The sequence below is a fragment of the Dendrobium catenatum genome, unplaced genomic scaffold (assembly GCF_001605985.2).
Source record: "Dendrobium catenatum unplaced genomic scaffold, ASM160598v2 fragScaff_scaffold_264, whole genome shotgun sequence".
Lineage (NCBI taxonomy): Eukaryota > Viridiplantae > Streptophyta > Magnoliopsida > Asparagales > Orchidaceae > Dendrobium > Dendrobium catenatum.
The window spans coordinates 1865781-1937869 of NW_021318726.1; the positions used below are offsets into that span (position 1 = coordinate 1865781).

General features: G+C 35.4%; 2 protein-coding genes and 1 non-coding gene across 14 annotated transcripts in view; 2 read left to right on the forward strand and 1 right to left on the reverse strand.

Moving 5' to 3' along the window:
- Positions 1-9917: 9917 nt before the first annotated feature.
- LOC110099129 lies at positions 9918-43409 on the forward strand. 10 transcript variants are annotated; one of them, XM_020826196.2, is made up of 12 exons: positions 9918-10343; positions 10911-10994; positions 27530-28354; positions 32704-32789; positions 32872-33395; positions 33497-33943; positions 34026-34788; positions 34889-35119; positions 35207-35331; positions 35413-35891; positions 42118-42247; positions 42337-43409. In XM_020826196.2, the coding sequence occupies exons 1-12, from the start codon at positions 10275-10277 to the stop codon at positions 43035-43037; spliced, it is 4464 nt and encodes a 1487-aa protein (XP_020681855.1). In that variant the 5' UTR covers positions 9918-10274; the 3' UTR covers positions 43038-43409. The 10 variants fall into 10 exon arrangements, with proteins under 10 accessions (XP_020681855.1, XP_020681861.1, XP_020681857.1 ...); XM_020826202.2 differs by having other exon boundaries at positions 27575-28354; XM_020826198.2 differs by having other exon boundaries at positions 9918-10337.
- A 2478-nt stretch (positions 43410-45887) lies between these two features.
- Positions 45888-45972, forward strand: TRNAM-CAU. The gene is given in 2 exon segments: positions 45888-45925; positions 45937-45972. It is a non-coding gene; the product is annotated as a tRNA-Met (tRNA).
- Positions 45973-50670: 4698 nt separating this feature from the next.
- LOC110099150 (uncharacterized protein At2g38710) overlaps positions 50671-72089 on the reverse strand; it is a 26435-nt gene continuing 5016 nt past the window's right edge. For 2 of the 3 annotated variants that reach the window (XM_020826233.2, XM_020826232.2), the window contains 4 exons: positions 68520-68639; positions 52620-52734; positions 51855-51948; positions 50671-51319 (listed from right to left, as the gene is read on the reverse strand). In XM_020826233.2, the coding sequence (XP_020681892.1) occupies positions 51117-51319; positions 51855-51948; positions 52620-52734; positions 68520-68639 (532 nt within the window). In that variant the 3' untranslated portion in view covers positions 50671-51116. The remainder of the gene's footprint in view (positions 51320-51854; positions 51949-52619; positions 52735-68519; positions 68640-72089) is intronic. The other variant, XM_028693387.1, reaches the window with a different exon arrangement.

Below are 72089 nucleotides of genomic sequence, written 5' to 3' on the forward strand. Positions count from 1 at the left end.
AGCCTTACTAAATCAAATGATTAGAATTATGCACTGATCTAAACAAAGGGCGGATTTAGTATGGGGGTACGGCCCCCACTGGCTAGTTAAAACTAGTTACTGCTTCCAAAAAAAAAAAAAATCTGTTTAAGATAAGCCAAATGTTTGGGACGGCTTTCTTATCACTTCTTAAAGCAGCTTTTTAGTACTATAAACTTACTTTAAGAAGCAACAAAAAAACCATCCCAAACAAAATTTTCATTAAATAGAAAAAACTACTGCGCTTCTTACGCCCACCTTTGCTTCTCCTCAAACCTCACTTTTTTTAATCAAGTCTCTCTCTAAGATTCTGCTATTTTTCTAAAATAAAAATCATTCTGTTTTCTAAATATTTTACCGACTTTTTTCATAGAAATTTATGGCTAAGATTATTTTTTTTTCTCCATGAAAAATTCAAATGAAATAAATTTTTATATTAAAATGTATGTATCATTCAGCGAAAGACAAGTCTTCGTAAAGATAAAATTTATTTATAAATCAGTTTTGTTACAATCTGCAATATCAACCTGAAATGCAAGAAAATGCAATCAATAACAAAATTCCATTTTACGTTTTTTTTTTTTTAAGAATTCCTCGCAGAGTATTTATAAAATATTTCTTATAAAACTTTGTATTTTATGTTGGACTAAGGTTTTGTTTGGGACGGCTTTTTTACTGCTTTCTAAAATGGAGTTTTAGTACAAAAATAAAAAATTTTGTACTAAAACTCCGTTTTAGAAAGCAGTAAAAAAGCCGTCCCAAACGAAGCCTAAGACTTCATTTAGTATAGCTTTTTTATTCTTTTATAAAGTAGTTTTTTAAGTACAAAAATTTTTTGAATGAATAATTTTGTACTAAAAAGTTGCTTAAAAAAACAGTAAGAAAACTATTTTGTTTGTGACGACTTTCTTACTATTTCTAAAAGAAGCTTTCTGGTACAATTTCTATTAAAAAAATTAAAAATTTTGTATAAAAATTGCTTTAAAATACAATAAGAAAGCTGTCTCAAATGAAGCCTAAGGCTTCATTTGGGACGGCTTTTTTATTGCTTTCTAAAACGGAGTTTTAATACAATTTTTTTTTTGTACTAAAACTCCGTTTTAGAAAGCAATGAAAAAGCCGTCCAAAACGAAGTCTAAATCTTCATTTGGTACAGCTTTTTCATTGTTTTGCTTTTAGATCGTAAACACAATTCTGTTTGGCCACTATTTTTTCATTGGTTTCAAATATTTATTTATTCAGAAACTACTTTTTACAACCGCTTTAAAAAATTATTTTCTCCTAAGCAACTTTACAAAATACTAAAATAGTAAGGAAGTTTAAAAAAAAAAACCTAAGATCTTATATATTTTTGTTTTTGTTTCTAGGATTCTCCAAGCAGTACTTTCTAGCTACTGATAAATAGGAATATTTGTTGAGGCTTTTTTCCTTCTTTAATGGCTTCTTTCACCATATTCTGCTGAGAATAAATTCCTTTATCTTTACGCAAAATAAATAGGAACTTACGATTTTATTCTTTTTATGTTCTCTTTAAGTATAGGACAAGACATTTAGGCATTTAGCACTCCATAGGAATCAACTACAAAGTTAATATTTATTTATTTTTATTATCTATAAAGTTATCTTTGCTTTAATTTTTTTTTATAAATCCTTAAATATTTTTTCTTGTTTTTATATTTTAAGAATTGTATCATAAATCTCTTGAAAAAAAGGGTAAGTTGGAAGTAACTTAGGCTTAGTTTAGGATGTCTTTCTTATTGCTTCTTAAAACAGTTTTTTAGTACACAATTTTAATTTTTGTATTAAGAAGCTGCTTTAAGAAGCTGTAAGATAGCTGTCCCAAACAAAACCTTAGGATCAAAAATTTGATATTTTATTACATTATATAAACATTCTAAACTCGATTTAATGATCTTGGCCAGATGAGGATATCAAGAGCGTGGCAGATCCCCCTATTAATTGCCCCGCCGCCACCCCCCCCCAAAGAATCAAGACTGATTCTACCCCTTGATTTTTGCTGCATTGAGCTGATGTCTTCTTCTTCAAAAATTTCTCTAAATCTTGAAACATAATTAGATGAGATGTTTATGTCATTGCCAAACACTTTTTTCTTTCCAAGAAGCTTATTTTATTCATTATAGCTACTATTATTACACTTATCTTTAAATATTTTCATTTCAGCAACATTTCAAACTATAAGCTATATCACTTTGCAACTACCTTAAAAAATCATTGTATATTAGTTTGCAACTTGGCTCAAGCTGGTTATACTACTTATTACCTATCAAGCTCAAGCTAGTTTTATTCATAATAGAAAAACTAAACTATCCTTGTTAATGAAATTTTGGAGACTCCTCCACCTCCTCTTCTGTTTGTTTCTATGCTATATTAGATGTTGAGAAGGCCTTTAACTCTTTGATATGTGATTTCCTTTTAAGAAGGATTTTAGCTAACGGTTTCCCCCACTCTCCTCGTGTCCTAGATTGAATATTGCATGTTCCATGTTCATTATTTTTATTTGCATTAATGGCTCTTTTCCTCTTCAACTATTAGTCTCGAATAATTTCAAACAACTTATTTTGCTTGGTCATAAACACATTTTCTAACCTATTGGAGGACAAATTCCAAAGATCTAGATTTTTTGTTATTTATGCCGCAGCTAACAAGCATGTCTTTTATCTTCTATAGCTTTGATGAGGATATTATTGCTTTTGATGGAGCATTTGATGATAACCTTTCTATTCCCCAAGAATACCATGGATAAGTTTCACCATGCAGCTAATCTTTTGATTAACCCTACCAAAATTATTATTTACTTCTCTAAGAATACCTTTGTCTTTATGACTTTAAGTGTGGTTCTTGGGTACTATATATCTCTGCTCCATTATTCACTTATTTAGGGTTGCCAATATCGTCAAATAAACCTATTTTTGGCTTATTTTCAATTACTCGTGGACAAAATTCACACTATCTAAATCATTGGAAAGTAAAACGTCTATCTTTAGCCAAACAACACAACTATTAATGTTCTTCATATGAAATATGATTACTTATGAGACTCGATCTCTCTTTTTCCTTGATAATTATATGAGAGCTCTAAACAAGCATTGTTGCTCCAAATTTATGTACCATGGGAACTCTTAACCTAAAAAATTATATATATATATATATATATAGTTTCCTAGGAACTCACCTACTAACCTAAGGAAAAAGGGTTCTTGGCCTGCTTTCCATTCCTAACATGTGTTATGACTTCTTTTTTAACATTATATGGGTGCTCAACACTTCTAACAACTTGCTTTCTAATTGGTATGATGGAAAGTATCACTCGATTTGAAAAACTATTTCTCTAAATGTTTCTTATTTCTAAAAATACATGTTCAAAGTTACTTAGTTAAGAGGCCTTCCTTTTCATTGTCAATTGGAGAAGGTTCTTCTTTTTTGTTGTGTTAGGCTCCTTTGATCAATATCAAATCTCTCTTTGAAATCATTGATGTTATGCTCTTGACTATCTCTTTTACTGCTTCCTCTAAATTTAACTATGTCATCGGACATTGGTGCTAGGGGGGTTTGAAAATTTCTCCTTATCCCTATTTTTAGATTTTTCCAAGATTTTTTTTTCTAAACTTGCTTGTGAATTTCCATTATGAGGGCCTCAGAAACCCCTAATGATAGTTGGAATAAGGTTTTATGATATCACAACTATGGTATGTGGATTTTATATATTATTTGTCGGCTTTAAACAACAAGCTTAAAAATGATATATGCTCTTGTGAATAGCAACATTGTGGTCCTGCCACTTTGTAATATGTGTTAGGCTGATTATGAATCCAAACCATCTTTTTTTTCCCCTCTTTTTTCAATACAATTCTAAAATATTGGCTACCTCAGACTTTCACTTTTATATTAAGTATCTTATCCTTCACACGATATCGAACTAATTAATGAGTCATGCTATCAAATTACTTGTTAGCTAAACAAATCAACATTATCAAACCTATTAATGAGTAAAACTATAAACTAGGGGTGTCAATATTTGACACGACACGAAAAATCGACCCGGAAAATCTGGGTTGAACCCGACCCGATTTCAAAACGGGTCAGGTTCGGGTTCCAGAAATTGACCCGTTTAAAAAATGGGTCGGGTTCGGCGTTCCGGCGTGTCGGGATGGGTCGGGTGGGTCGGGTCGGGTCCGTGTTCGGATTTCCGACCCGTTTGTCTACCCGGGTCTGGTTAGGGTCGACTCGTTTGAACCCGGGTCAGTTCCGGATTCGACCCGAACCCGACCCGTGACCCGAAATTGACACCCCTACTATAAACTAACTTGTTAGTTAATCTATCGAGCCTATTAATGAGCATCATATTAACCATAAAAATAAGACATTAATTAAATGAGCTATCGACCGAATAAAAAAATATTTCAAAGAGCACAAATAATAAATAGTTTAAGTATATATAAGCAGCAAGTATGACTATACAACTTCAAGCATCTAAGATGGCTAAATATTGAATGAAAAATAGGCTCCAAGCATATTCCTCATATCTACAAAGGGCTACCAAAAACAAACCACTGCTCTTGCAAACCAACTACGGCTTCACTTGTGACAGTTTTATTTCTACTTTATAAATCAACTTTTTAGTACAAAAATTTATAGCTAGAAAGTCGTTTTATAAAGCAGTAAGAAAACTGTCTCAAACGAAATCTAAGACAAAACCTATCTTATGAATGAAAAGAAAAGTCTTTTAAAAAAGTCAAAACTAGGCATGAACAATGATGCAATAAATAAATAACTCAAGCTGAATGACCAGTCAATTAATCAAAGTTGGCAAATTGTCTGCACTATTTTGACCTAAACTAGTTGAATATGAAAATAATTTGAAAATCAAGCAAGGGCAAACTTATGAAAACATAGAAAACTAAGGGTTAAATATAATTAGATAATTAGCTTTTCAAGTCAAAATATTTGTCAAATAGGTCATTCATAGTAGTTGATCCATGTTGGAATGTATGAGACCACAATAATCCTCGTCTAGGGTCAACAAAGAAGAGACGAAGAAGGAGAAAGAGGGGCTAGGGTTGGGTTGAAGTTATGTTGACTTTTGTGCAAAGGGTAAGTAAAATCATTAAGGTTTCATTCGAAAAGTGCTTTAAAAAGCAACTAAAAAAAGTCCCAAACTAAACCTAAATATAAAATTATCCAAGTATTTGAATTAGTAAAAGAATTAGTGCTTAAATAAGTACTTATAACACTACAAAATAATTTTGGAATGTAGCTATAGCTTAGTAATAATTGATTGAAAGAAGGGTTGAGTGAGATGGAGGCCGAATACCTAAGAATGCAGCTATTGAAGAAGACATCTAATAATGCAAGCAGTAGGACAAAATTTCTACAAAGAATTTCCTGGTGGAGTTTCTTAAAAGAAAAAATTCAGCTCTTTATTGTTTTTTTTTTGTTAAGTTTTGTGTTTCTTTGCATATAAATCTCTATCAATAGTTAATTTAGAAATTAGGGGAGAGGGCCATTTCAACAAAATTTTATTAGAAATTTCTTGCAGGTTTTGTGTTTCAAGAAGTGAAGGGGAGTTTGAGCTCAATTCTATAAATTTCAGCTTTCTATGCTGTCAATTTTGATATGTTTTTCATAAAATTCAGCTAAAATTATATAATTAGGCTGTGTGGCAATAAATATGTTGTATCTGTGATTTATACTAAAAGTTCTTTTGGGATGAATGTAGCATTTTGTAAAGGTAGATATAAAATTATTATAGGGAAAATAATTTTTTTGAAAGCTGCTTTAAAAATTAGCTTCCTAGAATAGAAATTTCGTGAAAGCAGCAAAAAAATAATTGTCAAATAGAAATTATGATTGTTATCTGAAAAGCAAAGCAGTAAGAACAGTTCTAAGAGAAAGCCTAATTCGAGTCAATTAATGGTTTGAAACTACCATTATCAATTCTCAAAAGGATTGAGATATTTATTATTTGCGATGAATAGATTGATAGCAAATCGGCCACGATTTGTGAGGAGACTATTCACAGAAGTCTCAATTTCATTTTCGGTGTGCTTCAAGACTATATATGATTGTAAAACATATTTGCTGGTAGAGGGCATCTGTCATCGAGAGGGCGTCTGTCATCGATGTTGATAAGACGTTAGTCGTTAATATATGTTAAGATGACGATGGACAAATATGAGCTGTCAAGTTGTGGGTATGGAAATTGCTAGCGTCGAACATCAATGTCAAGACAATGTCAGATTTTGATGTTGAGATGGATTTGAAATGTCGATATATGTTGTAACGATGTCAGACGTTGATTTTGTAACGACATTGGGCATTGTTTTGAAAACAAAGTCGTGACCCACCAATGAAAAATGAAAATGATAATATTCGATGAGTGAGTTTTGAGTGTGAGCGATTGATTTAGTGATGTGGATAGTAAATAAGGAATTTAGTTTTTATATTTTAAATAAATAAAAATTATAAATACAAGAAATTATATTTTAAAAAATTTCTTAAAATATTTAAGACGTGTGTAGGACACTTGTGTCCAATTTATATTTAATATTTTTTAATCCGACACATTTTTTTCGTGTCTGACACATGTTAGACGTGTGTTACACGAGTGTCGTGTCGAATATGTGTCGGAAATTGCACGACTCTTTGAGTAGAAGTATCGGTGCATCATTGTTGTTATGTGTTAGAAAATTTGCGGTGATAGCTAGAGTTGAAGTTTGTTGTTTTAGCTTTTTGACAAAAAATCCAATGGGGACATAAACGATTATATGAGATTATAAATTTTTATGTGAAAAATAAATAAAAACTTGGGGGCTTGGCCCAGCTATAACAGTCAACTATTGAACTGGAGATATAAAAATCCTCCAATATTCTTTAGAAGAAGCTGAGATTATCTCAGAAAAAAAAAATATTTGATTTCTCTTATAAGAATGACAGAAATTTGGTATTCAAGGATGGACAATTAAAACCTAATAATATGATTAAATTTTGAAAGGAGTCTTAAGACTGTGGCACAATCAATTAAACACCATCTAATTAAGATCACACAAGTACTAAATCTTAACCACCATCAGATTTTTAATGGCTAAATCATTACGAATTTACGATAATTCACTTAGGACTACTATTTTTTTGAGGAAAAAAAAAAAAAAAAAAAAAAAGAGAGAAGAGCCTCCTTTGCAAGGCGCCGCCGCTGAGCCAACGATAGAGATAGGCGAGCGCTTCAGCCAAGCAATGAAGAGATTATTAGGTGCGGAATGTGGACGGAGAGAACCGTCCACACAAGTATTGGGTACCTAGTTGTACCCGCACTCGGTACCGCTGGGTACTGCTAGATACCCAGTGCTTGTGCGGACAATGCGCACTCCGTGCCTAATAATTTTTCCAAGCAATGACATCATATAAAATGATTGCAAGATGGCTGTTGATATACATATATATAATATCCGTTGCCACCTTTAATTAAAAAATTCAACAACAACAACATCAAATTTTTAATTAAAACATTAATATATTAAAATTTAATATTACTCTTATGCTGCATTTGAGATAATTATTTTTATTAATTTTTAAAGTAAATTTTTTAATAAAATATTACCTTAGAAAGCACTAAGAAAGCTATGAAACCTTAAGCTTTATTTGAGATAGTTTTTTGCTACTGCCTTTTTATTATTTTTTAAAAAAATTTTGTTGAAAAAATATTTTAGAAAGCAATAAAAAAATTGTTTAAAAAAACTACTTTCTATAATAATTTTTCATTATACTTTTTTATATATATATATATATATAGATTATTTTTGGCTTTATACACTAAGGGATGTAATTTTAAGTAATTATCTCATTGTTACGTGCTTTGATTGAGCCCTACTATCGTAACAACAAAGTAAAGCCAGTAGAATAATTTCAACTAGACTTAGCCTTATACATCGTTTTCTTTTTCTAAATTTTTGGTGTAAAAAAATATTTTGACATTTACATTGCTTTATTCTCTATAAGAGCTGAAATTTAAATTTAAGATTTTGCTTGGGACGATTTTCTTACTGCTTCTTAAAGCAGCTTTATAATAAAAAAAAGTACTAAAAAGCTGCTTTAAGATGCAGTAAGAAAGTCATTCCAAACAAAGCCTAAGACTTCATTTGAGACAACTTTCTTACTGTTTTTTAAAATTATTTTATGAAACAGTAAAAAGCTACCCCAAACGAAATCTAAGGCTTCGTTTATGACAGTTTTTTTGCAGCTTCTAAAACAACTTTCTAATAAAAAAGAATATAATTTTCTATTAAAATGCTGCTTCCAGGAGCAGTAAAAAAGTCGTCCAAAACGAAACCTAAATCTCCATTTTCACAAAATTTCAGCACACAATAGTGCTAATAATGTTAAAAAAGGGTATTGAATTACTATTTGAAGAGGCCATCATCCTCTTTTTATTGTGTGAAGCAAGCCTCCATTTCTAAAGCAAGGTTCCCATTATGCCAAGCAATGTCATTTAATCAATTCAATAATATTTATATTTATAGATTCTACCTTTTATCATAATTTTTTGCTCCTCTCTTTGTCACCTACCACCCACCCCCTCTCCCTCCAATGCCATCCTTTACTTCTCCAAATTGCATATTGGTCCATGTAAAATCCTTTATTTACATCCCTCACCTTCATACATTTGGCACATCACTTGGTTGAGTGCAAAAGTCTTTTTCCAAATTACAAATAATGTCTATTTAGTATTTACCATAAATTATTCCCAACAAAAGAAAACTCTAACTAATTAAAGCATAGAAACTTTGCTACTATATATAGAGTTAATGGTCCAAAATAATTTTTTTTGAGTTATTTTTGTTATATTAAGCTATTATTTCAATATTAAATATTTTTATGAATATTTAATGCATTTGTTTTTAAAATATTGTTAATATTGACATAAATAAATAGATTTTATTATGACTAATTATGTTGTTTAGTCAATAAGTTTATCATTAGTAGTGTTAAAAAATGACCCGTTTCTTGAATCAGATTGGAAAAAATTGGATTTGAGTTGACACTTTTAATTAACGTATAGAGTTCAAGCTGATCCTTGAATTCACCTTTGATTTGAAAGTGACTAATTAATATTTTTTTCTTAAACTTTTTTTGTTTATTAATTTGATCTTCTTATTTTTAATCAATTAACCTATGCTTTATAGTGATAATTTTTTTTTTAAAAAAATTCAAATCAAGACGTGCTATTGGGTCGGATTCAAGTCATTTGAGTTGCCAAATAAATAAATTGGACTTTGGAGTCCATCTTGAACCATTTAGTACATGGCTCGTGTTTGCATTGATTGAATTCTCCTTGGGTCAATTTCAGGTCGAATTCAAACATAACTTTTTAACTCATTTTAACGAGAAATTATTTAGTGTGGAGTCCGAACGAGAAAAATCGTCCGGACTGTAAGTATACACACTGTGTGTACATGTTTTGGACTTTGGAATATGTAAATATTGTGTATACTCACAGTCCGAACTATTTTTCTCATCCGAACTCCGCACATAATAATGACACCCTATTTATCATACTAATTATTTATGGTTAGATTTATAATTTAATAAAAAACAATTATTAACATTCTTATATTTTATACTAAATACTTTTCTAAATACTTAGAAAATTGCATGAAAAACACAATGAAAAAGATGTACAGCTTTAAGGCATCGTGTGTACATGGAAAAGATTTATACGGAGACCCGTGAATAAATATAGAATTTCTTAATGAACCTAAACGCTAGGTTCTAGTAGAACATATAATACTTTAAAGGGTAGATACGCAAAATATTTTTTTATGCTTTGCATTTTCTGTCATTTGTAGTTTTATGATTTTATGACGAAAAATCCACAATTAGATAAAGAGAGGGCCATCGCTCTACGTATATCTCCGCCATGGATTGATTCATGAAGAACCCCCTCCCCCCTTCTCCTCAATGAACCAGCTACCACGTCCAGATCCTTTTGAATCACGCTTACGCTAAAAATACCTTCTCAGCTTTCCGCCATTTGTTTTCCCTCCTTTTTTTCTTCCGTCTTATTCCCCTTCTTCGCTGTTCTTATCTGTCGGTCGGATTTGGGTTCATTTTTTGACCGGGAAAGGTCTAATTTGCACTGATGGGATGCGCCTGAGGCTGGTCGGGCATTAGTCCGTTTGAAGGCAACTGCTGCGTGCGTTGAGTGATGAGGAAGCGTGCTGAGCGGACACTGAAGGAGTTGTATGATCTCACGGAGAGGTTATTGCAACCGGAGGCATGTAAAGTTGTCGCCTTTGTTTCGTCTGGTTAGGGTTACGTCTCTTCTCCACGCCCGATTGGTTAAGTTTAGGCAATCCGTTTGTTTCCCTCCTTTTTTTTTGTCTTTCGTCGCCCTTTTCTGGAATCGTTTTGGTGTTACTGATGAACGGGGCTTGTTCTGCTGTGATTTAGAGAGAGGATCGGGGTGTTCTTCTTCTTCTTTTTTTATTTTTCTTATTTGTTTTCTTTCAATTTCTTCTTTTTTTTTTCCTGGTGGTTGAGAGTAAACGAGTTGATGCGATAAATTGAAGTCTGGAAGCAGGGATGTCATAGAGTGTGAGTAGGTAATTATTTTGAATTACAATTTGTCTTTGTGTAGGACAGTGGTGTAAATTCCTTTTTTTAAATGTTTTTATTTTTTTAAATTCTTTCGGTTGCTATTTTTGTCAACTAGTTCATCCGCAACAAAGCCAATAGCACTATTGAAACCCCCAAGCTCTGTAGCAGCCGCGTAGATTACTGTTTTCTTTTTCCTTTTATTTCTTTTTACTTTTTCTGATTTGGCTCTGGGATCGATTATTTTGATAACTAACACAAAACTGCTTAATTTGCATTTTCAGATCACACCTGTTCTGAAGGGTAGCTGTCGCATTCAAGGGCCTGTGGATGATTTGGACCTGAAGGATATGCAGGGGACTGATTCTGTAAGAGCTTAACTGTGATCAGAAAGATACCTTCTTGCAGATATTTTTATTCTAATAGTTTTTATTTCTTGAATGTCAAATGTTAGATAAATTGCATAGAAAAAATAATATTTTGTTACCTAAATAACATTATTGAAATCTTCGCTAAGTCTTGTATATATATATGATGTCAAACTTAAAAATATTAGCACAACCTTGTAAAGAAGAAATACAACCTATAATTGTGACACAAGTGGTAAATGGTATAGATTATATGATGAAGCAAATGAGCGATTATTCAAACTTATAACCTTAGTATGAATAGAACAACTCAACTATGCTAGTTAAGATACTCAAATCACTAACCCCTAAAGTCACACAAATAAATGTTCCACCCACAAAGAGATATGGTGATATAATAAAACTTAAGAGTATAACTTAAATGGTTTAACTACACTAGCAAGGAAGCATTCTATCATATGGGTTGCTATCTACTGTTTTTATTTTCCTTTTAGAGTTTGATGGTATCTTTCTATAATCATTATAGCTCAATCACCATATACAATTCAAGTATATGATAGTGCAAACATGAAATGTAAACTAATCTAACAAGTTTGACTTAAGAATTTTTATGTGGTTTGACTCCAAACCTCAGTTAATATCTACGCCTAAGCACTCCTTTGCTTTAGGATTCCATCAACTACCCATGGAAAAGAAGACCTACTTTTTCGGCGAAGTACTCTTCACACCCGATAGTACAAACTCAACACCTCTTCAAATCGGTGGGACAAACCCAAATCCCTAAATATAAGATTTAGATTACCTTTCTAAAATTCTCTTATTTTTTGTGGTGTATAAGGCTTGCATCAAAAAATAAATAAAATATACACAATTTGTAGAAGAAGTTGTATGATATACAATAAAAAATACTTTACAAAGCTATTAAGAGATTAAGGGATAAAGATCACCAAAAGGGTGATTTAAAGGATATTGATATTTGACGAGCGCTTCAATATTTATGATAAATCACCTCAAAATGATTTTATGATAAAGCTTTTAATACTTTTTTAAGCCTATAAAATTCTTATCTTAAGAGAAAGAAATTAAAAAAAAAAATCCAAAAATTAGCTCAAGATTTACCCGACATCTAATCAAATTAGTTAGTACTATGCCAAGTGGGCAACAATAAAAGCTATGATTGATCGCTATCAAAATATTTCAATATGATTTATATGGTGTTGTTAAGGGTAGTAACATGGAATTTAAATATTAAGAACTTTTAGTTTATTAATAATCAGTCTAACACCAAAATATATGAAATTATTTGTAAACAACTTAATGAATCCAATGGAATGAGAATTAAGCTCAAATTCTTTAAGTAGAATAGAGTCATATAAATAATCATTATTAATACATTAGCCTGATTAAGCAAATTTAATATAATAATTAAAGCATATGGACTTTTTTGAATGGTCGTGGGACTCATAAGTTAGGTAATCTTTATAGGGATCCTTAAGCACACGAATTAAGATTCTAATCTTTGGATCAATTCTCTTATGGCTCTTAGATTGCAGTAGATTTGTCTCTTCTTCTAGTTGTCAGCTCCTCTTATGGGCTTTTTTATTTTTTGCAAAGAGCTTTGATTTCTTTTCATAATAAGATTTTTGGAGAATTTTATATATGCATTCACACTTTGTATAGAATCAATCAATCAAGTAATACAATTCAAAGTTTTTTTTTCTATTTCTACTTTTCTACGTAGTATCAGAGTGAGGTTAGAGTTTCCTTCTTCCAATCTTTTTATTCCTTTCCTTCTTATCGGGATGTTTTATTCTCTTCATTATGTATGATTTTTTTAACTTCCCTTTCGAAGAGTCAACCATCATTAATGGTGTAAGTTAGATTAAGGAAGAATTTTGATAGGAAGTTGCTGAAATTTATGAAAATCTTTAGCTGAAATCTGATTTCAACAATTTAAGAAAACTAATGACAAGAAAATCAAGAATAGAACACACAAGAACACTTTTTTAATTGAAAGTTTAATGAAAGAAAGATAAAATATAAGTGGATCTTCAATTGGAGAGGAAGATTGGGCTCTCCTAAATCTGTAGTCGCTGGCTAGAGCCCAAACACCCTAAGGACAATCTAAATTCAGCAAACAACACATGCCCTTAACCCTAAAAAAATCACCTACTTAAAGCAAACAATAAACTAAAAATACCCAAAATAGCCCTACCCCAATTCCTAAATCTGCCCTCAAATCAGCCCCCTCTCCTGTGGCTCCCGCACTCGTCGTATCAACACTCCCCCTCTCTGGAAAAAAAAAACACACACCTTGTCCTCAATGTGGAAGGATAGAAAATGATTAAAGAACACCTTATCTCTAAGGGGGGCCACCTAGCCAGCCTCGAATCTCGGAGCTCCTCCAGGCTCTGCATTTCCACCAAGTATCCCAGCCCTGCTTCTTGTATCGCCTTGACCATGGTTTTGAGAGAAACCATAGTTTTGGATAGGCTAGGTTCCCCTCTAATAACCACTTTCCTCCCTTAAACCTCGAATTCCATCGCTAGCATCTGGCAATCAATCTTAGTTTTTCCCAACTTGTGCCGTCATTTTATTCTCATGATGACATCAGTGCTCCCTAACTCGAATGAGAGAAAGTCCTCCCTCAACTGGACTCCATGTATGGTTAGAACCACCCCTTACACACTCCTTTACATGTCTCCATCTTCCCAGTGCCCATTATCTCCCCATAACACATTGTGTCCACCAGTTTCACCCCCAATTGGTTTACGACCTGGTTGGCGATAAAGTTGTCTGTAGCCCCTTTATCTATCAACACCACTTCCTCCATGTCTACTATTTCTCCTCTCACTTTCATGGTGTTATTAGGAGTGAATTCCACCACTAAGCTTAAGGATACCACTGCTATGTCTAAATGCAATTTTTCCCCCTCCACCGATGCCTCACTCCCACCTCCCTCAACTTCCTCATCATCATAGAAGGTGAGACTTGAAGGGTTCGGTCCTTACACTTGTGTCACAGTGTATACCTCTCATCACATCTGAAACATAACTCTTTTGCCCGCCTATCACGCACCTTTGTTTCTTTAAGGCGCTTGAAGTTGTCTCCAGAGCGAACTCCAGTTCCCTTCTCCTTCGGTGCTTCCCTTTGAAACGACATTGTTTGGGTTCTTGGTGCTAGGGTTGTAGAGGTATAATAGGTAATACTTGTGTTCACAAGTAAACCTAACCAAAACCAAGTACCACAACAAGGAAAAATTGCTATTCACATCAGTAAAACAGCCAAAAACAGTGGAAAACAGAGGAAAACTGAGAGAAAACTTGTAGGAAAACCACTAGAGCAATTGTATTTCACTAGTAGATTCAAGAAAACAAGCAAATATACAATTTCCTTCAATTCGAGATGAATGAATAACTCTCCAAATCTCCGACAACGCCAAGAGCCCAAACTACAAAACCTAGATCTCAAAAAAACATTCAAATTTAAGAAGATCCCCTAATTCCCACATTACTCCCTAATTAAAGTTAAAGGAAGGATACAAATTCCCTAAACACCCTTCTAATTCAAAAATTCCCTCCAAAAGAATTGTTTAATGCATGCTTGGGCCCACTCCATCTTCCGCCCCTCCCTCTGCTTGGTTCCGCCTGGCATTGGGCCGCCGGGTGTAGAATCGGACCGGTCCAACTGGGATCGGTCAAGGCGTAACATTACTCCCCTCCCAAAAATTCACCTTATCCTCAAGGTGAAAGTACGAGAATGTTGCTTCACCATCTCATAGGGCTCCCAAGTGGCCTCGTAGTCGGGGAGATCCTTCCATTTGATCAACACCTCTTTGTTTCCCTTTTTATCTAACCTTACCCCTTCTAGCTCCACGGATTCCATGATCACCTCCAAATCCTCTATCAATGATGTTGGTAATTCCACACTAGCTGCATGCTCTCCAAGTGCTTTCCTCAGTTGTGACATATGAAACACCGGGTGTATGGTAGCGGAGGAGGGTAACTTTAGACGATACGCCACAGCTTCAATCTTCCCCAAGATCTCATAGGGACCAAAGTATCTCGGGGCCAATTTCTTGTTCATCCTATTAGCCACTTATTTTTGCCTGTAGGACCTTAGATTCAAGTACACCTTCTCCCCTACTTCATATTGTATGTCTCTTCTGTGTGTATTTGCTTGCTTCTTCATGATTTGTTGTGCTCTTCCCAAATATTTCTTCAACTCTTCCAACATAAGGTCTCTTTTCTCTAGGTATTGTTCAACTGAAGAGATAGGTGTACTTCCTCTTCCATAGTGCACTAGGTGTGGGGGGTCCCTCCCATACAACACTTTGAACGAGGACATCTGAGAAGCAGAATGGTACGAGGTGTTGTACCAGTACTCCGCCCATAATAACCATTGAGCCCACTCCCGTGGTGTTTCTGAAGCAAAACACCTCAAACATATCTCCAAGCTCCGATTTACCACTTTTGTCTGTCTATCTGTCTGAAGATGGTAGGCAGTACTTCTCTTGAGGACAGTACCCTGCATTCGGAACAATTCCCTCCAAAATTGACTAAGGAACACTTTGTCTCTATCAAACATAATTGATTCGGGCATCCCGTGTAATCTAACCACTTCCCTGATAAAAGTTGCTGCCACTGATACCGCGGTGTACGGATGTCGTAGGAGGATGAAATGTGCATACTTACTGAGTCGGTCTACCACTACCAAAATGACTGTGAATCCCTCTGAGCGGTGTAGGCCGTCAATGAAATCTATGGACACTTCCTCCCATACTCTGTTTGGAAGTGACAAAAATTGGAGTAACTCTCCTGGTGCCATTGCCATGTATTTATTTTTCTGACACACCTTGCCACCATCTCCTCCACATTCTTATGCATCCCCTTCCAGTAGAGTTCAGCTGCTAACCTTCTGTATGTCTTCTACACTCTTAAATGGCCTCCAACTGCACTGCCATGGAACTCCTGTAACAAGTGGGGAATATGTATGGAAGTTCGTGGCATCACCAACCTCCCATGATACAATAGTCTCTCCCCCTCAATGCAATAACCCGGATGGCTACTGTTGTCTTTCCTCAGATCCTTCCTGATCTTTTCCAATTCTTCATCTAACCTGCTCTCTTCCTTGATGGCCCCCCAGTCGATCATCAAGGGTACATACAGATCTAACTCATGGAGCTTCCCCACACATTTGGATAGGGCATCCGTTGCTTTATTTTACAAACCAGGCCTGTATTGGACCTCGAAATCGTAGCCCAAAAGTTTGGATAGCCACCGCTGATTTTCCTCAGTCACCATCCTTTGCTCCAAGATGTACTTTAAACTCTGATCAATCCGGACAATGAAATGTCGACTCAAAAGATAGGGGGGCCACTTCTGAATGGCCAAGACAATCGCCATCAGCTCCCTCTCATACACTGACTTCAGTCTTTCCTTGGTTGATAGCACTTGACTGAAGTATGTTACAGGCCTGTGGTTCTGCATCAACACTGCTCTCAACCCATATCTTGGCGCATCGGTCTCTACAACAAAGGCCTGATTGAAATCTGGAAGGGCTAGAACAGGAACAATGGTCATGTCTTCCTTCAACCTCTCGAAGGCCTGGGTCGCTGCATCTTCCCAAGAGAAGTTGTCTTTCTTCAGCTGCTTAGTCAAGGGCCATGCAATGGTACCATACCCCTTCACGAACTTCCTGTAATAGCCAGTCAATCCTAAGAAACCCCTCAACTCTCTTAGGTTCCTAAGTAATGGTCATTTCTACATTGCCTCAATTTTGGTTTGGTCTGCCGCCACTCCTTGGGCTACCACATGTCCCAAATTTTCCACACTGGACTGAGCAAAACTGCATTTTTTCAGGTTGGCTCTCAACTGATGCTCCTGCAGCACTTTTAAGACCATCCTCAATTGTTCCATGTGCTCCTCCACAGGCTTGCTGTATACTAGAATGTCATCAAAGAAGACAAGAACAAACTTCCTGAGGTACTGCTTGAACACCTTGTTCATCAAGGACTGAAATGTGGCCAGAGCGTTGGTCAACCCAAAGGGCATTACCAAGAATTCATAATGTCCTTCATGTGTCATGAACGCTGTCTTTGGAACATCTGCCTCTCTCATTCTGATCTGGTGGTATCCGGATTTTAAGTCCAGCTTGGAAAACATCACTGCCCCATGCAGCTTGTCCAACAGCTCATCAATCATCGGAATTGGGAACTTGTCTAGTACAGTGCCCTTATTCAGAGCCATGTATCCACACAGAATCTCCAACTCCCATCTTTCTTCTTGACCAGGAGAACTGGACTAGAAAAAGGGCTGACGCTGGGTTTGATGATCCCTGCTTTCAGCATTTCCCGGATCAACTTCTCAATCTCATCTTTCTGAATCTGTGGGTAACGATAAGGGCGGACGCTGATTGGTGTCTCCCCTTCTTTCAAAGTAATGGCATGCTCCATCTCCTTCTGAGGAGGTAAACCTTGGGGAAGTTGAAAGACCTCGCTGAACTGGTGTATGAGAGGCTGCACTATAGGTGGAACATTGCCTTCTTCCTCTAATCTGATCCCTTCCAGGTTGTGTAACTCCACTAAGTAGCCTCCTCCCTCCTCCTGAAGGGTTCTGATCAGGGATTTGAGAAAAACCCTGCCTTGGTCAGCCCGGCGTCACCCTGAATCATCCTTCTTCTTCCCCCCACCACCAGCTCCATCCTCAGTGTCCCCCAATTGATCTTGGTCTCCCCCAATATTTGCAACCACTTCATCCCTAGGATGATGTCAGTGCTCCCCAATTCCAAAGGAAGGAAATCCTCCTTCACCTGGATCCCTTGAATCTTCAGCACCACCCCTCTACAAACTCCTCTACCCATTTCCACTTTACCCGTGCCCATCATCACCCCATAGCCTCTGGTATCCACTAACTCCATCCCCAACAGCTCAACGATCTGGTTGGAAATGAAATTGTGGGTTGCAATGTTTAAAATTGCGTATTTGGGTATTGAGGCATTTTTCATTCGTGAGGCGAGGCATAAGCCTCAAGGCATTTTTAGGCGTAAGCCTCAAAATCAAAAGATTGTGTGAACATAAAATGATAAATTTTTTTTATACTAATGAGTGAATAATATAAAACATAAAAAAACATAAGTTATGAAGTGAAATTAAAATATACCAATAATAAGACAACATGAACTATAGTACAACTCAAAATTCTATCTTTCCCAAATCTCAGTATTCTTTTCATTAACATATAATTCAAATTTCCAAAAATAAATAGCAATGACATATCACATAAGAACTCATAAGTCATCAGCACTGTCATCACTAAGGGGTTCTTCATTTGAATCATCATTATGATGAACTGCTCTATCCCCTTCCTCCTCTCCTATAGAGTCCAATGTCGGGCATTTACTTCAAGATTTATGTAAGTTTTAATATATATAGCGTGAGGCGTAAGCCTCATGCCAGTGAGGCGAGGCGGGCCTCAACCAAGTTGGCGCAAGCCTCATTAAAAAAACTCAAGGCGTAAGCATCAAGACATTTTTTTACTGGAATTGCGCAAAGGCGGGCCTCAAGGAGAGCCTCATATTGCGCAATTTTAAACCATGGTGGGTTGCCCCACTGTCAATCAACACTAGCACCTCGCGGTCGGCTATCTCTCCTCTCACTTTCATAATGTTACTTGGGGTGAATCCAACTACAGAGTTCAGAGAGACTTTTGCCACATCCAGGTGTAGCTTCTCTTCCTCTTCAGATCTGCTCCCACCTTCCTCCTCGTTTTCCTTATCTTCACAGACAAGGAGAACCTAAAGAGTTCGGTCCTTGCACCTATTTCCTGGCATGTACTTCTCATCACATCTGAAGCACAACCCCTTTGCTCTCTTATCCTGCATCTCCTTCTCTGTCAGCTTTTTTAATTGTCCCCCTCCAGTTTTCTCTTTTGGTGCTTCCTTCAGACTTCCTGACAGCCCCTTTTGATGGTAAGAAGGTAGTAGTCATCTTATATGATCCCCCAGAATAGTTCACTCGAGCTCCTCTTTCTGATTTCTTCTGATCTTCTACCAACTGCGCCAACTCCATAGCCTTCCATAGGTTCCTTGGCTCCAGCACCCTGACTGCTGTTCGGATCTTCGGTTTTAGCCCCTTCATGAAGTTCCCTTCTAGGGCTGACTCCGAAATGTGATCCAATCTGCTAGCCAAGTACTCGAACTTGTCCCGGTAGTCTACCATTGTCCCCTCCTGAGTCAGAGCAAAGAATTGCTCATAGAAGTCTCCTCCCCCATCGGCTTGGAAACGCTCCAATAAGCAATCCTTGATCTCTCTCCAGCTCCGAATGGGCTCCCTCATGTCACGCCACTGATACCAGGCCAAGGCTTTTCCTTCCAAACACAATCTCGCCGCCGTCATCTTCTCTTCCTTTGTTAATCCGTTGACAGAGAAGTAACGCTCCACCTTGTAGATCCAGCCATGGCCATCTTCCCCCTCAAAGACGGGCATCTTCAGCTTCCTCACCCGTGGGTCTCCCCCGTTTCCCCTGAATCCTCCATAACCTCCTATTCCTCGAAAAGGAGGTGCTCCCCAACTTTCACGATCTTCCCTCCGGCGGTTATACCCGAACCCTTCAACATATTCTCCTCTTCTCCCTTCAAAATCAGTCCCTCGGCGATGAAAATCTTCCCTTCTCGCTCCGAAATCAGCACCACTTTGGTCATTTCCCAGACTCATCTCCTCTCTAGAAAGTGGCTCTAGAGGTGGCATGTCGTCCTCTCCCTCAAGGATCTCCACTTCCGGATTTCTCCTCCCCCTAAACGGGTTCGGATTCCCTCCTACGCCATGGCCTCCGATGATCTCTCTTGCTTCCGATGTTGTCTGATTTGTCTTCATCTCAAGTAATATTTTTAGCATTTCTTCCATCACGGTGAACTTCCCCTCCAACCTTTCATTGTTGGAGGTGATTTGATTTTGAAAATAAAAAAATCTTCCCTCCAAATCAGATTTCAATTGTCCGACTTCGCCTTCCAAGACTTCTACCTTCTTTCCGGCATCGTTCTTCCCCACGGATCTCAAGTAACTCACTTCCGGAAGCCAAAAGCTCTTTGAAAAAATAGGATTTCAGCCGCCTAAGGTCCCAAATCGATGCTCTGATACCAATTTGATAGGAAATACTTGTATTGACAAGTAAACCTAACCAAAATCAAGTACCGCAACAAGGAAAAAACTGCTGTTCACAGCAGTAAAACAGCCAAAAACAGTGGAAAACAGAGGAAAACTGGGAGAAAACTTGAATGAAAACCACTAGAGCAATTGTATTTCACTAGTAGATTCAAGAAAACATGAAAAGATACAATTTCCTTCAATTCGAGAGGAATGAATCTCTCCAAATCTTCGGCAACGTCAAGAGCCCACACTACAAACCCTAGATCTCAAAAAAACATTCAAATTCAAGAAGATCTCCTAATTCCCTCATTACTCCCTAATTAAAGCTAAAGGAAGGATAAAAATTCCCTAAACACCCTTCTAATTCAAAAATTCCCTCCAAACTAATTGTTTAATTCATGCCTAGGCCCACTCCATCTTCCGTCCCCTCCCTCTACTTGGTTCCACCCGGCATTGGGCCGCCGGCTGTAGAACCAGACTGGTTCAACTAGGACCGGTCCAGGCATAACAAGGTACTCCTGTAAGCCTCTCCCATGATGTAGCTCCTACTAGCATTTTTCCTTCAATATTTTCCTCCATCCTTTGAACAAGCTCCATTGTCTCTCTCAGCCCTCTAGGTCTTCGCACCCTGAGCTATGCTCGTATGCCCTCCCTAAACCCCTTCATGAAATTCCCTTCCAACCCTTGAAAATTTCTCTCGGTCTTCCTAACAGCAGCTCAAACTTCCCTGATACTTCATGATTGCCCCCTCTTGAGTTAGGGCATTGAATTGTTTGTGGAGGTCTCCTTCCTGAATGGCTTGGAAACACTCCAACACCTCCTTAAATTCTCACCAATGAATAGATCAAGATATCAACCCCCGCCCCCCCCCCCCCCCCCCCCCGCCTTGAAAACCAAGCTAGGTCTTTTCTCTCCAAACATAGTCTTGCCACCATAAGATTTTCCCCTTCTGTCAAGCCGTTGATCGCAAAGTAACGCTCCACCTGATACACCCAACCCTAAGCATATTCCCCTTCAAACACTGACATCTTCAACATTCTTGATCTTGCATCCATATCCCAATGACTTCTCCCTCCGTTAGTTCCTCCTATGTAATGATGGTGCGAATTTCTCCCTTCCTCTCTTAGCTAATTTGGACCCCATGGCTCCGCCCAACGATGACCTCCTCCAATCCACCTCTCTCCATGCCCGGTACCCAAAGGGTTTGACCTCTTCCCTCCATGTTGTCCTTCCTTCGGAATATCCTGATCCGCCCATCCATGGAGCCCCCCCATGGCGGTCATTGCTGGAAAACACTCTCCTCTTCATCATTGTCCTCTGGAATCTCCTTCCCCTTTAGTTCTGCCTCAGAACCGCTAGTGAGGCTTTTAATTGCATTTCGATCAACTTCTTCATCATGTCATCCATATTTTTGAAGCAGCTCTCTATGGATGACAGTCTTCCTTCCGTGCCGGAATATCTTTCCTCCACTACAGCCTTGTGATTTTCCATCTCGCCTTCCAACATCTCCATCTTCTTTGCTGACTTCATGGATTTAGGTTTCAAACTGTGAAAAACAACGACAATTGGTGAATCAGGTCTTCAAACGGTGAAAATTAACAAGGTGAGAAGAAAAATGCAGTAGAAATCAGTGACGGGGACTTAAATTTTAGCCCAAGAAACCACTTTGATATCAATTTGATAGGAATTACTTGTATAAATTTATGAAAAACCTTAGCTGAAAATCAAATTTCAACAATTTCAGAAAACCAACAACAAGAAAATCATGAATAGAAAACATAATAACACTCCTTTTTATTGAAGGTTTTATGAAAGAAAGACAAGATACAAGTGGATCTTCAATTGAGAAGGAAGATTTGGCTCTCTAAAATCTTTAGTCGCCGGCTAGAGCCCAAACATCCTAAGAACAATCTAAATTCAGCAAACAACACATACTCTTAACCCTAGGAAAATTACATGCTTAAAGAAAACAATAAACAACAAATACCCAAACAAAACTCCCCCAATTCCCTACCGACTCCACCCTCAAATCAAACCCCAAATCTGTCATCTTCAATTAGGAAACATTTCTTAATTAACCCCCTCCAAATCAATCCCCAAATATGCCCTTTTTAATTAGGAAATATTTCCTAATTAATCCCCTCCAAATCAGCCCTCTTCAATTAAGAAATATTTCTTAATTAATCCCATCCAAATTAGCCCCCCTCTTCTGCGGCTCCCGCTCCCGCTTTATCAAATTCCAGGAGCTACAAATATTTTATTGCTTGAATGAGAAAAATTATTTGAAGTGATCCTAAATTGTGAAGACTTTTATGAAATGAAATGAAAATATCCATTACCTTATGGATCCTCCTCTGGAGTTGAATGACCCAATGTTTGTACTTTGGGATGAAATGGATTTCATGATTATGACATGATTGTGAAATACTATGATGCTTGAAAAAATTGCTTTTATATGCTCATCTTCATCATAAAAGAAGTTTGGAATGCTGTCAAACAAATGTATTGAAAAGTGAAGGATGTTGTCCTCATTGACGAGATCAAAAGTAATATTTTTAATACAATGAAAGGCTATTGGCTTAACTTGATTATTATCTAGATTTTAAGATGACATATTGTAACAATGCGGTAATTCTCAAACAATTTGTATAAAGAGACATCATATTTGAGCTTTTTGTGGGATTCTATAATGGCTTCAACTAAGTTCACGTCTAAATCTTAATTAGAGAAAACCTATCATCAATAAATGAAAATTTTCTCTCATATAATAAAAAGAAAGAAGGTTAATAATGCTCAACACTTTACTCTGTGAAAAGATCTATCATGACAACCACTAAATCTCAACAAACTTGTTGTTGTGGACTCTTTTCCTAAAGGATAAAAGCATTCTTCCAAAGATAATCTACAGGGCAATTCTACATGAATAAATGATACATAAAAAAAAAATACTGAAAGCTCCACAAAAAGCCTCTAGGCTATGGTGGAAATAAGGCATATCACTAAAACAACAGATCTATCTTTTGGAATCAAAAGTGCTCAATCTAGAAGAAATTGACTAATTCAGGATCTTTTTCAACTCTCAAGAAAAATTATTTGGATCATGCTCTCTAACTCAAAATGATATGATTTCTAACTCTTATATTTTCAATGTCTTAAATAATTCTTGTTACATTTGAATCCTAGATTCAAGAGCCACTGACTACTAATCAACTTTGCCAATTTTTTTCAAATCTATAAATTCTGTCTTAGCTGTGGAAAAATAAAATTGATCGATAGTCCTCTAATGATTATTATGGGCCAAAGAAATATTTCAATTTTTTCCATAATTATACTTTGTAATGTATTGCATGTTCCTTAGTTTATAGTAAATTTTCTATCAATTAATAAAATATCTAAAATATATAACTATAAGGTTGCATTTTTTGCTAATCAATATGTATTTAAGGACCTCGTTATGGGAAAGATGATTGAGCAAGTCAAAGAGAAATATGTACTAGTTCTTGAAGATGAAAATCCCTGATCATATTCTTTCATTTTCACTCTCAATATAGAAGCCACTAAGGAACATCATTATAGGCTAGGGAATTCCTCTTTCAAAAATTTAATTTTGTATATTTCTTTTTCTTTTTTTGAACGTAAACATGAAAATTTTTTATTATGAGGCTTGTGAAATTGCCAATATTATTATGATATTTTCCCTAAAAGTGCTTTTAGATCGTCAACTCCTTTTCCAATTCTTTATGTTGACATTTGAGGATCTTCTATAATTACCAACATTTATGGAGCAACAAAATTTGTCACATTTATTAATTATTTAACTCATATGACATGTATATCTCTTATCAAATAAAAATTAGTTATCAACATTATTCTCCTCATCTTTACTATCATGATACAAAAATAATTACATACTAATATCAAGATATTTTAGACTAATAATGCTCTTGATTACTTTCTTAACACATTATCTTCTTTCTTCCAGAGAGAAGGTACCATACACCAATTCTCTCCTGACACCCCCAACAAATTAAAGTGTTAGAAAGAAAAGACTGTCATCATATGGAAGTCACCATGACTCTTCTTTTTCATAATCAAATGCCAAAAAAGATAATGTGGAGAAGTTGTGGAGAAGTTGTCCTTACTAGCACGTACCTAATTAATAGAATACCTTCAAGAGTGATTGGCTTTGAAAGTCCTAGAAATTATTTGGTTGATTTCTTTCCCATAAATAGCTTCCTATAAAAAATTACTCCAAAAATCTTTAAATGCATTGTTTATATCCACGCTCACAAACAACATAAAGGTAAACCTCATCTTAGAGATTTTAAATACATCTTTATTGGGTATTTCTTCACTCAAAAATGGTATAAGTATTATCATCCCATTATCAAAAAATTACTTCAGAAGATGCCACCTTTGATGAGAAGAAAAGTTTTTACAATCGAACTCATCTTGAGGGGAAGAACTTTTAGCTAGAAGATGGATTTGATGAAATATCTTTCATCTTGATATCCTTACAACATGAACTCCAAAACATCTAGTTATATATCTTTTCAAGTTTATACATGAAGGAATATGCTTAGCTAAAGTCTCCAGCAAGCTCAAGACTCAGTCATAACTATTTTAAGGTAAAAATGATCAATCTATCACTACACATTTTATTCTCTGTCTCATCTTTTATAAACGTGTTATCACAAGTAGTCTTGAGCTCAAAAAATTGTGCCAATGCTTTTGCATCGATTTTGATTCTTATGAAGATATCTTGAGGAGTGGCAAAAATGTGCCAGCACCAGTGAATGCATTCATTGAGATATATTTGGAGGTTGTGCGAAAGAGAACATAAGGAGTTGCAAGTTTGTAAAGCCCACTCCTATGCAGTGACATTCCATCACAATTTCTCTTATTAGGCGCTATATCTTGGCTAGCAGTTAGACAAATATAGGAAGGACAATCATTTTCTATTTAATCAATGATGTTTTAGAAGCCGTGGAAGGTGGTGAGGTCGTCATTGGTGTCGGTGTCAATGGATTTATTCCTTGCTGCAAATTGACGAGATCCCTTGAAATCTTGGACCCCACCTCCCATTGGCTTCATATTCAGCTTCACTGCCCTTCTCCTGCAATCCAAAATCATGCTGCTATCATCCCCAACCTCGCCGCACCTCTGTCATTGTTACCATTGTTGTCGACCCCAACTCTATTGAACCTTTATAGATAATGGAGAGATTTTAAAATGTACAGTAACAAATGAAAAGATTGTTTCATTGTATTTAATTTGCATCCAACCAAGCATCATCATAAAATCAAAATGCATTACGTTCCTTTTACAACATTTATAAGATGGTTGCATTAAAAAAAGTTATTTTTACTTCCATTTGGAAAAGCTCATGGTTTTGATAAACTCCTTAGATAATATAGTTGCTCCAATAGATTGAATACATGTAATTGGAGATAATGTTTCATTAGAATCCACCCCATGCTTGTAAGTAAAATCCATTTCTTCCAATCTAGAGTTGAACCTCTCAATATTTCTTTTAGAAATTTTATTTATAGTAAATATCCTTTACCTCTTAACACGTCAAATTGATTCAGGTGCATCAACTAGTCTCCATACTTTATTCTTATACATTTAGTCTATTTCATCTTGCATAAGCTAATTTTCACTGCTTGACATCTACCTCAATCATAGCTTCCTCATTAGTCTTTAGATCTGAAAAATGTTCATTCAGCATATTCAACAAAAACTTCACTAGCAAATGCATAAAACTTAGATAAAGAAATAATTGAATTAGATTTTCTTATCGACATTTTCTTAAATGTTTTAGAGGGGCCTTATGTTTTTGTAAAGGCCCATCAAACATTAAAACATGATTAAAAGAAATCCCTTATAAAATCAGTTCATTTAGATTAAGACTTCTCTTCAACAAATATATGAAGAAAGCACACTTCAGAAAACTTTTCATGTTTATTTACCTAAAGTCATATCTAAGATATTTCTTCCCAAAATTGAAGTCGGACTAGACAAGACCTGACACAAAAATAACACAAACAAGGCAACTTTTAAAATTTTCTCTGGTTTAGTAAAATTTGTTTGATTCATATATCTTGGTTTGGTTTAGTATTCTTAGTTAAAACTCAATTTCAATTCTCAATGGGCTCAATCTTTTTTCATTCTCGATCACATCTTATTTTTAATGTTATGATTCCAAGGAACCCTAATTCATGTATTGCCTCTACTTGTATGCTGTCTTCTAACTCGTTGAGCCCTTTACATCGTGCTGCTCCTCTAAAGATCTTACCTTCCATGATACTAGTACTTTAATATATATTATTTATTAGTGTATTGGTTTTTGTGCTTTGAAATATTGTATCCGTGTCTATGTGCTGCAAATGGTACTTTTGAGGGCTTGGCTGTTCTAAGATTGTATTCTTTGGACACTTTTTGAAGGTCCAGTTTACCAAATTGCCTTTTTTCAACTGGAAAAGAAAAAAAAAGGAATTTTACTTGCACAATGTTGTTGTTATTCATATGTTCTTGGCCATGTGCAAATCTACGAATTATTATTAGCAGTGGGACCATTATAATAAAATCGAGGTTTTTGTATGTTAAACATCATTCTAAATTACTTTGGTTGCAAACCCATGAAACATAGGTCGTCAGTTGAAAATGTCTGTGAGAGTATCTCTTAGATTATGGTAATAATGTGTTCGCAATTTCTCTATCTATATTATTGCTTTTTGTTCAACTTTTATTTTTTGCAAATGTTTTGATTCCAAGAGATAAAATGAAGAGGGGTTGAGGCCTGAGCGGAAGGCTTAGTCACCCAATTGAACAACTTAGTGGGCGGGTTAGAGCTAGTGGGGCATGCGCCTCTCCCATGTTCCTGGCACAGTGTTGCATTTATTTCAGTAGGAATGAATGGATGAAAAAAGAGGTTTCTAAGGCCAAATAGTTTGGATAAGAAATGGTTATAAATTTATAATGATCGAAAATGACCATTCTTCTTTTCTCTTCATGTTTTTCTATTTAAAAATGCATGAATTTCAAGTGGATTTTTTATGTATTAACGCACAAACTTTTAATTAGCTTGAATTTATGCCTTTTAATATCATAAAAAAAACTCATTGTGATTAGTTCTTTTTTCTTATTTCTAATTCTTTATAAGTTTTTGGTGTGGGGATCTATGGACGTGCTTCTTTTGTTGCTCTTGTTAAAGTTAAATAACTGCATACTTTCTATTTAGAACACTAGTTACAAGTAGTTCATGATAAGTCTATATTTTAAGCATGCAATTTTCTTTGAATCTATTCATCGCTTGTGCTCTGTCCTTTTGGTTGAAGTGCAATCCTGCGTTTTGGCTTGGTTTGCTGCAATAATTGTTTGTATTCAGGATTTTACTGCTGTTATTATTCTCTCATATTTGGGAGCCTTCCAGGATGATAAGAAATTTATGTTTCCAAAAGACCTTAGTTCAATGAGGATTGAATCTGGAACATGCACTGTATGCTCGGCTCCTTGTTCCTCATGCATGCACCATAACAGAGAGAGTGGCGTTTCTTGTAACCTCTCTGTTAGGACAGATGCTGACAGTTCTTCTGTTAGTAACGTGGATGTGATACCAATTTACAAGAGCAGAACCTGTGATGATTTGCAGCCGGCAGCTAGTGAAGCTAGTAACTTATTAAGTTCTACTTCAAGTCACGATTCATATGGTGAGAATTCCGAAAGCAAAACTAGTTTGAGGGCCTGTGCAGGATATGATGCTTCTGATGATATTGACATGCCTCAAGTGTTTTCTGTTGAAGCCAGAAGATGTGCAGAAATAGATAATGTTGAATGTTCATTAGTTATGGAAGGGAACTTGAATTTGCAACCACAGGCAGAAATAGATAATGTTAACTATTCATTGGCTTCTTCGTCTGGTGGAAATTCTCCTGAAACCAAATCTGGTCTCATTTTAAACCATGAAGTTTCTACAACTTGGACAAAAAGTGGATTTTCTTCTGGGATCTCAAATATTAATGGTTTGTGTCAAGATACCAGATCGGGTACAGATTGTAAAAAACCATCTGATAATTGTTCTGAAGATTGTCATGTAAATGATCTTGAAAGGGATGATTCTGTGTTGGATACAGTCAAAGGACAGAACCTGCAAATGCAACCGCAAGCTTCCACTGTGGGTGAAAACTATGAATCAGATGTTGCGTTGGATGATGTGAGTTCTTTAACCCGTTCACGATTTTTTGTTTTAAACTTTATAGATTTTATGGGTTGTTAAGGGTACAAATAGGACAAATTGTGAAAACTAGAACCCTGATAGGTAAATTTTTAGTTTATGTTTTTGAATGTAAATGGCTAACAGAAAGTAACTGGTTTTAATTTCTTTAATGTTGTGTGTGGGGTTCAATGAAAAAAAAATGCATTTTATTAGTTTATGCTTAGATAACTTCAGAAAAGTCTATTTCATTGATATCTTTCACTTAAATTTCAACTACATTTATTAGTTCATATGCTGCAGCCTTTTATTTGCATCTCTATTTTTTGAAGAATTTAATCGTGTGCTGTTCAAATGATCAAACGCTTATTCCTGTATCTTCATTTTGGTAGGTTGTGCCATGGTTTTGATTGTGATTTGATTTCTGTATTTTGCTAAAATTAAGAATAGATCAAAAAGGTGCCGTGTGTTGGCATTCACTTGTTGGATGTCTTTTTAAAAAGGGGAAACAAGCTTTTTTCAGTTATTAGTAATGATTGTTACTGAATTTGTTGTAGTTGGTAGCCAATCTTAATTGCGTATTAGATTGATGAAGTAAGCGAATAAGATATCTATACTAAATATTTCTGACATTGATTTAAAAGATCTTAAATTCTATCAACTTTATTTCTTGGAGGGCCTATTTATTTGATGATTATTATATCAGATATCAGGTCTTGGGATGCTTATTTTCTTATGTTACCTTATCAGTGCACATCATTCAGCTTTATTCACTCTATGTTTTATGATGGTTTCCATGTATTGGTGTAAAGCATTCATTTTTCTTTAGTGCAGTTTTTTTTTCCCCCTCAAACATGATTTATTCTGCTCAGAAGTCTTCGTTGGGTAGCAGAGGCTGCATAATTGATTATTATTTATAAAGTTTGTCATAATTTGTTCTCTTAATTAAATCGCTTTTTTATTATTGTCCATCCCTCATGTCTCTCTGAATGAATTATAATAAAATTAAAAATTAGCCATAAATCAGAATCATGAATTCAATTTTGACTTTCAGAATTATTTAATTTTTCCTTATTTCGAGTTTGTAGCATTTTTCAGTGCTGATTTTTCATACATGAGGGTAGAACGTTTAGGCTATGATGCATATACACGGACAAGGTGACACGGATACGACACAATACGGACACAGGACACGTCAATTATCGAAAATATAAGACACGATATTATAATTTTTTTATTTTAAAATAATATAAAAACTAAGTATAATATTAAAAATGACGTAGAAATAATAAGTCATGTAACTAGAATTTGTACTTAAAATGATTAATATTAGGTTGTCGAGAGTCAGACGTCAATTTTGTGTATCAGACATCGAGAGATGAGACAACAATGCTATTGAGAGTCGAGCATCGATTATAGGTAGTAAGTATCGGGCATCAGTGTCAAGAGGGTGTTTATCGTCGAAGTTGAGAGGGCGTTGGTCATCGATGTTGAGACGACGTCGAACAGAGATGAACTATCAAGTTGTGGGTGTAGAAATTGCTAGTGTGAGCATCAATGTCAAGACAATGTTAGATTTTGATGTTGAGATGATTTTAAAATGTCGATGTTATAACGATGTCAGACTTTGATGTTGAGATGACATTAGACATTATTGTGAAACCAAAGTGGAGCCCACCAATGAGAATTTTCGATGAATGGGGTATTGAGCGCAGACGATTGATTTGGTGTTGTGGATATGAAATAAGAAATTTAATTTTTTATATTTTAAATAAATAAAAAATTTAAACACTAAAAATTATATTTAGAAATTTTCATAAAATATTTAAGGCACGCGTGTCCAATTTGTATTTAATATTTTTTTAATCGGACATGTTTTTGGCATGTCCGACACGTGTCGGAGGCGTGTCATACGCGTGTCTTGTCGGATACGTGTCAGACACTACACTCCTCTTTGAGGAGAAGTGTCTGTGCATCATAGGTTGTGGATAAGGAATATCAATAAAGGGGAAAAAACTGTCACCTATACTAAACCCTGTCTCGTTCTCATCGCACTTGCGTACTTGATCATTTTAGTCTCCTTTCTCATATCAAGCCAGTTTCATTGTTAATATTGGAAGGTGCATGGAGTATCAATGGTTCAAGTTTTGTTGAGTTGTATGAAACCTTTGATCCTTGCATTTCTCTAACCATATTGTTCAAGATCAATTTAAATACCTTCAGATCAACAGTTAAGTGGAGAAAGCTTGGTATGAGAAGAAATAATGTTCCTTTATTTTTCACTGTTGGTTAGTCTGGTCGTGGTAGGTGATTGTGCTTGTTATAGCCTTATAGGTTATTGAGGTGGGACATTGGGCGCTCTATTACAATGCAAGGTATTTTCATAGATGCAAAAGAAGGCATGCCAAACTAGCAACGTTGGATGGTTTGTTTAGGTATTCTCCTCAGGTTCTGCTTAATATTTTCTAAAAAAATTTATTGACCTTCAAACTTCATCTAGAAGACGATCATCATCATCATCATTTGCCTTTTCCTATTCATTTTAGGTTAGTGTTATGAATCCTTATTTTCTTTTCGTTTCTTATTGAGTGCTTTTTGTGGTTTGAAACCTAATTTTTCCGGATTATTTTGGACAACTTATCCATTTAACAAGTAGTTTATGCTTGTTAAACAGTCTGCCAAATTATTGTATCTGTCAAATATATCAAATCCAAATGACTAATTTTGTTTACATTGGAACGAATTGTGGTGGTATATATTTGAAGTACTTGGTCAACAATGTTGCACTGATACGGACACTGCGATACGACATTGATACGGGACACATCAATTATTAAAACTACAGGACACGGTTACGACGTAGACACCGCATTAGAATTTATAATTCTTGTATTAAAATTAAGAAGGCAATCAAAGCATAATATTTAAAATGATAAAAAAATAATAAAGCAATATTATAATTAGTGTTGTAGCTTATAATATTAAAATGAAATTTAGTATGAAATGTTTAGTATAACATTAAAAACTTAAACATAAACTATCTAGTACATGATATTTCAACTATTCGGTAAAAGGAACGATGGGATTAGCTTCTTCAGGGATTTGTTTTTGGACTTCAATATCATCTTCAATAAATATCATTGCTTCTAACCATCTCCAATATTCTCATATCATCAAGGAACTCAAATCCATCTCCAACAATATCATACCCATCTTGTTATCTCCTTCCATATAAGTTGGAGTCTTTCTTGATAGAAGCTGAGGGTTTGTATGCACATAAATTAAATCTTCAACATGTTGTGAAGAATTTTGTTCCTCTTTATTGATGGGATAAAGGAGGTTACCCATTCAAGGATTTCTTTGGGATAAGTATGCTTAACAACGGAGTTTCTTAATGAAATTCCAGCAATTACACCAAAAGACGTCTTGATGTTTAAGAGCTTAACTTCTTTTACTTAAGGGAAGCCCCCATAGATTCTTTTAGACTTAAAAGTTGTTGAATATTTGAATGAGAGTAAGAGAGATGACAAATATAAGAAAGGGTCTATTATCGATAAATTAAATTTTTTTTTTTCAAAATTTTGATGCAAGATATATTTAAATCCAACTAATACATAAGAAAGGTAATAAGCAAATTGCACCAATTCCATCCCAAGCATAGGAAAAGATAACATAAATATTGTCTATCAAAATAGAATAAAGAAATTTTACTTGGAATGTCCTCTCTCTTATGAAGTTGTTGCTCAAGAAGGAATTGAGAGAAGAATTTTTGGAGTGCAAATTGGCATATTGCTTGATTCTTATGAATTGGTTTTGATTTGTCCTTCGTGTTTAGCCATTCCCTTTTGTATGTGTTAGGTGGAATCTTTCTCCGCACAACTAGTTTTCTATATTTCTGTCTTCAGTTGCAAGATCATGATTATTGATGTTGATTAGCAACCTAAGAAGAATTTGGTTTTCTAATTTGATCACTTATGAAGATCTGATTATTGATTAAACTTACTACAACAACAACAACAACATCAAGCCTTTGTCCCACTACGTGGGGTTGGCTACATTAATCCTTTTTCGTCATTGTGTCCGGTTAAAAGTTATTATTGATTAAACTTACTGAAGAAATAAAAAGCTTGTAATGCCCTCACTAAAAGTACTAGTTCTACATAATATATTTTGAAATCAATTTCATTAAAACTGATCTAGATGTCTTTTTATATGCACTCAAAAATTTTTGTTTGATTTGAGCAGTTCAAAATAAAATTAATGAATTAATTATTTCACCATCTAGATTGTCTACTAGGATGATTTTTTTGTAAACTTGATGCATGATCAAATCACCTTGAATTTTGTAGGTAAAAGTGTGTGATATTTGTGGAGATGCTGGAAGGGAGGATTATCTTGCTACATGCAGCAAGTGTAGTGATGGTGCAGAGCATACGTAAGTTTGTGAAACTTCAAAGTATTAAGTGCACCCTTTTTCTCCATTTCCTTCTCTGATTACATTTTCCCTCTTTGCATAGATACTGCATGCGAGAAATGTTGGATAAAGTTCCTGAGGGCGAGTGGCTATGTGAAGAATGCAAAATCAAGGAAACTGAGAGTCAGAATGCGAATGAATGTGAGGCAGCTTATGGAAGGTTAAAATCAATATGTCCTAATGATATTAATCAAGACTTTATGAGTCCTTTGATCCCCATGCAAACAAACAAATTTGATGCTACACCAACTGATTTGGATGCCCGTGGATCAGCCAAGGGATTGCAAGGCCCCCATATTTCAATTAGGAGGCCGGTTGACCCGTTGGTGGAAGGAAAAGCTTCTGAACTTAGTGGTGCTTCCATAGAGAAAGCCAGCCCAGGGGAAAAACCTGTATTGTCTCGCCAAATTTCATCAAAAAAACTGGATATGGGAAAGATGAAAGCGGCTAGAATGGAACCATCATCTGAAGCTCAGCTTGCAAAGGGTTCTGAGGCTTTTTCTTGCTCAAAAACTTATTTAAAGTCTAGCTCGTTTAAGGGACTACCACCCCTTTATTCACCTCGTGGTAGGTCTGCATCTAGTTTTTTTCTCATTTAGATTCTAAATAAAATACTGTTCATTCTTAAGCTGGTTGTTTATGAAGCTTGTTTCTTTTATTTTTCTCAGGGAGACTTTCAAGGTCAGTTTCTTTTAATAACTCTAACGTGAATCCAAAAGTCAAAACTCTAATTGAAAATGCACCTCCTAAGCAAAAAATTACAAGGGATCCCAATGAATTTAGGAAAGAAGGTTTGTTCAAAACATCGACCAAACCTATGTTTAAAAACATAACCTCAGAATGTTCAAATACTGATTTAGCAAGTAAAAATCCACTGCTTCAGCCGTCTCGTACTGAAGATTTAAGAGCCCTCAAAGAAGTTAAAGATCGAAATACAGTAGAAAAGAAGAATTTTTCTGTAAAGGGAAACTCTTTTATCAGGCCATCTGCAGCCATTACCAGCAATTATCCTCTTAAGGTTGATGCTAAGTCTGTACAGAGTGATGGAATTAAGAATAATGTATCTGACGCAAGTATTTGTAGCTTAAGTGAAGGACTTAATGCGGACAGCTTAGGTAAAAGTTTGCTCATCAAATTTGCCTTGTATTCTATTTAATAATGTTTTGCTTTAGGTAACGTTTGTTCTGGATCTTCTAGGTTCCAATGAAGGGAAGAAACAGGTCTCATATTCGTCTAAGAATATTGAATCTTCCAGTGGCAACTATGATGCTGACTATCCCAAGGGGTTCAAAGTCACCACAGAAGCTTTGCGGAGGAGTATCAGTTCTGTCGATGGGTCATATAGAAAAGTCGAAATCGTATCACCACGTAGAGCTGTCCAACCATTAGAGTCTGGCCATAAAGACCGGAGAACAAGGGATTCTACCATTTTTATTGGCTCAAAACTTTCTACCTTGGGTGATAACGGGCGTACAATTCAGTACAAACGTGGAGGATCTGCTCGTAGGACTTCAGCTGACCAGAATTCAAGGGGGGTGGAGAAAAAGGGTAATAAATGGAGAGAAGTGGTAAATGCGGCTATGACAAAGAGTGGAATACTAAAGGGTGGAAAATCTGATACGCTTGTGGAGGTTCCAGCAATCAGTGCAGATATGATTTGTGAAGGAGCTTCAAAACACACTTCAAGTGCTTTTAATCAAAGGTCTTTGGTTGTAGAAAACAACATTGGTAAAGTCAGCTCAAAGAATTCAGCTGATGTTTCCACTAAAACAGTAGCTTCCATAGGTTTGGCTCAACTGGCTGTCCTTCCTGTTAAGGCTTCTGGCAAAGCTGATGGCACAAGGGACGCTCCTAATGCTACTGAGTTGAGTGTGAAGTCAGTTGCAAAGACATTGCAAGGCGAGGCTTCTCTTTTAACAAAACCAGGATCAGCAGTTCCAAAGCTTGAATGCATCTGGCAGTATGTTATGCTTATTTTGCTAGATTTTTATTTATTTTGAATGTAGTTAGAATATTCTCTTTGTCCCATATGTAATACTTTTTTTTGTTCTAATTTGCAGAGGTAGTTTTAATGTTATTGGAACCGGAAACCACTCCAAAATGTTCTTTGGGATTCAGGCTCACCTATCAACTTTTGCTTCCCCTAGAGTGTATAAATTAGCAACCAAGGTCCCTGGTAATGTCCAATTAGAGGAGGTTTCTCACATTAGCTCATGGCCTTTGCAGCTTCTACGAACTGGTCCTCAAGATGAAAATATTGCTCTATTTTTCTTCGCTAAAGATGTTGAGAGGTTTGTTCATGGAAATATTTCTTTTGTTTTTATTTGCATTTTTATATGATTGTTGGTATCTGATGTATCCTCTTGGATTTTGTTCAGTTACGACAGAAGCTATAGAAAACTAATGGATAAGATGCACAGAAATGATTTGGCCCTCAGAGGAAACATTGAGGGAACTGAACTTCTTATATTCACTTCAAATAAGTTGCCAATGAACTCCCAACGTAAGTAATAATGTCGGCACCTGCATCTTTGGCATAATTGTAAATTTGTGGGAAAATATTGAAGAACTGCATTATTTTCAGGTTGGAACAAGATGCATTACCTTTGGGGCATGTTTAGAGGCAAGAGGAGATATTACTTACCTGTGATGGGTGACCAGAAGAAGTCTTTGTTGTCCAATCAAGATTTTTTTGTACCACCCATTGCAGATGTTTCAAATGTGCAGAGCTTAGAAACCAGTTCAAAATTGAAGAAATTATCCGATTTCATATCATCCAAAGTGGTGTATGGGGAGCATACTAATGGTGTGGATTTGCCTCCTATTTCTTCCATTATTGAGGATAAGACACGCAAGACACCGGAAGTTTCTCCAGTTCAGAATCTGTTGAGTGAAGTGCATGCTGTTCCTAACGTAACTCAAGAAAAGCCTTCATTTTCGGTTAGTAGTTCATCTGGGACCAAAGCTGAGCCATTGAGAGTTACTTCTGATTATCCTAACTCAAGGCTTCAAATGACTACAACTAATTCATGCTCTGAAGAGAAAAACAATGGTACTTATCAGGTAATTTTTATTATTTCTTAATAAAGGAAATACTTCTCAAATGAAGAAACATCCGGATTTTCTTTTTCCAGTTCATGGTATCAAGGAGTGGTCATTGGCAGGTTATATGACTTCTAATAGCATACTTATTAAACGTTCTTTACACCTCAGTTGTTTAGGCAAATTTTGCATTTGTGATAGGAAGTGGATTCAATTTTAGTAAAATGAGAGAACGACACATGAAATTTAAGAAGAAAAACACCGAAGAATTCTTTTTTATGAAAAAGAACTAAGAAGAAAAAACACAAGATACAATTGGATCTTCAATTGGAGAGGAAGATTCGATCTCTCAAATCCCTAACCCTCGGCTAGAGCTCACTCAACCTAAGCAAAACTAATTCCAACAAGATCAAGAAGAATCTAAAATAACCCCATAGTTAGCCTTAAATAGGCTCCCCTAATTCCCTTCCAAATCAGTCCTCTTTCCCTATATAATTCTCCCTCATATTTGAATTCAAACTATATATCTTTCCCTAATTAATTTCCTTCCAATTGTAATTAAAACTTTGCTAAATAATTCTCCCTTGATTCCTCATGTAATGAAAATTAACTCCCTTGGCCTTTCCCTAAATAATTTTCTCTCATATTTGAATTCAAATTAGATTTCTTTGCCTAATTAATTCCTTCCCAATTGTAATTAAAATTTTCCTAAACAATTCCCTCTCTCTCTTCTTGCCCGTCGCTCACCCTAGTGGGGCTCATTGGCGCAGCCGCCCCGGTCCATCAATACTCCCCTCACAATGAGTCACTTTGTTCTTAAGGTGGAATAAAGGAAATTATTGCTGAAGCACTGGACTAATAACAGTGGAATAGAAAATTGATTGACAATGGGTCGAACGATCTCTGCCTCAAGCATCTCCCTAATCAATTTCTCAATCTCTTCGTTCTGAATTTGGGGATGACGGTACATACAAACACTGATAGGTGAGACTCATTCCTTCAAGATGACAGCATGCTTGCGTTTCCGTGAAGGAGGCAACTCCTAGATTGGTTGTAACACCCCTCGATATTGTTGTAGGGGTACCTGAACCTTTTTTGGTACTTCTATCTTCTCCTCATCTTTTTCTCCTTCCAATCTCTGCAGCTCCACCAAAAATCCCGCTCTTTTACCCTTTTCTCTCCTTGGAAGTGGCTCCAAAGGTGGCATCTCCCCTTCTTCCCCCAACATTTCCAACTCCAGATTCTCTCCTCTTCTTATCGGATTATTAGGGTTTCCTCTACTCCCTTGGCCGCCGAGGGCTCCCCTCGCCTCTGATGACGTCGTTTTGGTTTGGACCTCGAGCATCTTCTTCATCATCTCCTCCATGATGGCAAACTTTCCATTGATCCTCTCATGGAAGGTTGAAATTTGACTTGGAAATATGAAATTTTAGATTTCAATTGTCTAATCTCCCCTTCCAACACTTCTACCTTTCTTTCTACCATAGGTACCCAGATCTATCCTCTAATACCAATTTGATAGGAAGTGGATGCAATTTTAGCAAAACCAGAGAATGACACAAGAAATTTAGGAAGAAGAACGCACAAGAACTCTTTTTTATTGAACTAAGAAAAAAACATAAGATATAGCTGGATCTTCAATTGGAGAGGAAGATCAGGTTCTCCTCTCCCAAATTCGTAGCTGTCGGTTAGAGCCCACTCAACCTAAGCAAAACTAGTTCCAACAAAATCAAGTATAATTTGAAATCATCTCATAGTTAGCCTTAAATAGACTCCTCTAATTGCAGCAATCTTTCCTTAAATAATCCCCTCTCAGATTTGAACTCAAATTAAAATTTTTCTCTAATCAATTCCCTCCCAATTGTAATTATAACTTTCCTAAACAATTTTCTTTCTCTCTTCTTGCCACCGCCCACCCTAGTGGGGCCCATTGGCTCAGCCGCTAGTCCATCAATTTGCTTGCATTCAGCTTTAACCATTTTATCAAGGATACTAGTTGATAATGAACATTGAAAACTGCTTCAATAATTAAATCTTATTTTAGCCTACTTTTATCATTATGGATCTAGCAAAACTAAAAAGTATGTCATCAACACCTAAATTTATAGTTGCATGGGATAGGCATCAGAGCTGTGTAATTTGGGTCATCCTCTCTCTCTCTCTCTCTCTCTCTCTCTCTCTCTCTCTCTCTCTATATATATATATATATATATATATATATAGTTGGTGTGTGTGTGGCGGTTGTGGGGGTTGGCTCTGTTTTTTGTGAAGAATGGAACGAATGTGAAATAGAGCGATGTAAGCCCTATGCACCGGGCAGAATAGTTGTTAAGGTTGATGGCTTGAAAACTTGCTGGAAATTCTAAAAGCCAAGTTTTCTAACTACGGCTTTGAATGATTAAAGAATAGTGTTGTTCCTCTTCTCTGCACCGTTTGGCTGATGTTGCATATTGTCTTGGCAGCTTTCCAAATTCACATAGGCTATATTATATTATATATATATATAACTATATAATACTTCAAATGTTTTTTTTTTTAATTACAAATTTAAGACTATATAGAAAGCAATCAAAAGATATTAACTTATCCTAGTAGAGGATTACTGGAATTGAAAGTTAAGCGATTATTGTTATCATATTCAAAGTAGGGTTGCTAACGGTAGACAAATATAGAATTGTTAGTTAGACAAAAATTCTGATATGGGATAATGGCAGGTTTCTTTACAACAAAGATTTGTCATTGAAGTTTATTGTAGAGTATTATGAGAAACGGCATCTACATTAGTATACTGAATATTGAGTGGACTGAGTAAAAATTACTTAAATGATCTTTTAAAAAGTAAACGTATGTTTAAAGAGAGTGGCCAAATATAAGAACAAATAATATTTATTGAGATTATAAAAAGTCAGTTAGTTCTTTAAAGAAGAATGTGAACATGAGTAAAGCCGACTTTTTGATGATTTATCTAATTAGTTTACTACTAAGGGGCAAGAAAAACGAATGCGTTAAAATAGTTCATAAACTAAAAACTCTTTGATAAAATGTGATAGCAGTAGAAATGAAAATACAGAAAATCTTATTAACTTGAGACAAAGGAGGAAGCATGAATAACTCTATTTAGAAAATTAAATAGGGTGTCTTGACATACATCATTAGAAAAGCATACTAAAAAAAAAGAACGAGACGTTACTTATAGGCTAAACAAGTAAAGTTGAGTTAATCCAAAGAAAATTACATAAATGTAAAGCTTTAGGTCTATATGAGTGGATATTGAGATTTAAAGTGATAGGAGTCATCATAGTATTTGATTGACAAATTCTATTCTCAATAATATTCCGATTTGAAAGAACTAACAAATATGTAAATTGGCTAGGAAAAGTATTCTTTAGTACATATTATTTGAAACAACTATATAACATTCAAGATTTTTGACTACATATATATGTATTCAAACTTTACGAATCATGCAATGAAGTTACGAGAAATAGTAATTGGACAAAGATATAGAAATTTATTGTTAATTTTAAACGAATCAATTTTGTTTCTAGGAAGATCCCACTACGGCAGTGATTTTCTTGTGTGTCCAATGACTTTTAGTATTTAAGACGATTAGTGTAGTGTAGAGTGCAAAGTGGAATGGTACATCTTTTACATCTTTTATTGTTCATGCAAAATTATATGATTTGAATACATTAGAGTGTGACTTTACGCGCATTGTGGAGAAGATTGTTTTGTCCAGAAGTATGCAAAAGTATTATTTTTGATAGAGAATGTCGTTAGTATTAGAAAAAGTTTGATGTGATTCAAAAAATTTTCAGTTGTACTATTAATTACAGTTTAAAGACCTTTATATTATGGGTTATTGTGGAACTTATAAAGGATAATCAAATTGAGATTGCCATCGATTTATGCTTTTTTCAAGTTGATATAGTTATGAATCGGTGAGACATTAAAATAAAAAAAAGTTTGGCAAAGTAACAAAAAAACACAAAGATATTTACGGAGATAGATGGCGCTAAAGATGCCAAAGTAGATAGAAAGAATAAAATTAGATCATTGTGACATAAGCAAGCTTTAGTATTTATTGTATTTATTAATTAAATTTTGTTTAAAGCCAACATTCTTATTAGAAGAATAAAGTTATATCTAGCGTCATAATAAGATCTTAAGTATCTTTTGGCATATATATATATATATAACGTATATATATATATGTATAATATTACGGAAAATATATATTCTAGAGTAGGTTGGATAATTCAATTGAGAAAGATGTCAGAGCATATTTGATGAGTGATAGCATAGTAACTTGAAAAGTGTGTATTTTATAAGCCAAATAATGTATAATGAATTTGAGTGCTAGACATTCAAAAAGTCATTGATGGTTAAATTTAGCATGATAAATAATAATATTAAGATGGATGAGTGGAAAAAACTGACAGCTATAACAACAACAACAACAACAGGCCTTTGTCCCACTACGTGGGGTCGGCTACATGAATCCTTTTTCGCCATTGTGTCCGCGGTTAAAAGTCAAATTCTCATCTAAATCTAATAAAGAAAGATCATTTCTAATATTTTCTAACCAAGTCTTTTTAGTCTACCTCTACCTTTCTTAACATAAGCCAAATCTAATATCTCAAACTTTCCTAACCGGGTCATTGGAAGGCCTCCGTTTAATGTGACCAAACCATCTAAGCGTCTCTCTCTAATCTTATCTTCCACTGGAGCTACTCCAACCTTTTCACGTATATGCTCATTTCGTATCCTATCTCTAAGGGTCAAGCCGCTCATCCACCTAAGCATCCTCATCTCTGCAATGCGTACTTAGTATTATTGCTTCTCTCTTCAAGTGCAACATATTCGGCACCATAAAGCATTGCAGTTCTCACCACCATCTTATAGAATTTCCCTTAGTTTGAGGGGTACTTTCTATCACACAACATGCCCAATGCATTCCTTCACTTCAACCATCCAACTTGAATTCTGCTGATAATATCCCCATCAATTTCACCATCACTCTGAACAATAGATCCAAGATATCTAAAACGTGTACTCTTATTAATGACTTGATCGCCCAAAGTCACAATCCCCTCACTAGGTCTATTTCCACTAAAATTACACTCCATATATTCAGTTCTAGATCTACTCAAGCGAAAAATTTTAGACTCTAAAGTTGGCCTCCATAATTCAAGTTTACCTTCAACTCCCTCTCTAGTCTTATCAACAAGAAGAATATCTTCAGCAAAAAGCATGCACCAAGGTATATCCTCTTGCAAATGTCTAGTGAAAACATCCATGGCTAAAGCAAAAAGATATGGACTTAAGGCTGATCCTTGATGTAATCCAATTGAAATAGGAAAATACTTGGTCAAACCACCTTGTGTTTGAACACAAGTAATAGTTCATGCATACATATCTTTAATGATTTGAATATAAGTAATAGCTCTTGCATACAAGTATAAATTAAAGAATATTTTTATAGGGGTATGAAGACTTAAAAGGTTAATTTTATCAAACAACTAAGTTGAATTTGTTGTATGGATTCTAGAGTTGAGCATTCAAATTTTCATGGTTAAGTTGAGTGTGGTGGAAATAAAAATGTTAACATGGATGCATGGAAAATTTAAGAAGGATTTATTAAAGAATGGCTATATAGAAGGGATGGTTGAAATAGCATCTATTCAAGACAAGGCAGTTGAAAATAGAGTTAGGTGGTTTGTACCTAATGAAGGATAAAAAATGCTCTATTGGCTAGATAGATAAATTAATTATTGAAGGATTAAGAAGAAAAATAGATAAAGGCAGGCAACATGAACAAAAGTTTAAAAAGAATTGCAAAGAATATGTCTGGCATCTCATGCATATCAAAATTAATGAACCCCAAATGATTGAGATATGGATATACTTGATTTATTAATTTCTAGAAGATTAGCTCATAAGGTGACATTGCTTCATCTTTAGATAAGCTTCATTCCTTCTCATAGTTATATTACTGTCATTAGCATAATGATCTGTGCTTCATGGTCAGCCACAGAGCTACCTTCTGAATGTTTCTGCGTTCATCATTTTTTGCCTGAAGCTTGTGGTTTTTAGCACTTTCAAAACTCAAGGCATCCATGTTTGTGCTTGAATGCTTGTGTTTATGTGTTATTATATAATACTGATTTGGCATATAGCGTGTTCATAGGCGATTTACTATGATTGTGTATCATACTTTAGCTGAATTTATCCTTTTTTCATGCAGGAAAAATTCGTCGGTGGTTGCACAAACAGAAAGGCTGGTAACTCATATGTTCTTACCTATGAGACTGGTGTTGAATCTAGCCTCAGAAAAGCACCATCTGTGCCCTCAGTTTCTCCAAATTGCAATGAAGGTGAAATTATGTTTAACATAAGTGTCAATAAGTTCATCAGCCCAATACTTTTCATGATTTTACTTATTTATCTCCATGCAAACTAACAGGTGCTGACTGCATCAACATCGAAGAAAACAGTGGAGAGAAAGAGACCTCACTGTCTGTTCGGGCCATTATAGATGACGATCAAAGAGGAAATGTGCTTGGGGAAGACCTCGTTGGTTGTGAGTCGTCGACAGCCAACAGAAAACGGGAACGCTCGTGTTCTATGGAGAGAATTTCAGAACCTTCCGGTGAGATATCAAAGAATACCATTGAAACGGTGCTACTGAGAGATGGACCAAGTTGGTTTCCTGTTGAGGATGAAAGTGAGCAGAAGAAGACTTGTTATAACAGTGGTAGTAGTGACATCAACGATACTACAACAAGCGCTCGGTTGTCCTCCAAGGTACACCCCTTGTATTCTACCATTATAAGGCAGGAGCAACCGGTAGAAAGCCTCTGCAAAGAAACTTTGAAGCCTCAGAATGTTAGAAACACAGAGAGGTGTTTTTTCCAAATAGACTTAGGCCCTGTGCAGAACGGTAACTGCACCAACATCATACAAATTCCTTCAAAAGAAGAAGAAAATTTGCTTGAATCAAGCAGTCCTGATCTTGAATTAGCTCTTGGGGGGAAGAGCAAACCAACAAAACTCTTTTCATTTCCATCGCTTTTCCATTCAGTTGATGGAGGCAAGCAAAACTGGCAACCTGGTTCTCCAGGGGATGGTGATGATGCATCAGCGTCTCTCTCTCTGTCTCTTTAGTCTTCCTGCATCAGAGGAGAGCATAGCTAAAATGATTTTAGATGACAGAATATATCTTAATACTGGGCAACCTTGCAACAACACAGTTTGGTAGATTCAGAAGCTATTGAAATGGAACTTCTGGGAGGCAATACATGCTTGATATGCTATTGTTGATCTCTGAGTTCTGAGGGATGATTTTAGAGCGCTTCCCATTTGTTCATAGCTGCACCTTCTACAAAAATTCTTGTTTTTTTTTTTTCAACTTTTTTGCCGGCTGTTTTTTTACTGTTTGTTCTTGTTTTTAGAGTGGTTAGTAACGGCTACTTGTATATATATATATAAGAGGAAAGCCGAAGTTTTTCAGCGAGCAGTATTTGCCTATTTTTTTAATCTTTGTCCTAATGTTCAAGTTAAGTCTCATTCTGCTTTTTAAAATAATTCTTTAGTATAAAAATTTTTAGAATAGAAATTACATTAGAAAGCAGTAAGAAAGCTATCTCAAACTAAGGCTTCGTTTGGGACGGCTTTATTACTGCTTTCTAAAACGGAGTTTTAATAAAAAAATAAAAAAATTTACTCCGTTTTAGAAAGCAATAAAAAAGCCGTCCCAAACGAAGCCTAAGACTTTGTTTGGGATAGTTTTTTCATTGCTTTCTAGAACAATTTTTTAGTTAAAAAAATTAATAATTCAAGAAAATTTTTAACTAAAAAACTTTTTAAAGTTGAATTTGTATGCTAAAAAGCTGTTTTTAGAATCAAGAAAAAATGCTGTCACAGCTGTTTTAAGAAGCAGTAAAAAAGCCGTCTAAATAAAACCTAAATCATAATCTTTCTTTCTTCCATTTTATTGCGTGCCTTGCAAAATTTTTTTTTTCTTTTTTTTATTTTAAATTTTTTTAGAGCCTTGCAAAATATGTGGACAGAAAATTTCAGCTGATACAATAACGGTTTTAAAAGTAATTTTTATGATTTTTTTTTTTAGTATTTGTTATGTGAAGATAATTTATTGTCCTAACATTGAACTAAAATCATGTACAAATATTAGTAACTTATAAGCGGAATGATATTTTATTATATAAAAATGTTGAAAAGAGAAAATCACAAGGTCTAATGTAGTGTTAATTTAATAATATAAATATGAGCTAAATAAGACCTCTCATGTAGTGTTAGGAAGAGGAATTTAAAGGTGTTATTATCAACCTCACTAAACCCTAAGTGATGTTGGACAATCATCTCAATCCCTTTATTAATAGGAGAAAGCGAAAAGACATCGTTAAATGTTGATAGTTGATGGATATTAGATGTTGATCATTAGAAGTTGTTGGGAGACAATCGACTGTGAGTATTGGATGATGATTGATGGAAAGTTAGGCTATTTTTTTTATAGGAGAGAAGATTAACAACCATAAAGACGGGGCGGCTGTCGAGCGTTATATGATTGTTGATTGGGCAATGATCAAGTTTATGTGATTGTTCTCCATATACGATGAGAGATTGTAGATCATGGAAAATATGTTGAATGTTGATTATTGCAAATGTTAAACATTAGAAAATCATGGATAATGGTTTATTAGTAATGTTGTATGTTAGATAGATTACCGACTTGAAGTTTGTTTTTTTGACATTAAATACTAGCAAATGTCTAACTGCAATCAACTAAGAACGTAACGTAGAATGACAATTGATGATTTGCTCGAAAATTCTTATAGGAAGCGAGGTGGGCAACTAAGAATGTAGATGTCTAACATTATTAGTTGAAATACATTAAAGTTGGATGTCATTGAATGATAATCTATTGACAAAGTTTTTTGTTTTCATATTGGGTGCTTTTATATATGAAACTCTAATACTTCATATTTTGAAAAGTTTAAGATGTAAAATCTTAATTTTGAGAAATTTATAAGTTGCAATTGCTCCTTGGACTTCAATGTGGATATTGGTTTGAGTTTTGCGAAGTAAGTTATAACATCATTTAAGACAAATTTGAAGAAATTCCATTCAAAATTCTTCAAAATGCTATGTAATATTTTTTCTATGTAATTCTATGTAATATTCTATATATAAGAGTCATGCAACCCTAATAGTATTGAAGAATTAATTAAGAATTTTTTTTAAGAATTTGATTTGAAGTGACTTGGTAGCTTCTTCCTCTTTTTGAAATTCTTTAGCAAGATCTTCACTTATTTGTATATGTGTCTCTCTTTGTACAACCTTAAAACCTTATGTTTGGTTGAACACAACAATAACACCTACACATTAGCTTGATTTAATATCACATACTCATATGGTATGGGTATATGAGTCTGACCATTCAAGAACCAACCCATCATAATATGTCATCGATATCAAAAGTTTAACACTAAACTTCTACATAATATTGAATTTGATGTGATATTGGATATGAATAATTTCTCTTCTTATCATACTAGTACTGATTGTAACAAGATAACGATGAAGTTCTATATGGTCAATATAGTTGTACGGCAAATGTGTTGATCCTCCCTACCACCAGTTCACTTTGCAAGAATCTTAAAGTACACTAAAGGGATTAAGATTCCCTCAAAATTTAGTTTTGAGAGTTTACTCGTGATAAGAAAATGCTTCGGAGACAATATGGGTTCCTTTGTTGAATCTTTCTCAGAGGCCTTCACATGATCATTTAATCAGACATTTATGAGAGACGATTCGCATTTATGTTGATCTAATATGATGTGTCTAATCAAAAATCACTACTGATAGAATTATTAATCTCTACCAAGTGAAAAAAAATTGAAAAAAAATGATGAACCAACTATATTCTCAATATTTTTAAAAAAAATATAGTAAAGATTATTTTAAATATAAAAGATAATTGATAGAGGCATTAAAGGGGTGGTGGCGCAGTTGGCTAGCGCGTAGGTCTCATAGCATCTGAGTTATCCTGAGGTCGAGAGTTCGAGCCTCTCTCACCCCATTTTTCTCTCGGTTTTTTTTTTTTTACTTTTTGTAATCATGCAGCTATGGCCTTGTATGTCGGTAATGTTATTATTATTACATTGGGCTGTTTGGTTGCTTAAAAATTTAAAAAAAAAAAAATAGTGTAAAAAAATATTTTGAAGTTATTTTGATAAGTGTAAAATATATGTTGATGAAAGAATTTTTTAATTGAAATAATAAATGGCTTGTTAAGTTCAAAAAATGGTGATGATTGGTGGCTGATGGGCAGTGGCCGCATCAATCAGCGGGGTTGTGGCCAATGGGGGGTCGCGGCATTGGCCAGCAATGGCAATCGGTGGGCAATGGTGGCCTGCGGGCTTTCATGGCCAGTGGGGGTGGCGGTGACGGTGGGAGTTTTGTTTGTGGTGTAAACGGTTCTTACTTTTTAGATGAATTTGATTTACTTCAAAAATAAATTAAAATGATTTACACTTTAAGCCTTTTTTACATCACTTTGTATTCCAACCAAACAGCCTTATAATAAACATCTTTGGAGAGAAGATGTGTTTGCACGGATTTCCAAAATGATAATAATAATTTTAATCTCATTGAATTATTTATTTATCTATTTATTTGAGAGTTATAATTCACACACACAACGCATACACATAGACTCGAACCTTAGACCTCTTAGTTGGAAGCCTAAGCTCTCAACCAATAGGCCACGGAGAGCTATGTTAAATGTTTTAGGGAAATTTACATATATACCACTTTACATCATCCTATTTACATATCTAAAACTCAAAATTTTAATATTACGTACATACCACCCTATATTATTTTAATATCAAATATGCCACTCATATTTTCCTCATACCACTCAAATATTTCATTTCTACCACTCATATTTTATATGAAAATGAACTATTGGTGGCATGTATGTAATATTACAATTTTAGATATTAAATAGAATAGTATAGAATGGTATGTATGTAAATCTCCATAATGTTTAATCTCAATGAGAATATCTTCCCTCTTTATTTTATTTTATTTTATTTCATTAATAAGGTTTTTTTTTTTCATTTGTTGGTCCCTCTATATTTATCAGATTATTATTTTTTTTTTTTTGGAAATTCGTGCAAACGGCGTTTCTATTGAGCTCGAGCATCCATAACGCTAAAAAAACATATAAATTATATCAATGAGATTAAAAGTTAATATATTTTTTTAATTCGTGCAAAAACCGCATAACTACCGTGTTTATAGTAATTTTTTTGTTAGCTTAATATATTAGTTTTATTTTCTAGTATATTCACGCCGGCAGATATATAGAGTTAAAATTTATAATTAAAAAAAAAAATTCAACACACAAATAGATAAAGAGAATAGTGTAAGAGTCATAAGAGACGTCGTATTTTTTACGTGGAAAGTAAGAAAAATAGAAAAACCGCCAGGTTTAGGCGCAACTGAAATGACTTCATTAGTAATTGTCATTGATTACAGATGATGTTCTTTCCTGAAGGAATATATTGATATAATGTAAATAACATATTATATGATTGAAGTTGGAAAAGTCCTTCAACAGGAATCCAACATAAATAAAGATGTGAGTCATAGTTGATGTCGAAGGCGTGCACCAATTATGTAAGTGATGGTGTGTTTTAGCAATATTAACGATGGTAGTTGATAAAAAAAATAGGAGTTAGAGTACCCAGGTGATAATAGCAAAAAACTTATAGGTCAGAGGACTATAATCGACGAGCGTTGAAGGTCAAAGTATCACAATTGGTTGGCAATAAAGGTTGGAGAGACTGTATTAAGGCGATAATGATTGTAGGATCATAGTTGGACAAAATTGGTTTAAGAACCATATTTGGGTGATGGAGGTAGGAGGGTTGTAGTAGGCGAGAAACATAGGTTAGAGGATCATATTCAACGAACGATGAAGCTCGGATGATTATAGTCAATTAAATGGTTGTCAAAGGACTATAATTGAGTAACAGTGGTTCGAGGATAATAGTGGGGCGAAGTTGGTCTTAGGATCATAGTTAGAGGGTGTTAGAGATCAGAAGGCAATAGTCAGGTGATGATGATCGGATGATCATAATCAATGGGTAATTGAGATTAAAAGAACTTTAGTCAAGTGATGATGGTCATAAGATAGCAGTTGAGCGAGGTGGTCTGAGAACCTAAGTCGGGCGGCCGTAGTCCAAGGACCATAGTTGGCAGACGACGGAGCTCAAAGGACTGTAGTCGGCGAGCGAGCGATAGATATTGGAGGATAGTATTCAGGCAACGATAGTCCAATGACTATAGTTGATAGGCGACAAGGTGGGAAGGACTATAGTTGAGCGATGGTGGTCGAACGACCATGGTGGTCTCTTGGTAAAGGCCCGATTACGATTGTTAGTTGATAACCCATCAATGGTGCTACGAGATGTTTAGAGCTTTATAGCTCTCTTGAAGAGAGAGAGAGAGAGAGAGAGAGAGAGAGAGAGAGAGAGAGAGAGACTAGGCTTAAGCTTTCAGCTTCTCATTCATGCAAAGAGTGGGGCCTATTTATAGATTTTTTAAGAGTGACATATTTAAATATAGTGAAAATCCATAACACTTCATCGGACAACTCATATCGAGACTCTTGATCATAGAATATTTGTTTAGCTTTTAAGTTCTTTAATGATGTCAAAATTAAGTGATTTTAAGCTTGTTGGATTAGTCTTAATAAGTCGCTTGATTTAATTATTATTATGAAATTTCAATTATGCTTCAAGCCCCATTTTGATATTGTTAGGTTCACCTTGTCAAAAAAATTAACTTGATTACAAATTTGCTCAAATTGGAGTTCAAATGATCTTAAATTTAATTTTCTTCGAAAATTGCTAAATCAAATTTGTATTGAGATTTATGATCGATTCGGACAATTTCTTATGACTGATCAATTATAATTATGAGATACCCTTATATATATTAGAGCAACAAAGGAGGCTACATTCAATGGAGGCAAGTAATAGTAGCATTCGCGTTGGGTGACCGACGATGGCAATGTGGGAATGCAAAATCAATTTATAGTGTATTTAAAATTCAACTAAAAATTTGTAAAGTATTGAATACAATAAATATGAATTAGAAAGCTAATTTAAAATTCACAATTTTACTTTACATTCTTTTTTCATCAAATCAAACATCAAAATTTTTAAAACTCCTACATTTAAAATACTTCTTATTAGTTTTTCATCAAATCAAACATCCTCTTAAATCTTAATATATAGCGACTACCTCTTCAAACCTTGAGTGTTAAGCCTCTTAATATATAGCGACTACCTCTTCAAACCTTGAATGTTAAGGAGGCTATGACTGACTACAGTGTGCCTCTTTTGAAGGAACAATTATTAGGTCAGGTGACTTGACGTAGCTCTACTTTCGGACACCAATAATATGTCACCACGTGCTCTTACTCTTTACAACGCTGCCCGACGACCTGACCCTGGATTGCTATGTTCGCGTATTGCTCGGTATTGCTCTAGGTATTGCTCGGTATTGCTCGGTATTACTCAGTATTGCTAGGTATTGCTTGGCAATAATGAGAAATACCGCTCTGTCAAGACTAATACCGAGAAAAAGTCGATATTGCTCGATATTTCTCGGTATTGGTCTTCACAGAATGGCATTTCTCGTTATTGCCGAGCAAAATCGACCAATACCTAGCAATACCGAGTAATACCTAGCAAATACGCAAACATAGCAATCCCGGCTCCGTTCCGGGTCGGGTTATCGGGCCGCGCGATAAATAGTGAGAACACGTGGCACTAATTTACTCGCGTCCGAATGTAGAGCTACATTAGGTGACCGGACCAAATAAAAGTTCCTTTTGAAGAGGACCATTGATGTATTTTCATGTAATTAGGATTCATATAAACGAATTAATGCATAGTTCACTTAGAGCTATATAAAATGCTTATTTAATAATAATTTAATTAATTATTTGATGAATCATTATATATTATTACATTAATTTTTTTTATAAACCATATACTTTAAATTTTGTTTATTTTTCAAAAAAGCATATGCATGATGTAAATATTAAATAAATATTTAATATACATAAATCATTTTCATAAATATTCAAATTACGTATAATATAAATAATACTTAATAAATTATATACTTAATACATATACATGTAAATTATTAATATTAAATATATATTTAATTATGCTAAATTAAAACTACAAACATAAGATATAATGATCAACTAAGGTTTCATTTGGGACGGCTTTCTTACTGCTTTTTAAAGCGATTTTTTAGTTAAAAATTTAAAATTTTGTACTAAAAAGCTGTTTTAAGAAGCACGAAGAAAATCATCCCAAATGAAGCCTAAGAAACCTTTAGAAACCAAAAGAAAAAATCATCTCTCCATTCTTACTTGAAGAACCCCATTAAAGATCTATTTGTAACCGCTTCCTTTTTTTTCTTTGCTTTTCAAACAGTAATCATAATTTTATTTAACTACTACTTTCTTATTGGTATTCAGAAAATTTTGCAATGAAAAAATTACCGTGTAATCATAATAGCTAAATTATCTTCACCACATCAACTTCACAATCAGCATCATAAAACACTACAGCCATCCCAAACAGACCCTAACTCTCTCTTGACGTTCAGTGTCCAGTAAAAAAGCCCTTATGAACTGCGTTATCATTTCAACAAACCATCAAAGAGTATCAAATGCATCAAAGAGTATTAAAGGACTTTCTTGATCCCAGATATCATTAAAACCTTCAGTAAATATAGGTTTCAGCATACTTAACGGACTGATATAAATAGTTAACAACAAACTTGCTGGAATGTTTTAAATAAAGTCCATCAAAAGACATAAGAATGATGGCCAGTTGAATAGCAGGTGGGACAAAAATCAAATTACAATTTTTACCCAGCTGCATCAAATTGAACTATGGGTATGTATCTTGCAACCCCAAGGCAAATTATTATGTCCGGACACCAGTCAGAGAGAATCATTCGGATTTCTCTCTGTCTACAGTAAAAGTGCAGTCAAAGCACAACTGCTACAGTACTGCGCTTTGCCTGCACTTTGACTGTGCTTTTACTATAGATAGAGAGAAATCCGGATGATTTCTCTCTGTCTGGTGTCCGAACTTAATAATTTCTCCAATCCCACACATATCAGTGGATAGGCTTTACCCCATTAATTGGAGGGTACTGAGCTCGGCTGGTTTTCACATAAGTAATATATTCTGTGTAATGCATAGTACATAAGGTGCTTTGGTACTTGGTGATACGAAGTCTCTTGCGAAGGGACTCGGTGATTACATTATTATAGCCTGCTTTCCTCATTAGAGAGTCGATGGCTTCAATCTTGGTCCAACCTGTAAGTAGGGAGCAATATGTTCATTAGATGCAGTTAAACTAACTATAAACTGGTTTGGTGATTTGCTTCTTCTAACACAGTTCATACTAACGCAAATCATGAAAAAGGATGTCTGAATTCATAATGTAGATGTTTTGGTTATGCATCAAGAAAGCAAAATTAGCACCCTAACGAATCTAAGGTTCCATTTGGGACAGTTTTTTTATTGCTGCTTAAAGAAATTTTCTAGTAAAAAATAAAAATTTTTATACTAAAAAGCTACTTTAAGAAACATTAAGAAAGCAGTCTCAAACGAATCCTAAATATTGAGATAAATGATTCATTAGTTTTATGAATAAGAATACTCAAATCAAATGAATACTTCAACGGCTAGAATAATTTTGATTGCTTTGATTTCAAAGATAGTAAATAGTGGTACTGTCAGTGAGGAGTGTTAAAAGCTATCCATTTTATAATTAATTTTGATTCAATTAGCTTTTCAAAGTCAATGAGGATCATTATTTGCAAAAATTTTGAAAAACAAGTAAACTTACCTTCATGGGCAGCCACCTCAGGCAAGTAAGTTGCACTGCGCCTTGTATTATAATCAGGGTCAGTGAATTCAATAATCAAGCCATGCTTTCCAATCTGCAAGATAAATACTTGGTTTCCAATAGTCACTACATTTTAGCTTTCCATGATCACTAAAAGCAAATAATTAGCTAGGTGATAACAATGCTGGGACTAAAATAAGAAATTGCATCAATGCCACATCCTGTGAAATAGAATATTTAACAAAAAAGCCTGTCCAAAAATTCCTGTTTGTTATGAAAAACGGAAAAATCTTCAGAAAATCAACTTTCCACATCAGTGCATGTTACTGGTTCAAATTCATAAAGTCCAGTCACCAAATTTATTTTTTTAATCAGTGTTCCTACACTTCTGATAACATTGACTGTCAAACCATCACCAAACATTTGGTTTGGCTATCAATCGTAAGAATCAGATCATGGATTCAGTGGCGGAACCAGTCATAATTGTCAAGGGGGGCAAATTTATAAGTAACTGTTGACAGATATGTCGGGGGTCCAAAGGAGCACTATCAATAATCCAGAGGTCTCCAGACGAATCCGAACGCCGCACGTAATAATTTTTGTGGGTCTCCAGACGAATCCGGACGCCGCACGTAATAATTTTTCCTCTTATTGACGCAGATGAAAGATGCAATAATATATATAGTAGTTCGTAGTTTGCATCAAGGTAAATTGTTGCCCCATGATCTTCTAACAGATTACTAAAAGGAAGAGAGAAGAGCATACCTCCCAATCAAGGTAGTTCAGAGCAGTTTCATATTCAGTAAGAATAGACACTGTGCATTCCAAATACGGCAATTCTTTGGCTTGGACTGGAGGGAAGCGTCGATCTCTCAGAGCACTACAGGAAGGAATATGAAATAAATTAGCTAGGTACCAGACTACCAGGTCACCACAAACAAAATCCATTTCAATTCCAAAAATCTCAAGTAAAACTTCCTAACAGATCAAACAACGTTAGGAATTAGAGAAACCAAGATATTTAAAGAGTAATGGCGATACTAATGAAATTGATTGTCAAATCAACATATAGTAATTAGCAACTGATATGAAGTCATCGATACAATCTTGAAAGAGTACAACAATGGGTGTAAAACAAAAAAATTTAAGAATACATGATTTAGCAATGTTGGTGAAGAAACGAATGCTCAATCCATGGCAACATTCTAGGCATGTACATCAACATTATATTAAACTAAGGCTTCGTTTGGGACGACTTTTTTGTTGCTTCTTAAAGCAGCTTTTTAGTACAAAAATTAAAAATTTTATACTAGAAAGTGCTTTAAAAAGCAACAAGAAAATCATCCCAAACGAAGCCTAAGTCTCTAAAACAATTAAATAATAGTTCGTCTTTACGAAAATTCATCTTAACATGCACAATTTGTATTTCTGGCAACTGCACATTTGACATATGCATCAATTTTATTTGTCTTGGAAAAGTTTAGCTTCTTCGAACAATAGATTTAAGCATAATTATTGTACTTTCTGTTAGAAAATCCACGAGTAATCACCTATAGGCCTGTCCAACCAATGCACAAGATAACTTTGATATACACGATTAGTAATAAAAACAATTTCATCATTCATTATTGCTTATGGCACAAGATTTATGTAACTATTTGAAAAAAAAAAAATTGATGTGAATTACGTAGGAGAGGATGGGAAGAGAGAAAAATCTAAGATATTAGTAGATGGTTCATAATATAAATAAGAATATTAAAGACTGAACTAATATGAGAATTTTTAATGTTCTAACTTGCAAGCTTTACCCCAATTTGTTATACGACTTGATCTAATCTCATTTTTCTAGCAAATGATTATAATATCTAAAAGAATCAGAGTTAAAAGTAAGTTTCCTGTGAATATTCTCATGCAAAATAAGCATATGAACAATGGATGATTATATATAATATGATGCATGTAATGATAATGCTAAGATGATAACATGCTTCCACGATATAACTAATACTAAGATGAGGGGATGATGAATAAAATTTAATTTAATATTTATTATGGTTTATTAAGCCTTGTCCTAATAACAAACAAACAACAAATAAGAAGGGAAAGTATATTATATGGACAGTCAAACCTCTTTAAAGAAAACTAATGCAAATTGCTTAAATAAATTGTGTAAATTATACACTTTTGAGTTTTGGAGTAAAATCTTATCTTTCTCAATCTTATAATATTATTTTATTCTACTTGATTTAAAGTTATCTAGCAATCATTAGTATTAAGATTGTATTAAACTTTGTAATAGCTAGTGATAGCCTTAGGCATCACCAAAATATGGTTCACTTTAGAATACAATATCTAGGAGAGTTTGCTAAGCGTAGGTTTGGAAGAGATGTTCTTACCCACAACTAAGGTGAGGGTACTCTTCCCCTTTAAGGAAGAGATTATGAGGATTTCTCCACATGTGAGAAGTGAAGAAAGAGATTGTGAGCGAATTGAAACCCTGCATATAAGGAGTACTTTAGGGTTGGACGTAAGCCATCGGGTAGGCAAAAACACAAAAATTCAGTTTATTTTTTAAATCCAGCAATAAATAATTGATACCTAGTTTTTATATTTTTAGTATTAAAGATAGATTTTTCATCTTATATCAAGCAAATTACTTTTCAATTGATTTATTATTTAGATACAAATTCTCTTGTTAGAATCTTATATTTAGAGAGAAAATATCATTAGCAACTACACCAAACTAGAATTCACGGTGAGAATGTATATCACAACTAATGCGAGGCAAATATATTTATTTAAGAGGAGAATTTATATTTTATTTATGCATCTAAGAGGAAAAGTTTATTTTTATTCATTCACAGCAATATCAGTTTATATCATTAAATAGAGAGAGATTATTGACTACGTGATCTCATGTCACTCATGTTTTACTCGTTAAAGATTTGATGATAATAAATCTCTTGATGAAATCATAAAATAGTTTGTTAAGAGTTTCTACTGTTTATACAAATATATTTAAACCATGGGGATGATGACATATTCTATTAGGCACTTTTAAGGCTTTACAAGCTTGAAGATGAGCGTTAATGGTGAATCTAAATTTTTTAAGAAAGATAAAGTAAAAGAGTTCAAGAAATACCTTAATCTGCGTGTGTTTTAATAATTCGTTTCACGACTAACTTTTTGCTTAGCCTACAAATATCTCAAGGATAAATAACACATTAATCAAAATATAACAAAGCTATTTTAATTAAATAATCATTTGTTAAATTATTATAAAATATTAAAGCTTAAATAGAATTAATTCATATGTATAAGTTATGTTGCTAAACTCCATTGGCTGAACAATATTTTTCACTGGTCGTTTTGGCACTTTATGGGCCTCTGTTAACATTAATAATTTTTTGCAAAGTTAGCAAGTCTCTTAACCATGGAGCTTGCTCCCCTAAATGACAGAAATTTTGGTCATGAATCAATTTACTAGCAAGTTGACATCATAGCTTCCCTGAAAGTCATTACAGGCCACCAATAACTCCTAACAAATGCTAGTAAATCTATTTTTGGCAAGCAACTGCTACTTGAACATAATTGTTCAGTAATTAATTATAGTCAAATATGATCACTCGAGTATAATTTTTGGGCTGCTTATTGAATCTTAAACTACTTTATATATACCAATTTACTTCTACTTTAATATATTGATAATGTCACACAAATTTTCTTATACAAAAGTGAAAGTATTTTCAGCCTTAAAGATATATCTTTTCAGGAAAAAGCAAACGAGTGTTCATCCTCTCAATCCATAGAGTTCAAATTTTAGAGTAAAATCTCCCTCGATCTTATAATATTATTTTGTTGCCTTTGCTTTGTTGTTCTTTTATAATCCTCTGTGTTAAAACTAAATTCAGCTTTTTAATAGTTGGGTATAGTTTAGTCACCTCCAAAGTGTTGGATCACTTTCAAAGAAGTTATCCTACAGAGTTTACTAAGCAAAGGCACAGAGGTACTACCCTTCCCCATATCTAATAAAAGGGTATGCTTTCCCTTAAAGGAAGAGGTGAACGGTTCTCGCTCAAAATTGGGCGAGAACGGTTTACCTCAAAAATGAACTTGATAGAATACACTTCATTCACTTTAATTTATCTTGGATTTGCTTTTCATCCAACCAAACACCAAACTTCTCAAATCTCCTACATTTTTTTTACTTTACACTCACTTTACTTCCAACCAAATAATTCCTATATATATATATATATATATATATATATATGCATTGGAGATTGTGCTAAAATGTATTCATGAACATAAATAGAAAACTAATCCATAGTGAAAATTTGAAATTGAAATTCAATTTGAGCATGAGATCATTTTTTAACTTAAATCTTAATTAAAATCTTGAGTTCACAAGCAATCCTAGCAATAATTGGTTCAAAACGGCAAGAAGAAACAAGAAACTTGGACAAAGCAATCTAGAAATGATAGATTGCGATAGTGGAAACAAAACAAAGTAAAACTCAAAGCAAGATACAATTGATCCTCAATTCGAGAGGAGGATCGTCTCTCCCAATATGTAGATTGTAGATCTAGACCACAAGACACCAAGGAACTCTCCAAAAGAACAAACAATACAAGCATGCCCTAACCCTAGCCTCTCATCCTCTTTAAATACATCCTTCCTAATTAAAAGCTTCCTAATATAATTTTATTTCAAATTGCTCTCTTGCATGAACCGCCCCCTCCTCTCTCTCTATTTGTCGCACAAGGAGGTGGGACCCACCCACTTAAGCAATGGGTTTAAGAGGAGGTAGCTTAGTCCGCCTCCTGTATGTCCGAATCGGCCCCTCCTGGGCCGGTTTAGGCTGATTTGTAACAATACCCTCTTCCCAAAGAACCACCCTGTCCTCAAGGTGGAAATTAGGAAACTGATGTTTCACCCTCTCAAAGGTTCCCACATGGCATCGTATTCCGGAAGGTTTTTCCACTTGATTAGCACTTCTTTAGCTCCGTTTCCTTTATGGCGAACCCCCATCAACTCTAAAGGTTCCAGAATCACCTTTAAATCCTCCGCGAGTGTCACCGGTAACTCTGGGCTAGCTGTCTAATCTCCAATGACTCTTCTCAGCTGGGATACATGAAAAACTGGATGTATAGTCTCCATTGGTGGTAATTTCAGGCGGTATGCTACCGCTCCTATTTTCTCCAATACCTCGTAAGGTTCAAAGTACCTATAGGCCAGCTTCTCATTCCTCCTATTGGCGACTGTCTTTTGCCTATATGGTCGGAGCTTCAAGAACACTCTCTTCCCCACTTCAAATTGGATGTCCTTCCTATATCCATCAGCTTGTTTCTTCATAATTTGTTGAGCTCTCAGTAAATGTATCTTCAACTCTTCTAGCACTCAATCCCTCTCCTCCAAGTACTCCACTGAAGAAACAGGAGTACTGCTACTCCCAAAGTGCACCAAGTGGTGAGGATCTCGTTCGTACAACACCTTGAATGGGGTCATCTATGATGCCGAATGAAAAGAGGTGTTGTACCAATATTCAGCCTATGATAGCCACTTAGCCTATAGCTTGGGTGTCTCTAACACAAAGCATCTAAGGTAAGTCACCAAGCTTCTGTTGACTACTTCCATTTGGTCATCCGTCTGTGGGTGGTAAGATGTGCTCCTCTTCAGAACTGTTCTTTGTAATCTGAACAACTCCCTCCAAAAGTGGTTAAGGAACACATTATTTCTATCTGATACTATCGCCTCAGGTACTCCACGTAATATGACCACATCTCTGATGAAAGTTGAAGCCACTGTCACTGTTGTGTATGGGATATCAGAGAGATGAAATGTGCATACTTGCTCAACCTGTCCGCCACCACTAAAATCACAGTGAAACCTTCTAAATGGGACAACCCATCTATGAAGTCCATGGATATCTCCTCTCATAATCGTCCTGGTAAAGCCAACGGCTGTAGTAGTCCTCCTGGTGACATGGCTAGGTATTTGTTCCTTTGATAGATCTCACATCTAGACATCATCTCCTCTATATCTTTATGCATCCCCTTCCAGTAAGCTTTGAAGCTAGCTTCCTTTATATCTTCTGCACTCCTAAATGGTCCCCACCGCACTCCCATGAAACTCCTGGAGTAAGTTTGGGATGTGGATCGAAGACCGGGGCATCACAAACCTCCCCTGATACAATAGTCTACCCCCTCCAAGGAGTACCCTAGGTGGCTACTCTTCCTTCAGCAAATCTGCCTTGATTTTTCCCAAATCCTCATCCCTAGCACTTTCCTCTATGATAGCCTCCCAATCAAGCATCAAAGAAATAGATAGTGACACTGTCTGCAGCTCCCCATACATCTAGACATGGTATTTACACTCTTGTTCTCCACTCCTGGCCTGTACTGAATCTCAAAATTATACCCCAGCAACTTGGACAGCCATCTTTGATGCTCCTCTGTCACCATCCGTTGTTCCAACAGGTATTTCAAGCTCCATTGATCTGTCCTGATAATGAAATGCCTCCCAAGTAGGTAGTGCCATGACTTCTGGATGGACAACACGATGGCCATTAATTCTCTCTCATAGAAAGACTTCAGCCTGGCTCTAGCAGTCAAAACCTGGCTGAAATAGGCAATGGGCCTACGACTCTACATAAGCACTGCACCCAATCCGTACCCAAACACATCGATCTCCACTATGAAGATCTTAGTGAAATCTGGCAACGCTAGGACCGGTACCATCGTCATAGCCTTCTTCAAGCTCTTAAATTTTGATGTGGCCGCCTCCCCCCATAGGAACCCATCATTCTTCAACTGCTCAGTGAGTGATCATGCTATGGTGTTGTACCCCTTTACAAACCTTATGTAGTAATCTGTCAATCCTAGGAATCCCCTCAGCTCCTTCAGATTTTTAGGCACTGACCACTTTAGCATTGCCTCAATTTTAGACTGATCTGCAGCCACCCCTTCTTTTGATACAATATGGCCCAAGTACTCTACACTAGCTTGCGTGAAGCAACACTTCTTTAATTTGGCTCTCAGCTGGTGCTCCTGCAGCACCTCAAACACCTTTTTTAAATGCTCCCAATGCTCTTCTTCTATCCTGTTGTAGACTAGGATGTCATCGAAGAATACCAGTACAAACTGTCTGAGATAAGGTTTGAAAATCTTTTTCATAAGTGTCTGGAAAATGGCTGGAGCATTGGTGAGGCCAAAAGGTATCATCAGGAACTCATAATGTCCCTCATGAGTTCTGAATGCAGTTTTGGGCACATCTTCCTTCTTCATCTAGATCTGATGGTATCCCGATTTCAAGTCTATCTTACTGAAGATCACTGTTCCACTCAATTTATCTAACAACTCGTCAATAACTGGTATAACAAATTTGCCATGTATAGTTACCTTGTCGAGCACTCTATAGTCCACACAAAATCACCAGCCGCAATCCTTCTTCTTCACCAATAGATTTGGACTAGAGAAGGGACTGATGTTGGGTCTGATGATTCCTACCTCCAGCATCTCTCTAATCAACTTTTCGATTTCATCTTTATAAAACTGAGTGTAGAGATAAGGTCGTACACTGATGGGTGACACACTCTCCCTCAACATGATGGCGTGTTCCTGCTCCCTCTGCGGTGGCAATCCCTGAGATAGCTAAAGCACCTCTTCGAACGACTGAATCAACGGCTGTATGGAGAGGGGTATGTCCCCTCCCTCTTCTAATCTAGCTCCCTCCAAACTGTGCAGCTCGACTAAATATCCTCCACCTGCCAACTGTATATCCCTCACCATAATTTTAAGAGAAACCATGGATTTGAATAGCGCTGCATCTCCCTTAATCATCACCTTCCTTCTATCTACCATCAACTCCATCGTGAGTGCTCCCCAATTCACTTTGGTGTCTCCTAAAGTCTGCAACTATTTCATCCCCAGGATGACATATGTACTCCCAAGCTCCAGTGGAAGAAAATCTTCCCTCACCTGAATCCCCTGGATAGTCAGTATCACTCATCTGCAAATCCCCTGGCCTTTCTCCACCTTCCCCATACCCATCATCACCCCGTAACAACCAGTATCCACCAATCTCACTCTCAATTAATCAACGACTTAAGTGAAAATGAAATTGTGAGTAGCCCCACTATCAATCAGCACCACCACCTCCTTGTCCCATATCTCCCCCTTCACCTTCATGGTATGATTCGTAGTGAATCATACCACTGAGTTCAAGAAAACCTCAGCCATATCCACATACAACTTCTCCTCCTCTCTCTCCTCCTCACCTCCCTCCTCAGTTTCCTCGTCATCACAGATAATGAGAGCCTGAAAAGTTCGGTCCTTGCATCGATGCCCTGGCGTATACTTTTCATCACACCTAAAGCACAACCCCTTAACCCTCTTCTCCTGCATCTCTTTTTCTGTCAGCCACTTGAAATTTCACCCACTCCCTCCTACTGTCTTCTCCTTGGTGGCCTCCCGACTCGCCTTGCTACAAGACCTTTAGGTGCTAGATGGGTGATCGTCATCTTGTAAGTCCCCCCTGTGATGCTACTCCAGGCTCCCCTATCCATATTTCTCAGATTTTCAACCAGCTGGGCCAACTTCATGGCCTCCCCCAAGTCACGAGGCATCAGAACCTTCACTACTGCTCGGATCTTCGCCTTCAACCCTTTCATGAAATTCCCCGCCAATACCGTATTTGATAATCACTCCACCCTGCTGGCTAGGTGCTCAAATCGCTCTCGGCAATTTCCTAGTGATCCCTCCTATGTCAGAGCAAAGAAATGCTCATAGAAATCTTCTCCCCGGTCAGTTTTAAAAATGTTCTATTATGCCGTCCTTGAATTCTCTGCAATTCCTGACAGGTCTCCTCTGATCTCTCCACTAATACCAAGACAGAGCCTTTCCTTCCAAGCACAAACCTTCCACTGTCAGCTTCTTCTCCTTTGTTAGCCCATTGCGGCGAAGCATCGTTCCACCTCATAAATCCACCCATATGCATCTTCTCCTTCAAATATGGGCATCTTCAACTTCCTAACCTTCCTCACAACCATTCCCCCTTATTCTTCCATAGTTTCCCCTCTACCAAGTACTAACCCCCCCCCCCCCCCCCCCCCCCCCCCCCCCCCCCCGTCTCCCGATCTTCCCTTGCCCTGCCATAGCCCAAACCCCCTTCAAATTTCCCACTTCTTTCTTCAAAATCAGCACCTCGGTGGGCATAGTATCACTCATGGCATTTCCCATATCCACCTCCACTTTCTTCCAACTGGACAGGCTCCAGATGGGGTCTTCTTCTTTCTCCTTCCATGATTTTCACCTCATCTTACTCCCTACGAATTTCATAATTTGTGCTTTTCCCTTCCACACCTTTTGCCAGGAAAGCTGCCGTTTGGTTTTGGATTTCCAACATTTTCTTCATCATGTCCTGGAGATCTGCTACTTGTCATTCCATGGAGGAAATCCTTTCCTCCACCATTGTCTTGATTTGATTCATCTCCCCTTCAAGCCTTTCTTCAAAAGCATCCACCTTGGCCGCCATCACAATCACGAGTTTGTAGATTCACAAAATTTGAATTTGGGACTCAAAAAATAGCAAATTCCTTCTATTTTGGGCCAAAAAATTGTTGTTGGAATTTGCCAAAAACATACCTCCACCGATTTTAAGACTTGCTCTGATACCAATTTGATAGGAAATACTTGAGTTCACAAGTAATCCTAACGGATTTATTTGAGTTCGTAAGTAACCCTAGCAATAATTGGTTCAAATTTCAAAACAACGAGAAGATACAAGAAACTTGGACAAATCAATCTAGAAATGATAGATTGCGATAGTGGAAACAAAACAAAGCAAAACTTGAGTTCGCAAGCAACCCTCAACACAAGAGCGTCCTTTCTAGGGCGAAGGAGATCATAAAGTTCATCTACATTAATCACTCATGGGTCTTAGCCTTCATGAGAAAGTTCTCGAAGAAGAAAATCATTCGCTATACTACCACTAGGTAAGTCATTACATTAGTGCACTGCAAAGCATTTTCAATTTCTAATGCAAGTTTATCCTACAAGTTTGCCACATCTTATTTGATACAATGGCTTAATTATGTGTGGGGCAAGAAACCTGAGGGGAAGGAAATACGAAGGCTGATTTTGAATGATAAATTTTGGGCCAGTGTGACCTATGTCATATTGAGCACAAGACCCTTCGTACAAGTACTAAGATTAGTGGATGCAAAGAACCCTGCCATGAGTTTTATATATAATGCAATGGATGAGAAAAAGTAGTTGAGTGCACATAACTTGGGAGGAGAGGAGGCTAGTTATAGAGAGATTTGGGATATCATCGATGCTCGGTGGGAAGTCAAGTTACACCGTCATCTACATGCAGCGACATATTATCTCAATCCTCAATTTCAGTATCCATAGAGAAAATCCTCAAATCCAGATGTGAAACTGGGCTTGTACCATTACATGGAACGGTTGATACCGGACCAGAGTGTTAGGGAGCTTGCATATTTAGAACTTGTTCTATTTTGGAATAGGGAGGGATTTTTTGGTCTGCAAGCAGCAAAATCTACTATTGTCAAACGCTCTCCATATAAGCATATTTTTCGCAAAGTAACTGGACATACATCACACTTTAATATGTTTTTATTATCGTTTTTATTTTTTGAAAATAGTTGAATGGTGGATCTAATTTGGTGATTCCACCCCTGAGTTACAAAGTTTTGCAGTTAGAGTTTTGGGCCTCACTTGTTCTTCCTCTAGGTGTGAATGAAACTGGAGCACATATAGTCAAGTGCAAACAAAGAGAAGAAATCGACTTTCAACACTCAGAATGAACTCCCTTATGTATATTATACATAACAAGAGGTTGAGAGATAAGAGATTAAGGAACAAGGGGTTGAAGGATGATGAGAATCCTTTGGTGTGTGATGATGTGGCGTCTGATAATGAGTGGTTCATAGATGATGAGACAGATTTGCCATTATCAGACCTGCAGCTAGAGGATCTATGTGTAGATGTTTTGAAGGGTGAAGTAGATCAAGCGAACACATCCACTAGTACCACACTACACACATCAACTAGTATTGCAGCACAACAAGCAAACAAAGGTATTTCATAATTTCTTATATGCTATTACATTTTAAATATATGCAATTAACAACACACTAATCATTCTTATTGAACAGGAAAGAGAAAAGTGGGTAATATTAAAGATGATGAAGATTTGACATTCATATATACAATTGGAGATGAAGATGTCTTGAAAACCCATTTAGTGATGAGATATGATTCGATTTTAGATGTTCTTTATTATTTGTACTTTGAGAGTTTTGATAGACTTATATTTGTGATTTTATACTTTGAATTATGCTACGACATGCATATATTACATCTATTTTATTATTTTTCACTAATTTCACTTCTCATTTAGATGTTTTTTATTGTATGATAGACTCTTCTTTTTATTTACATGCTAGAATACTTAAATTCTCATTTACGCAATTCTTCATTCGTGAGGCTTACGTCTCACACCGCCTCGAGGCTTACGCTTCGCCTCACAGTGAAAAATGTCTCGAGGCTTATTTACGCAATTTTAAACCTTGTTTGCGGTTATAACTTTCCCGCTAGATCCACCACCAGAGCTTTTCGGCGAGTTTAAAAGTGTTCCCGTAGATGAATTCCTCAAACGATCAAGAAAACTAGTGGCGTTCCTCTTCTTTGGTGTCACGTCAAATGGAGTAGCCACAAATTTCTTTTTTACCTTCGTTGAAGCTTCAATAGTCTCCTTGGCATTTGGGCAAAGGCTTCGACGCAGGAACTTGCTTGGAGTTCCTGAAACCATAACCAACAAGTCTGTTATAGCTCTTGTTAGTCCTTAAGCCCCTCATTCCCAATACCTTTGATCTCTCCTTTGTCTTAGGTTTATCCATGCTGCTCTGCTTGTCCCCACTTCTGACCCAAATCTGAATCATGGTCCCTCTCCGCCCTCCCAGTCACTTTTACCTCGGTGGCAGCTACTGCCTTGGAGATGAAGCTACGCTTTCAGCAAGTAATTAGGAAACCCGATGACCAATTCTTTTTTGAAAGTGAATTGTTGAGATTTGAATCCATCTTTAACTAAGTAACCATCTTCATAAGTGGTAGTGAGGCCTCCTTTGGCGCCTCCTTTTTCTCATGAGCAGGCTTCGACAACATCGTGGTCACTTCCTAAGAAACCATCTGTCGTAAATGGACGGCGACTGTTTATTCCGACGAGTCCTTGCGAATGAAGACAATGACGTTGCATAGAAGTAGGAGATCGCGGAAGAAATTCGCACTGGAGTATTTGGTTCCACTCTGCTCCAGCCTAGCACACACGATTTCTAGATCCACGTGACTCCTAATCATGCTCTGGTATCTCGTGTTTTCCTGAGCCTCGAGCCGGCTCAAGAAAACAGATCCCTACTTGCTTGATCGGATGATCTCGCGAAAGGAAGCCAAAGGTTACAATTCAATAGTAATGATGTAGTTGATGTTGGCGGCGACAAGTGAGACAGCGTCTGTCACCGCCTCCTCGATTACACAGCTACTACTAGAAATCATTTTCCACATTCTCCGCCGACGGCACCTCGATAGGCTAACCAAGCTTTGCACATCGCAGCTCTCCTTCTCACCGGCTACCGACTCCCTAGATTCCCCCCAAAAGTGAAGGTGTGGGCTTAGCTGTTTCTGACCCTTTCGATAGAGTCTGCGAGTTCCCGTTGCAAGAAGCTTCACGAGCCGGCCCGGTTAACATATTATGACCATTAGCTTTCATTGTCTTCTCTGGCTCTGCTCCCTCTCCACCTCCGTCGGCCTTCACTTCCTTAGCCTTTAGATTCGTCAAGCTCGACTCCTTGCTCTGATACCATGTTAAATTCAGAGAGTTTGAAAAAGAAAAATGCTTAATTTTATTACACAAAATTATCCCTATTTATAGATCTACACATGACATCTTAAAGAAACAAATAACTACAAAATCATGCATAATTTCCCTAATATAATCCTTCCTAAATCAACCACCCGAATATGGAAGGAGATCGGTGTGATCCAGACGAGCTTCCCACGGATCCCCATCCTGGTCATAGGATCAAGAGCCAAGGGACGACTAGGATGGCTGGGACGGTATTTGACAAACCACAACTGCTATCGTAAATAAGAAAACAAAGGGTTATACTCAATGTCATGCGTTAAGCATGGATTTAAATTATCTTCTTCTTTTCCTGAATGAAAGTACATCCTTTAATATTGCATGGAATTTCTACCAAAAATAAGCTTTATCACACATCATAACAAAATGGCGGTCAGCCCTGTTGTTGATAAATTCATTCTCAGAACGTAGAAGGCACAGGTTTTGCTTCAAAATTAACCAAAAAGATTCCTGGCAAGCTTGCACACCCTCCTTGCTTTAAGAAGTTTTGGACGGTACAAAAGCAGAAGAGTGGGACAGGCTACTCATATGCCACAACTAGCTTCATAGTGAGCTATAACTATTTTATGTCCTGCACAAAATTACTATACCATGCTCCTAAAATGCAAAGTTTAAGTGTCCTAATATGAGTATAAGCGATAAATGCTTGTGCATAAGAGATCGTATCAAGTACGACCCAGTGAAAGTTGCACATTTTCAAGATAATATAAACTAGATAGAATTGTCAACATTGCAACATGCGAAGGTGACAGACAATAGTCACTCAAACATCGAACAGATCAAAATTGGGTGAATAAGCAAGACAAATTAAGGCAGAGAAACAGAACCTATTTCAAGACCAATATGAACATCACACTCACAAAATCATTTTGTAGTTGAGTATGGCACAAATGAAAATGCTAAGATGGCTGCTGTGGAAGTAGGATGGATGGAATGAGAACTTATTATATTAGCGAGTGGTACTAGAAGCATCTATTGAAATAAGATGATAGAAAAAATAGATCAATGATACTTTTATGAGTAAAATGGAGGGTACAAGATGAACCTATAAGACAAGGGTCTATATTCATGTAGAAAGCCTAGGAAGGAAAGGGGAAGGCCTAAGCTTGGCTTGAAGTTATATAAAACAATTTGTACAGAATAATTTTACCATCTTATGAAGCATTCAACAAGAATGTATGAAGAATGAAGATCCATAAAGCCTACCCTTAATAGTAATGATGATAACTATGATGAACATCTAACTTTATGCCATTGGATAAAGCAAGCGGATATACCGCACAATGAATCACATTTATTGCTTTCTTGATTTAATAGCTGGCGCCAATCACAAACTGACTCGAACAATCCTAATCAAGCGAAAGTAAGAGCGATTTAGTATGTTCAAACGCAATGAGTGAACAGACACAACTCCTCACATACAAGGGTGGCTTTAATTAGAGGTAGAAGAGTTCATGTGAATATGGTTGTTGTAATAGACGAAGGAAAAAAGGAGTTCGTGCGAACCTAGTTGTTGGCATAGAAGAAGAAGACAAGTCATGATGTTCAGTGGAGTTGAAATTAAGATGAGAAGGAAAAGAGTTCATTCTACTTGTTTGGTGGAGTCAAAAACCGGCGAAGAAGAAGAAGAAACGTCATGCCAACTTAATTAATGGAGTTGGAACTAAGGAAAATTTAGATCAGTGGAGTCAAAGAAACAGAGATGAAGGAGAAAGTGGATTTTCTGTTTGTTGTAGAAAGAAAGAAGATTATGATTCTAATTTGATTGAATTGATTTGTGCAATTTTATTTGACAGGGAGAAAGAAGACGACAAACATGACTATGAGATCTCGTTTGATGAAGAGGAAAAATAATTGAACATAATAAAGGAAATTTATTTAAATGACATTTATCCTTTTAAAATAGAATAAAATTAAAAAAATAATTAAGAAATGTGATTTAATAATTCATTGACCTTTGATGTTGGCTTGACAACGTTCGATATCTTCGACGTTGCCCTTGACAACCGTTGATATCTCCAACATTATCTTCGACGCAATTTGATGCTTTTAGCGTTAAAGGCAAGCAAGAGTGCTCTTAACAATTAAAGTTAGAGCTAAATTGATTATCATTAATTTAATTAGAAAATTTTAAAGAAATCATAGTTCTAAATTAAATAGGTAAATGGACCGGAACGTGTAAATAATGCATAGGTTGTGAACTAAGGAATAATCGACTAAAGATTAAATAAGCGTTGAAATAGAATTGACTTTCAAAAAGGAATTGAGATGAGTGATTACACTTTAATTTTATAGCAATTGATGTTCTTTTTATGAATCAATGCATGTACTAGCATAATATATTATAGTTATACTCGCTAAGATTCGTACCTTAAAGGGAAGAATTAAATGATCTTTTATTAAAGTTTTATACATATTAAATGTGAAAGCATCCCACTAAAACTAATATGTGTAGAATTTAAATAAAAAAAATAAAAAATGATAATGAAATGAATGTACTAAAAAGAAGAAGTATTTGCATACAAATACAAGTGTTCACCACTTCACCTTCTTATAGTACTGGCTGGAGAAGCAATCTATCCATGCACAAAAAATGGAAAAGATTGAAAAAGGAAATGAAAATGGAAATATTTGTGCCTTAATTGATGTAATATTAGACGGTGCTCCTAAAAGAAACCGCATATTAAAAATTATAATATGGAAAATATAGTATCTAAGAATATTTCATGTAAAATAATGTTTTATCTTATCAATGCCCATGTTTAATGTCTCTTAAATGAAAGATTTAATAATTAATTAGCATAACTAATATGAATATTTCTTTTATTTATTATTATATTATCTAATTATAATTAACTATTGAATTTGATAATGAAAACTCAACCGATTAAATTAAATATTTCAGGTAAAATTCTTATAAATGAGATGGCTAATAGAGAAAGTTATGCGCAGAAGAAAAGAATCAAATGAGAATAAGTATGAATTGTGTCATATATGTTTAAATTTGTGATGAATAATTTGCGTCTCTTTCCAAAATTATTGGATAATATTTTACTAGATCCTTTTAACTATTGTTGAAAGAAATTTTACTACCATCGACTGCTGCTCTCGACGTGGTGCTCAAGTACTCAAGTCAGGTCTTGAGCTTGATCCCTCAAGGAAAGTAGTTGTTGGTCAACCATTAATACAGCAGCATGCACTACCAGTGAACAAGAACATAGAAGCAATCCAGTTACTATATACGATTTGCATACACAACAAGTAAATATCTAATATTATTAGCTCATTATGCTTTTAAGAAATCAAAATGTACTACTTGCTCATTATGATTTTAACAATTCAACCACTAATTCTTTAAAGATTCAAACTAACTATTCACTCCATCATAAGTTCAACTATTTTATGCATCAGTATGCGCACCTAGACTCAAAAGATAAGGTTATAAATCCATGGTATACACAACCAGAGCTACCAGATTTTATGCACAAGGAAAGTTGTAAAGGATATCAGCATCCTACAAAGCAAGCACAATGGTAAATTGCAATAAAAAACAGACAAATGCGAAACAAAACATATTTTCAATATGGATGGAAGTATCATGCACCAAATAACATTGGATTGCAAGCATCTATTTTCACAATTATATGGCAAAGTGCAAATATTGAGCATCATTTTACAAGCTGCAGGGATGTGTACAAGTTATATAAGTTCTTATATACCTAGTTAATGCATAATCCTTTAAACCACTGATCAATCCTCGAGCTTCTAAAGTTCCAATGCATCCTCGCAAACGTGGTTCGCCACCATTAATTGCTTTCTTCCATGTCACAAACAATGGGCTGAAATGACGTGTTTGTTATAAGGATTTCAATATGAATTTTTATAACAATTTAAATAAGAAATAATTAAAATTCCAAGGGTCACCATCTAGCACATATAGCAACATATTTTAACTAAAAGGTCCATCACTCTGTTACCTTGGCAGCTCAACATATGGGATAATGGATAGATCAATATACATGAATATGCAATCAATTGATAGATTTCGTGAAAGAATATGAACAAGCATGGTGCTTCAGAATTAATGAAAAAAAAAACAATTATTTGGTTTGATTAATGTTCTGTAAGAACTATATTATGAAGATATGAGCAATAAAAATACGGATTTAGTTGTAGTCAGCCTTATATAAATAAGGTTTAAGACTAGCTAACTATTGCAACAAGCTCAAATGAAAGATACTGCACTAATTTTTTTTTAAAGGAAATTAATAAATAAACTATGGAAAAAACATTTAATTGATTCAAATCAGGTCCATAACATGATTCCATTAAAAAATACTTTAAATCCTCTATAATTCAAAATTTAACTTCTTCAATGATTAAATATTTTCATGAGCCACGTTGAAACCATCTTGGTGAAAGTTTTAATAACAAATAAAGCACCCCTAAGTCAAAGTTCTTAACCTTGAAGTGGTTATATTTCTTAAATATTAAGTATGGCATCAGTGGTAATAGCCCACTCGTCTTCCTCCCTAACTTCCGCCTTCTTCCTTCCTTTATGCTATCACCACATGGATCCATGGGATCCTAGTTGCTAGTTCATCAATCTAAGGGGTAATTATTTATATTTCTTAATTTTGCATGTTTCTTGTTAGAAGCCCTCTAAGATTGTATAAATTATGTACATATTTCAACGAATGAATACTTAACTACCTTAAATCTTTGTCATAGCATCGAAGATCTTTATAATTTTTTCCAAGTGCATATGCTTGTTCTTTCAAGTCTAGTTTATGTTCTTTTTTCTACTCCAGTAAACGCATACTATGACAATTTCCCTGCGCATGGACAACAACAAAAATGCTCATATTCATTTTGTCTCGTGTTCCTTTGGGATTGAGGGGTGCAATTCAAATCTGACAGAGTTACAAAACATTCACTCAACATACTAAATGAATGAAAGAAAAAGCTATCTGAAGTGGACAAAATCAGTTCGCTTAAATTGGAAGCGAATAGAAAAATTATATCATTTAATTGGCACTATATTTGAACAAAGTGATCTATGCTTGAGGTTTGGAATGAGCAAGATTCTTTGGTGATGTCTTGGTTTCGAAACTCTATGATTCCATGGATAAGTGATACATGCATGTTCCTCCATTCAACAAAGGAAATATGAGATATGGTACATTAAACCTATAATAAAATAGTACATAAATCCATGTATTCAAAATCAATATTCATTCACAAAACATAAAGGTGATCCATCATGGAGTATTCCAACCTATTACAAAGCTAGTGGTCAGAGATGTATCATTATCAATGCATCTAAATGGAGAGCAATAAAGATGTGACTTCTTAAAATGTTTGCTGAAAAAGACCGAATATATGATTTCCTTGTTGAATTAAATGTTAATTTTGATGTCTTATGGGTTAAACTTTCTCAGAAAGGAGAATATACCATAACTAGATAAAGCTATCGCTGTTATTCGAACTGAAGAAGTAGGAGAGTAAATTACGAATAAACCCAAAAAGGGGTTATCCTTAATATCAAAGGTTACCAACATAAAAAACTTCGACTCAAAGCCCTTTCCTATTGAGGGCCACAAGAAACCAACTCTAGCAAAAATGGTCAATAAAAATATTTTATGGTGTGCATATTATTAAAAAGCTTGATATACAAGGGAAAGATATTGAAAAATTCATGAAAATTCACAAACCAAAATTAGAGAATGCAAGGGGGGTAGGCAAAAAAATAAATAAATGCATACATAACACATTAGGAGAAGTTAATGTCAAATAGTCACATATTGAGATCCTCAAAGAATAAATAGAAAATTTGAAAAACCTGTTAGGATCCCTTTTAAAAGAATATCTACAACTAGTACTTATGGTATTGCATCCTCTTTTCATCCATTTAAAGCCTCATAGATGCTCACTCTAGCTCATGGTTCATTGATTCAGGAGCTATAGACCATATGACCAGCTCCTCATACAAATTTATTTCATATACTCATCATCCTAGCAACACAAAATAATCATTATCAATGGATCCTTGACGACCGTGGTCGATAATGAGATATTATTATAAACAAATCCTCACATTCTGAAATATTCATTATATACATAAATTATTTACCAACTTCTGATCCATTTAAAAACTTACTTGAGACGGTAACCACTACATTGTATTTTTATCCTTTATTTTGTGTTATTCTTGAAAATGATATAAGTAGGATGACTGGACTTGCTAAAGAAAGAGGATGGTCTCCCCCACCTTGAGGAAATCATGATCAAAAAAGCTTCATACAACCTTCAATATTATATCTTCCTTCAAAATCACTTAATTCAATAAATATATGATCTAACTTCAACACCTACATCTTTCCATCAATTATTTGTTGTTCTCAAAACTATATTTCCTACGTTATTAAAAGCAATCACTATTGAATAATTTCATACTGAGGTTTGTTAACTAGCTAAACACAAATGTATCAGCTTTTTTCTCTCATTAATAGAAACTTTTGAAGACCATCCTCTACAACTACATCTATGGGGTTCAATAGTTAGTATCTTTTATCAATATTTGCACCCATATAGGTTGAATTTTTTCACAAAAATTTAAAAATGATGTGAGCATCATAATTCAAAGTAAAAATTAAAAGAGTCATATATGACTATATTAGAGACTATTTTAACAACTATCTCTCCTCATACTTCCAAGAAAAAAAGAAGAAAATATGAGTTAAATTGTATATATATAACCCAAAAAAATGTAGTTAAATAGCTACTTGTCATGATAAGAGCTCTCATTTTTCAAAAAAAAAATCAGAGGATATTGTTTTAACAGTTGAAAACATCATAAACTAATTATCTACAAGAGTCATTGGGTTCAACAGTCCTATACAAGCCCTAAACAAATTATTTTCTCACTTTACACCTTAAAAAAAATTATTCCCAAAATATTTGAACATGTTGCCTTTGTTAAAATACATTCCTAAAAAAGAGATAATTTTGATCCACATATAATTAAATGTATCTTCATTGACTAACTCCAAAACAAAATGATACAAATGCTATCATCCCCCCACTAAAAAAGTACATGCATCCATTGATGTCAATTTTAATGTAGCAGAACACCACTTTATTATAACTTATCCAAAAGTAGAAATATCATTCACAATTGATTTTTACTCCTAAATTTCCCTTCCTTACCACTCATCCAACCAAGCAACTCTATCCTAAAACTATTTATTCCTACCCAAACCAAGCATATAATTGAACTACTTTCTACT

What these genes read in the sequence shown, in the direction of transcription:
- LOC110099129 (XM_020826196.2), top strand. Translation starts at nt 10,275, where the DNA reads ATGATCTCACGGAGAGGTTATTGCAACCGGAGGCATGTAAAGTTGTCG. An exon ending in AGTGATGGTGCAGAGCATAC is followed by an intron (nt 32,790 to 32,871) that starts GTAAGTTTGTGA and finishes CTCTTTGCATAG; the next exon opens with ATACTGCATGCGAGAAATGT. An exon ending in AAGCTTGAATGCATCTGGCA is followed by an intron (nt 34,789 to 34,888) that starts GTATGTTATGCT and finishes TCTAATTTGCAG; the next exon opens with AGGTAGTTTTAATGTTATTG.